The sequence below is a fragment of the Enoplosus armatus genome, chromosome 6 (genome assembly GCF_043641665.1).
Source record: "Enoplosus armatus isolate fEnoArm2 chromosome 6, fEnoArm2.hap1, whole genome shotgun sequence".
Taxonomy (NCBI): domain Eukaryota; kingdom Metazoa; phylum Chordata; class Actinopteri; order Centrarchiformes; family Enoplosidae; genus Enoplosus; species Enoplosus armatus.
This window is the reverse complement of record NC_092185.1, coordinates 8204241-8276329: the sequence shown is the minus strand read 5'-3', so window position 1 is coordinate 8276329 and position 72089 is coordinate 8204241. Positions and strand designations below refer to the sequence as shown.

At 43.7% G+C, this 72089-nt stretch overlaps 1 protein-coding gene and 2 non-coding genes across 4 annotated transcripts; 1 reads left to right on the top strand and 2 right to left on the bottom strand.

Annotated features, from left to right (window-relative positions):
- Positions 1 to 15577: 15577 nt before the first annotated feature.
- Positions 15578 to 69916, top strand: frmd4a (FERM domain containing 4A). Of its 2 annotated transcripts, none has more exons than XM_070907054.1 (24): positions 15578 to 15710; positions 40039 to 40104; positions 45266 to 45360; positions 46665 to 46757; positions 49566 to 49650; positions 51647 to 51703; positions 52459 to 52481; positions 54485 to 54568; positions 54686 to 54751; positions 54848 to 54905; positions 55131 to 55217; positions 59902 to 59978; positions 60938 to 61076; positions 61233 to 61374; positions 62836 to 62969; positions 63057 to 63179; positions 64675 to 64906; positions 65144 to 65200; positions 65345 to 65582; positions 65859 to 66017; positions 66395 to 66727; positions 66861 to 67450; positions 68502 to 68604; positions 69752 to 69916. In XM_070907054.1, the coding sequence occupies exons 1-24, from the start codon at positions 15618 to 15620 to the stop codon at positions 69852 to 69854; spliced, it is 3237 nt and encodes a 1078-aa protein (XP_070763155.1). In that variant the 5' UTR covers positions 15578 to 15617; the 3' UTR covers positions 69855 to 69916. The 2 variants fall into 2 exon arrangements, with proteins under 2 accessions (XP_070763155.1, XP_070763153.1); XM_070907052.1 differs by lacking the exon at positions 15578 to 15710 and adding an exon at positions 24793 to 24960.
- On the bottom strand, positions 67586 to 67658 carry trnam-cau (transfer RNA methionine (anticodon CAU)). Its single transcript has one exon. It is a non-coding gene; the product is annotated as a tRNA-Met (tRNA).
- On the bottom strand, positions 68194 to 68266 carry trnam-cau (transfer RNA methionine (anticodon CAU)). The gene has a single exon. It is a non-coding gene; the product is annotated as a tRNA-Met (tRNA).
- Positions 69917 to 72089: the final 2173 nt, after the last annotated feature.

Genomic DNA, 72089 nt, shown 5'->3' with positions numbered 1-72089 from the left:
TTGAGTTTCATTTGCTAAAGAAGCGCAGGCCCTCTTGGCCCAATGTTTGAAGTGGTGTCCTTACTTCTTTCTGTAGCTCCTTAAAGTGTAGTAAAGTGTAGGTTAGAAGAATCTCTTCACAGCAGTAAGTGAGCACTGAGGAGGTCAGAACTGGTGAAGAAAAACTCCTGACATTACTTAAGATTCGCAGCTGTCAGATGCAACCGGCCTCTTCCTGGCCATGTCCTGTCTGATGTATGGAGCCAGTGAGCGGAGACCTTCAGCTCTAATGAGCAGTGGTCTGCTGCTCTGATGTTGTGTGTGTGTGAGTGTGTGAGCACTGGCCATTTGGCCCCAAAAAACATCGAGCTTTATTGGACAACTCCACAGTTCCTCTCATCCGTCATCACAGCTTTCTCAGATACACGAGGGCTTGTGGAGGGGACCAGGTGGGGAAGGAGGAGAGTGTATGTGTGTGTGAGGTGACCGGGAAGTGTTATGTGTATAATTAATGACCTCATCCTGCTCCTCCTGCTGTCCGAGAAGGAGACTGAGAGGGGGCGAAAGATAAAGAGCGAGTGAAATAAAGAGAGAAAAAATGACAAGAAGGAGAAAGGGGAGGACAGCGAGGGACAAAGAGATTGAAGGAGGGAAGCATATGTTAAAGGCTGCACTTGATTAATAATGAGTGTAGTCAGTGACCGAGTGGCCGTCCCATTACCCCTGCTGTCTACTGGAGGGGCAATTACATAGGATTCACCCCCCTTCATGCTCCCTTCCCAATAAATCCTCCCCCTCTTCCCCCATTTTTCATGCACCCAATATTCAGCCCTTCCCTGCTTCCCTTCTCTGTCGTAGCTTCAGCAGCCTCTCTGTTCCCATGGCGATAATGGGCGCTGAGTGTAAATAAGTGGTAAATACCAAGGGACAGGGCCTTGGCTTGAAGGGAAACCTGGGACTGATCAAGCCTTGCCTGTCACAGCACATCTTTTTTTCCTGACTGCTGTGGAGGTGAGGAGGTGTAGCAAGGACAAAGGCAAGAGAAGGGTGGGAGGTGGCTGGTCTGTATAGCAGGGGGACTCCAGTGGAGGCTGTGGCCCCAAGGGGGTCAGTCTGCCCACCCCCTGTCTGGCGTCTTCTTCCATACCATGGATTTTAGACATGAGGCTTAAATGTTTAATGCTTTTAAAACAAGCGGAGTAGTAGCTGACCATCAATACCTTTAAATTGATCAATTTAAAACCACACAGACACAAACTGCACCGCCGTGATTCTACATTTTACTCTCACAATGATGAGAGGGATGGCCTGGAGTAATGTCAGGAGGTGAGGATGATCTCCTCAAATTACGTCTCTCTTTACCTGAACCCCAAGGGCTCTCCTCCTCCTCCTCCTCCTCCTCCTCCTCCTCCTCTACACGCTAACAAAGACCTGCCTAAGTCATTTGGCCAGTGTTCTGCTTTGGTTTGTATGGCAGCAGAGGAGCTGGAGCTGCACCTGTCAGAGGTGTGGGGCCCATCTGTACAGTAACAAGCAGCTTAGTCCCATGCCTCCAGCAAGAGGTGGAGCTGGAACAGTCTGGCTTGGGTTACCGCACTCCTGGGAGAGCGCAATGCATGAGTGTTGTGGGTTATAGAATGAGTAGGTCATTGGCTCATTAGAAGAACAAGGAAATGTAAGTATGTGCGTGTGTGTGTATGTGACGGTGTGCACAGGTGCATCCCATTTGTACTTTGCATTTGTTTGTGCGCATACTTTGTTAGTTTGTGGTTTGCATGCCTGAGGGATCATAATGATTCATTGTCTATAAAGAAGGAGAGTTGTGTAGTTACGAGGGGCTGAGAGGTTTACGAGGGTTATAAGCACAGCTGCATCCTGCATGTAGACAAATGAGTCTTCCGCAGAGGTCTGAAGAATGAAAACTGTTTGGCCAGACTGTGAGGAATACAGGAAGACTTACATTCGTTTATGGGTTTTTGGTAGTTAGCCTCAGTGGCAAAATGATTCGTTGATTAATCGATTATTCAATCAATTAATTGAATGAATCAATTTTGATTTTCACTTAAAATGCATTCACATTGTTTTATTTAATGTAAATAGAGTATCTGTTATCTATATAGAATATAGAGTTTTAGATTGTTTGAGCTGTGGGAAACTGTAGTGGATATTTTAAACTATTTTCTGACATTTTATAGACTAAACTATTAATCGATTAATTTTAAAAATAATCAACAGATTAATTGATAATGAAAAATCCTAGTTAATGTAGGACATAAAATAGCAGCTCTGGAGCCTACTTATTGTACCCTTAAATCTGAGTGCAAACAACCATTTAAATCTATAACATATATGACAGTGATCCATTTCAAATCCTCTGTCCACAGTATTAAAGCACACGCACTTACATTAAAATGTGTTTGCCCCTTTTCCCAGTATCCCAGTGTTTTCCCCTGGGAGTACGATCATGTATAACCCATTTCCCCTCATGATCTGGCCTGTAAAGATTAAATATGTAGCCGTATCATCAAACATTTAACGCTCACGCTGCTACAAATCAGATTCCTAATCGTGTGTGGACTTTGGGGATGGGGGCTCACGTGCATGTCTTGATCCTAAGTTGATGTGAGTGCGCTGTTTGCACGCTAGAGTAATTCATAAAAGTTGCGCAGACTTGCAGGCAGACAGCCATGCCTGCTTACCACAGTGTTAATTGTTAAATCAGTGTTAGGGGAAACAATGTTTTCTTATCCACTTAACAGTGTTGGTGGGTACATGTGAGTGTGTCTGTGTCTATTTCTGTGCATGGCGTAGGCCGGGAAGCCTCCTCGGCACAGGGTAAAGTGGGCTAAGTTTACTGGGGCAGAAAATGCTGGAGCGTGACTCAATCCAGCGCCTTCATACAACCAGCCAGTAAAATATGCCTCTGTCGCATTCTGTCTGCTCAGTGCCTCTCAGACACACACTCACTCTGTGTTGAGAGGCTTGTATGTAGGACAGGGAAGACAGAAGCAAAGGCTCTGACCAAGTTAGAAAAGGTGGAAGGTGTGTTTATTTTATGAATGCCTTTTGATCCCCCTGCATATCAGATCTTCTTCTATTCTACTCAAATATTTCAAAGACCGTTTGCTCTGGTTAGGCTGAGTATGAATGGGCCTGACTAAAATCCAAGGTGACTTTCACTGCAGCCAGAATGACATAAGATAGTAGAGTGCACCTGCCTCTCCCCTCACAGGCCTTTCTAGAAATTACCCACACACACTTCCATGCACACACACATACGCCTGCCGACCCGAGAGACACACAAATAACACAGAGCCATTCACCATAATGTGGAATGACAGATTTGGGGTGCAGAGTGACACAGCAAAATTCAGATTACTAACAGTGCTGCAGAGGATGACTGAGCAGAATCCCTCTCCTCTGCACTCTCTGTCCTTCATCACTCGAGGCTGACCAAAAAAAGCGAACGAAAAAACAGGAAAAGACAGAACAACTGTCAGCAAAAAGATAAAAATACTGAAAGACAGAAACAGATCTACATTATATAAAGATATGTTAATAATAATGGCGCTAATAATAACTGGCATAGAAGGATAATAACTTACAGCAAGTCAATAAAACCATTTTAGGTCATTTGGCCAGACTTGGGATCAGATTAGGTGCAGTGCGTTGTATTCTCTGCAGACTTGCAGTCTTTAACACCTACTAGTCCAGTGTATAAGACTGGCAGTAAACCCTTTAGACAGTTAGCTGCAAACAGGTGCTTAAGAGGCTTTATCAACATGTCTGGAATAGATACTATTTTTGAGTCTGTGTGCGCTCAAACTTCAAACCGCTTGGAAGGTTGCCCAGAGTTTGATTAGCACATATCCCTATTTTCCACGCCAGGTGGACATCACGATCAATCGGGCAGACGCGCTGTGTACTCTCGCTCAAAATTAGAATTAAAGACCAAAACTGTCCTCAGAGCTTTTATTATGAATCAGAATCAGAGAGGCTTGTTGAGGCCAGTTTTGTGATGCACAGTCTGAGCTGCTGCAGTCGCCACCACTCTGGTGTTCTTGCTTCTTACTGGATTACTGGAATAGTCAACTTCCACGAGGAACCCGGTGGTGGAGGAAGATGGAAAAACTCTTCAGATTTAGACTGCTTCGGTGCAGTTCATCTTAAGGTACTGCAACACGTAGGGAAGTTGATTTTTAGCCAACACTAGCCGACATAGCAAGCCTGTAGTTTGGTGGTTTTAATATAAATCCTTTTTATTATTTATATTATTTGTTGAATTTGCTACCATTTCATTATACTTTTATATGTATCTATACATCTATCTATTAGTTATTGTTTATTTATGTGTGCATGTTAATGTTCATGAGGCGGTGTTCACAGGGGATCCTTTCAAACTCCCTTTTTTATATAAATCACACACAATGTGTTTGTGCTTGTGCATTTGTAAGTACATGTGAGTATACCTTGTATGTGTGTGATGGAACATAACATGTCGTTTGCTGTGTATTATGCAAAGAGGTGAGGTGATATTCAGCTCTCTCTGAGGTGGCTGTTGTAAACATTGCACCAACGATTCATTCCTCTACCTTCACTTGCCATCACACACACACACACACACACACACACACACACACACACACACTGGATTACACACAGAAATCTGGGTTTTAACCCTAGCCTCCCCGAGGAGTCACACTGGGACATGCTGTCCTGTGTCGCCTCTCAGTTGGGGGCTAAGCTCTTCACTAATGACAAATGCTGGTCCAGATAGGCTACCTGCCGCTCTCGACACTCTTCACTGCATTCAGTCTCCATGTGCCACCTGCCTCACAAGTCTTAGTGGCCACATACTGTCCATCTTCACCATGCTGGAGGGTATTCATAATGCATGAGCGGCATACAGATGAGAATTAGAGGGATATTTTTGAGTTATTAATGGTGGGTGTTACATATTCACAGCAGGCAGCATTAGCAGCGACTTCAGGAAGACAGGAAAGCCTCCTGAGGGCCACAAAGGACTGATGGATCTGTGCACTCACTGTCTTTAACACCCAGTGATGGGCATTATGGTGTCCGTGTGAATGCGTGCATATACGTGTGTGTGTGTGTGTGTGTGTGTGTGTGTTTGTGTGTGCACGTAGAATCACGGCTGTGCAATAGATTCGGTCACACCCCAGTGCTCCTGACCACAGAGTTGATGTGTGGACTGATGAGTGGCTGATCCTGTCGACCAAGAGAGGTCAGAGGGCAAAGGTCATTGGCACTCTTGGTCTGTATGGCTTAGGAAGAGGGCAGGAGGAGGACAGGAGGGTGAGATAAGATTGAGAGGGATGTTTCTGAGACGCAGGGGGGCTAAGAGAGAGAAATTAAGCAAGAAGAGAGAGGAGAAAAGTAGCAGGTGGAAAAGGGTTAAATGTGAGACAAGGAACCAAAAAGGTGAAGGGTTCATGGATTCCTATGTCAGAAATGGCTCAGTAAATTAGTTATTCGACTTATACCCATCAATCTCTGTTTTGCATGGTTACTATTGGTTAGTAACCTATAATTGTATTGTATGCAGGAACCTTATGCTCTAAGAGAAGTGTAAACAAGAAATAATCAGGGTTAACTGGTTAGCACAGCTAGTATTTTCCTGAAAAACCTATAAAACTGAATTATTTGCTCTGTATTTGCATAACTGTGTTTCTAATGGGGTATTTACAAGAGTGCATGTGCATGACAAAGACTACTGAGTACACCCTAGTAGCATGGTGGGATGAAAAGAAACATTTTCACACAAAGCAGTGCATCGTTTTACCTACAGTAATTAAATCCAAATTTAAAGGGTAATCCATGTACTTCTATAAAGTTAGGGGACTCACAAGAGACAGATTAACAAAGGAATGGTCAAAATCGAAGCAACAGATGCTGAGATATCCTGACTTTTAGTCCATAGTAAAGGTCAAGCTTTGAACACTGGATCCTACATTTCCCATAATGCCCCATCTTTCCAACTCCATGCCCCGAGTTTATAACACAGATTTTCTGTTGAATATTTGAAGTCTCAAACCTCAACTCAAGATAACCCAGATGACATCAGTATGACATCATCAGGGTTATTTTCTCAGGTGTGACAAAGCTCCTCCAGAGCCACAGAAGACATGATAGAGCTGTGTTCACCGGCTCAGTAGCTGGTTTCACTGCTGTGTAAACTCATTCTCAGGTTTCCTGCAGTAACTTGGTCACTTGTGTGCATGTAGACATAGTTTGTGTCTCCCTCGTTACAGCTTGTTGCTGCATACAGTCATATCCTGTTTGTTGGTACAGCCCAGCTAAACTCACTTTCCCCTTTACCCCCCACAGTCTGACTCAGTCTCATTGTTTCTTTATGTAAGTCTGGTTAACTGAGAGAGGATGGGGGGGTACATTCCACCAGTGTGCCAAAAAAACAAGAACAACCCCTCTTCTTGGAGCGTCCCACTAACATCCTTCGTCCCCCTGTTTCCCTTCTTTTCTTCTACTTCTCAACGTCTCTCACTGAATCATTGCCCCTCTGCAATGCCCCCTTATCTGCCCTCCCACCCCTCTCCTTCCCAAACAGCCCTCTACCCCACATGCCCTGTCCTCTGCAACCCCCACCCACCCCTCCCCGTCACTGTTACATAAGTTTCCAGTGATAGATCCAGGCCATATTGCTGTTGTTTTCCCCCGTGTGTCTATTGGAGCCGCTGCATCCAGGGACAGCCCTTAATGAGCCCCCAACAAAGGCCCATTGATGAGAGTCCCAGTGTGAGAGAGGATGACCCCAGCCAAGAGCACCCAGAACTGGGCATCAGCTGCCCTAGGCTCTCCCTCCACACAAAGACGCCCACTGTGGACAGAGACCTGAAAGGGCACAGAGAAAAGGAGGGAGACAGAGAGAGAAAGGGGGAAAAGAGGGAGGAGATATCCTGTTCAAACAACTTAGAGAATGTGAGATAGAAAGATGTAAAAAAAAAAAATGAAACTGATGTATGACTTCATCACATAGAAGTCGCTTCTCTGACTATTAGCTCCCCATCAAGCCTCATGTTTCCTCCTCCTCCTCCTCTCTTCCTCATCTGTGCATCCTGAGAACAGTGGGACCCACCCTCTGCCCTCACTCTGCCAGGGAGTTGTCAGTGTCTTTATCTCACCCATGGATCATAACTCAGATCTGAAGAGAGGACCGCAAGGCTCTAGTCTGTCACAAATCCTCATCCTCAAAGGAGCGATCGAAGCACTTTGAGACCCCACACTCCGTTTGGAAACATTTGGAGAACTAATCGGAATTCAGATGGTTTTTCTGAGCCAAGTTTAGTGGAGATAGACGTGTTTGTTTATCAGTTTTGGACTACAACTGGCCGTCTGGGAAGCCGTCTTGGATGAAAAATCACAGGAGAATGTGGACAAATTAGGCTGGACTGTTAAAAGCTGTCATGGCACGACCATTTGGAGAATCGGGATGTTATATGACTGACATGGATTAACTACTTCCTTTAAGTCATCTGTCAGTATCCCATGATTACACCTAATAACAGAGAAAAAGAGAGAAAGGCTGTATAGCCAGAGTTTGAGTCTTGATTGAGAGTCTTCAAGTTGGTCAAAAATATCTAAATCTTTTTCATCTTCGGTGGCATTTTTCGGATCAGCTGAACGATGACTCTTGCAGCCCGACTCGAGGATTTAGAAGTGACCCTGGAGCACATGCTTATGGATGTCTTTGTAAGTTTGCCCACTCTTTCTTTTGTTCAATGTTGTTTTTAATCTGTAACAAATTGCACTTGACTGAATGTATTGAGTCTTTCGTCACCATTCCTCTCTCCTCTCTCTGTGCTTCATATGGGTGACCTCTCCAGTGCATAATTGCAGTTGGAGACCAGAGGCCAACATATGTTCTCGTCTCTTTCCAGATGCTCTCTCATTAATTGGCACAAAAAAGCAGCGTGCTGATTAAACGTCAAACTCTCTGCTCTGGGAGATTTAAGGAATAAACTGGCTGACCAGGAATCCAGCCTGGACTGCATGGCCTATACACAACTCAACACAGGGTTAGCCCACTGATTTAAGACTTTGGGAATGTTAACTCAGCATGTGAGGAGCTTTCATCCAACCAACTCCAAAGTATTAAATCTAGGTACTGGGCTTGCTCGTGCTTTCTGTGGTCTGCAGCCTTCATATTTATCTGCAGATAGCCGTAAATCTTTTGATTAGGAACGAACGAAATCTCCAAGTGAAGGAAGTGAGGATTGAGAATGAGGAAATGAGGGATGAAAGAGGAATGAGAACGAGAAGGAAAGTCTGATGGATGTGATAGCCAGGTTTCTATTGCCCGTGACGCTTGGTTAGAGGTAGGTTACTCAGGCCCCTGTGGTTTGCAAAGCATTTGGGGCTGTGGGAATGAGAAACTGCTCTACACTGTGTCCCTCACACACAGATACACAAACATGCACTCACACACATTCACATACAATAACATGCAGTCTACCTCTGCAGACACACATTGTAAAGACGACATCAGAATCCCTGGTTGCTTTGATCTGCCGGCTGCTGTAATGAGTTTTGTCGTTAAGCTGCTGTTTCCCTTTAACATTGTTTACAGGCACAGGCATCTGTTGGAGGGAACAGTAATCTGTCCTTTCCTGAGTTATGCTGGGCTTCCAATGAACACTATCAGCACTCATTCCACTGCTGCAAGGCATCGACGTCACCGATATACGCAGATATTTGATTCCTGAATCCATCAACCTACTTTGGAGATTTGGTCATTTTCATATGTCCAATAGATGATTTATGACTGAAGCAGTAAAGATTAGTGTTTACGGCCAGAAGTGGATTTGGATTATTCATGCACTGCATGTGGGATGGAAAAAATGGGAGTCAGGAAAATGCTTCCTTCCTCTACATTTCCTCTCAGCATCCTAATTAGACCGCTTATTTATTTATTTATTTCTCTAATTGCTGGAAGAGGCTGGAAAACAGAGGGTTATCTGGCCACTTTGCATACTTAAATGAGAAATATTCAAATCGCCCGCACCCTCACCAGGCTGGTTGCTTACTGAATGCGCATATGCCAATGCATGCGTGCATGTACACACACACACACACAAATGTTAAGACAGGCAGACGTGAGCTAAGAAGAGGCCTATTTCAGTGAACCATCAAAAAAAGGCAGGGTGAATTAAATCATTTTATGGGAAGGCTTACCAGCCGCAGACGTGTGTCATGGATCAGGCATCTTATACTACTGAAAACATTTTGTCAGAGGGTTCCAAAACAGGAGACTAACAGTAACATGCTGTATATATTGAACTGTGTACTGTATTTTGATGATTTGGCAACATTTCATGCCAATTAACCCCCTTGAATTGAATTGAAGGTGTAGAGTGTGAGTTCAATGATTGTAACTGGGTGTCAGCATACATGTAAGAGTTAAACATTTCTGTATGTGTGAATTAACCCAGCGGCGAGCAGAGATACGGGTCGTTTGAGGAGTATAAAGGGTCGTTAGAATAATGACAGTGCTTCTCCGTCCCCCAGTAGAGAAGGACCTCCAGAGTCCTCTCTGTGCTGCTCATTGGCTTGAAGCAGCAGCTGAGTGCACAGCTATATTCAAGGGTGCACAGCTATTTTCATTAGCACAGCAGCGAATATGAATGATTCAGGAAGGCCGAGAGGATCAGACGCAACAAGCTTCCTTTACAACCTCTTTTACTACAAGAAAAGGAGGTCACTATTTTGTTCCCTTGATTGCTCGCAGGAAGCTGGAGTCGAAGCGGAGTCATTTCTAGAATTTTCATGTCAAGGCTTTTATTTTTTCTGCATTCAAGAGCACTATCATAGATTTAAAGCACATGACTGCACATGACATGGTTGCAAAGTCATGCCCACCAGCGTAGAATTCAGAATCTAGTAAGAAAACCCATCGACACTGTTACAAAAATATGAAACGTCTTTTAGAAGAGAAAGAATGTCAGAGGAAAAATAGCAATCATCTGTGTCACTATATAGCTTGATTTCCATGACATTTGTGCCACAGAGGTCTCATTCACATAGCACTGGATATAGCAACACTGCCACATACACAGTGACGAGACCCTGTGACATGAATAAAATAGTGTCATGATCTGTATCTGCTGATTGGATTTTTTCCCCCTGGCTGCTGTAAAATGTCCGTTCATGGTGTCATATCAGCTCCTGCCAAAGCTGCTGTGTATTGTGTTGTTGGTCCACTGAGCTGTGTGAGCTGCGAGGGGAGGACAGAGAGAGAGAGAGAGAGATGGAAGCTCCTCTTTCAGAGGCTGGCTCACAGTCTCGCACAAAGGCTGACAGTCACATCAGGAAATGAAGCGTTGTGATTAAAAATGCATTCAATCCCTGTGTAGTTTAATTGAATCTCCTCCTCGTGCACCCCCCCCCCCACCCCAGTCCTCTCCTCTAACATCCTCATCCCTTCTGTGATGCAGGCCTGGAGGCAGAGCTAAACATCCCTTCTCTCACTCTTCTTCCTCGTTTTCTCCTCCATCCCTCTCCCCACCTCCTGACGGAGGAAGACCTCAGCTGTATTGGATTGTTTCCATCACAGCTGTACTGCTCTACTCTGCTCTTTTCAGCCCTGCCTCCTCTCTTTCCAGCAGCCATAAAGCATTGGTTCATATCTTTGGGAGGGCTGGTCTGCCACAAAGGGCCTGCGGTCTCCAAGAGCATTCAGTCTGCCAGGAGCACAAACACTGTGACACACCGATACCAAGAGCTTGTACTCTCTCGTCTCCACAATTGTATCACAGCATTGTACACTCTTTGTGTCTATGTGCATAACCTATTCTCCAGTGTACTATTCTCTTTGGACTGTGCCACCGTAGATGTGTTGTTTCAGATAGAGGCTATTGACTGGGTGTATTATGTGTGACCATTCTGTTATGTAATGGGTGTGTCCTCCGCCCAGTGACAAAATTGTTCAATTATAGCAAGCTGACCTCCTCCTCATTTCTCTCTCTCTCCCTCACTCTCTAGCTCTCTCTCTCTCTCTCTCTCTCTCTCTCTCTCTCTCTCTCTCCTCAACATGTTTACTTCTCATGCTTTGCCTCTCTCTCCACCAATAGTGGTATTGATCGGTACGAGGCTGGAGTCACAGTGTCAAGTCCTCTCAGGACCAATTTTGGAGAAATTTCAAAGCCTTCTCTCTGCAATCTTTACCTGCTTGTCCTTTAGCGATTATTTTTGGGGCATTTTTTTCCCTTTAGTTGATAGCAGTCAGTATAGAGGCAGACAGGCAAACCTTTCAACAACAAAGCAATTCAAAGTGCTTTACATAAGAGGGGGGTATGACATACAACAGAGGTCTCCCGGCCAGAATCTAACTGGGCATGTTGTAATAATGTGATATGCGCTTTAAGTCCCAGCTGTCCTACTCTAAGGCTATGCATGCTATGTATTCTATGTTTTTTGTTATTCACAACAAATCCAATAAAAAGACCCTAACCAACATTGGGTAATACTCCTTACCCTGTCTGTGGCATTCTGCCCCGAGCCCATTCCTTCCTTACATCTTCAGTAAATCTTTAAAGTCACAGATGAATACAGACTTGCAAGGTGTGCTAGTGTGTATTTACAAGACATGGACAGTGTATGTGACATCAGCTCAAAATAAAATACATGTTCATTGTAATGAAGGAACATGTCGCCCAGTGCGATGGTGTGGCTCACTTTGGTCGATGCCACAGAAGAATGAGCTGTATCAGTTTGGCTACACAGACAATGCTTGTTAGTAGAGTCAATTCATTGTTCGTCTGTGTCTTTTCGTTGACAAAAAGAAAAATATAGAATTAAAATCAACAATTAACAAATTCTGTGTTAATATGCAAAAACTTTAGTTCCCCCATAGTATGAATGAAATTTGAATAATGTAGTGAGATTTAGCGGATGTGTCTCATTTTCTTGCCTCATTAGTTTACTGCAGAATCACCACAATAAATAGAGAAGAGACAGTTATCATAAACTTGATGCAATTTTTATGTGCACACCCCAAAACTAATCAGCTATTATCATCCAGCCTTCAATTTCTATCGCATGCAAGGTCCAGATTCTGATGTCAACTGGCCTAGCACATGCAGAGGCTTTCCAGTAGACTTTGGTGAATAATTCAGAAGCCTTGTTTGCTATTCTTCGGTGCAAATTGCATATCTAGCGCCTCATTCAAGTCTGCTGCTGGCCTCATAATAGACTACTGATTGGCCCATTGGAATGATATATTCTAATTCCATTAAGGCGTATATGACTGCATAATGGCCGTGTATTCAGTCTGAATGTGGACTGCACTCAGACAAAGATACAGTAATTTTTTGTCAGCGTTATAAACAGAGCACATTCAAAGAAAGAGGTGATTTTTCTGTCTGTCTGCTTTCCTTTGGTGCCAACGGCTGAACTTTTAATCATACTGAAAGACACACAAGCAGCTAAACAGTACGTGCACACACCCACACACATACAAACGCAGCCACCTCACAGTGGGTTGAGCAGATGTTGTGCCGAGCGACACGGTTTGACCAGGACAACCTGTCCCCGTGTTCCACCAAATCTCTCCGAAATACAAATAATGTCCCAGTTTTCACAATGAGTCACACAAATGCCCCATTTTCCTATAAAATCCCACTGGCTGTTACCTTTCTGAGCATGTAGAAGTGTTTCCCAGGCCTTCTTACTCAGACACTGCTGAGGGGATGATAATTGAAGTGGATGCTCCCCTGTGGAGAAGTCATTATGATTGGTTCTGGGGCCTGATGAAGGGTGGGGGCCCCACTTTCTGCTCATCTCACTCTCATGAGATAAAGAAAGACACCACTAGCAAGCTCTAAGAAGCACACAGTGAGAAATGAACTGAATTACGCTATTAGGGCGGTATTGTTTAGCTGCACAACCGTTTATCTGTGTTTTCTGTGCAGTGGTGCTGTAATTCAACTCTTTGTAATTTGTGGAGTCTTGAAGCATAAACATTCAGCCCCCTCCCTCACTGCCCCGGATGAGGAGAGAGTCCAGCTAGGGGGCATTTCCATAAACACACCCACCCACACGCACAAACACACAAACACAGTCAGGAGCAGGACCACTGGGATGAGTCAGACAGCCGTGGGCAGACACTGGCTGGGTTATCAGGGTAAATTAATGCGTAACAATGCCAGGATTCTACAATTGAGAACCATTGCTTCTTATTATTACAACTAAGAACAAAGATTAAGCAGACACACACACACACACACACACACAGTAGACATAAAACCCAGACGCTTTGTTTGCGCCTCCCTCATTAGCATCTCTTATAACCAGGTAGTGATCTTCTCTCTTTCTTTTCTTCTTTTCTTTCTCTTCTTTGTCCTTTTGTCTGAAAATGTATTAATAGCTGTTAGTTGATTTTGAGGTCAGCTGGTGTGAACTGATCCACTACAGTGAGACGTGTCAGAATCTCCCAGCTTTATGCCGGATCTTTGTATTTTTATGGCTTATTATGTCTGCAGTCTTGTATCTCACTTATTTTTATTACCAAGTGCAAATCCCATTTGCCTTTATTTTTTTGAGCTTGTTGACTGAAATGGGTCATTGTGCATCTAGCCGGAGGCATCAAGAATAGTAAAATGTTTTTTTTTGTTTTTTCTTTTCTTCCTGTCAAGACAAGGGCTTATTACCTCACTGGATTTGAGGCAGTGGAATTTAAAAAAATCTCAGAAGGAAAAAAAACAAAGAGCAGCGGAGGAGAACAAACGAACACAAACCACACTTAAACTGTTCAATTAGGAGACTGTATCGTCATCTCCCTGTCAAGGTGTCACACGAGATCCCTATGAAAGCAGCGAGGGTTTGTCTCCCGAATCAGCAGTGGCAGTTAATCTCTGTCATCGCGCTCTGAATTAACATCAAACTCACACACATCACACAGTGACTACCAGGGAAAGTGCAAAAAGAAATGAACCGTGCCTTTTGGTTCCCTTTTCAAATTCCTCCAGTATGTCATCGGCAAGACCTGGACGTCTGCACACTAAGTTTATAAATAGCCTTCTGATATTTCTCATGTAGGCCACAGTCACTCACACACTGATGTGGGCCAGGGTATTGAATAAATAATGCTTACTGGGGATTACCACTGCAGATGATTTTCTCCTGTATGCTTGTCCCACGGCTTTAGCATGTGTGTGTTTTTGTGTGTGTGTGTGTGTGTGTGTGTCTATGTGTCTAATTGTCACATATACAGACATATCATGTCACTAAAGCTGTCGGGGGTCCTCACTTACAGAAATGATATGGGGGATAGAAAAGGGCTTGTTTGGTTGCTCATTTTGACTTGTGGCTATAATCTGTGACCCAGCATCAAATCACCTCTAACTGTGATAACCAAGCTAAATCTTTCTGGTTATAATCCACTGCTGCTGGTTTACAACAGCTACCTAGCCCATACAAGACTTTTGCTGCTACATGCGTGAACGTACTGCACATGTGTGTTTGCATATGTGCATACTGAACATCTGTGTACGCCTGCACATGTGTGTGCATGTGTGTGTTGATCCACTTAAGTTAATCAGCTGACAGTTCAGTATTGATGTGCAGAGGCAAACAGAGCTCAGCAGTGAGTGATGATGAGAATATGACAGTAAGTCACTAGGTGCAGCGGTAATTCATGATTCCAATAGCTTTAATGGACATGTAAAGACCACCGTGGTGGATGCAGAGGACTGACTCAGCTCTCTGTGGCTGCAGCCGTCATGATAAAAGATCTGTGTGAGGGCAGGAGCTAAAAGTCCACAACTGTCACAGCTTTCTGGAGAAAAATTCAGGCCAATTTCCACACTTTTCTGCATGCAGACGATGAACCAAGTGATAGAATGATCAATATCTCAGTGCATGAGGATAGTGTGTGCTTGGCTGCAACGATACATGTTGTGCGTGTGTGTGTGTGTGTATTCCCCCTTTGTGTCCTAGTCCAGACAGTGCAGGGAGAGAGAAAGCTGGATGTGGGATTTCAAAGATAATCTCCCTACCAGATGGCAAAACATCCCATATTCCTTTTGAGGTTCCCCACGTGATCCCCTGTAAGGGCTGAGTATGTGTGTGGGTGTGTGTGTGTGGGTGTGTGTGTAGATGGTGGGGGTATATATGCTCACACACAATTATTATTGGATCACGTGACACGAGTGCGTATGCTAATAACAGCCGTAACGTCACATTAATCCAGTGACCTGGTTAAGCCCCCAACTGAAGGAAGTGAGTGTGGGAGGCGGGGGGGGGGAGCTGCCAGAGCTGGAGAAGAGAGCTGGAGAAGAGAGAGGAGAGACAAAGCGCACTCCCTCTCCCACTCACACACTCTCACACACACTCATTCACCTCGTGAGCGGCAGAGTGGAGCGTAGCTGAGAGGAGCAGAATGGGAAGTGTTTTAACACAGAGGGGAAAAGAAGCAGAGAGAGGCACATAGGACCGGCGTGGGGCTGCTATACCAACATCACACACTTCTTTCCTCATACACACCCACGCGCAAGCTCGCGTGAACCCCCCCGACTGCCAGGCTGGACGGGACGGCGAGGACACCCACTTCACACACTCGCACACATGCTCACACACCCACGGACACACACACTGTGGAGCGTACTATGGTGGTCCAGGGAGCAGTGACGCCCGGGAGAACCCGCCGGCTGATGCTTAAACTGCCGGTGGGGACTCTACGGAGGAACAGTGGAGAGAGGGTAAGACACGAGCTTCCCTCAATTCCTCTTTCTCACTTTCTCCCTTCTTCTTCTGACTTTGCCTCTCCCTCTCTCTGTGGCAGTGTCTTGCTGTGCTGTTGTGTGTGTAAGTGGGATTTAGAGGGAAGGTTCTTGGCTAATCCAAGGGACGGTATTAGATTTGAGTTGGTGGAAGGCAAGTCAAGAGCAAAGCTTTTAATCTCTCCAGTGGACAATACTTCTCTGTGTTTCTCTTCCTGTCAATCTGAGTCTGTCAATCTTTCCAGCGCTCAGTCTGTCTCTGTCACTGCTAATGTATTCCACTGCAGTCCTCTGTTCTCAAGGTTACAGGGAAGTCTCACTGTGGGAGAGCTGTCTTTGAGTGCAGCTTGTTTGCCTGTTACTGTCAACGCAATTGAAGTGACTTGAGACATGAGTTAGCTTCCTTTTATCAAGCAAAGCCACACGTAGCCTTGCCTTCAGCGTGATTTCAAGTGCTGGATCCTGTCCTGCCGGATTTTTTTTTTCTCAGTGGAAGTCAGATTGTCTGCCAGGCATTACGAGATTCAGTGTTTATGTGTTTGTGTAAATGTGGTGGGTGTGGGTTGAAAGCAGAAGATAATAGTTTCCAGCGATGCTCAGACGTGGAATGTGTGTTGCAAAGTTAACCTTGTCGTCAGTTGTAAGGACAGGCTGTAACCTGCTAGGTGGTTCTTTTCAGATCCTCTTTTGCTCATCAGCGAAGTTGTTTACACCGCTGGAAAGCTGCTGTGTAAAAGAAAGCAGCCACAAGTTTGCAGCTGCGAGTGTGCATGTGCATGTGCATGTGTGTGACTCCCCATCGCCCTCCCTTCCATGTTGAAAATGCACTGGTATTATGTGAATCAGATAGAGTGTGTGTGCAGGTGATGAGTGAGCTGGGCTTACGGCTCATCCAAACTGCTTTCCTCAAAATCATGAGGTGCTTATAGGATCATACCGAATTGAATTTCAGCTCCCTTTTGAAAGTCTCAGTCTTCCCACTTGCTGTAATGTGACTTTAGTTTCATTAACACGCCTCTTTGAGTGAATGTGACTTCCAAATGCCATGAGCTCTTCTGAGAATCGCCGGCCTCTTTGTAGTTCTCTCTCTGATTGAGCGTGTACACAGAGGATACAGTAACACACACGAGCGCACACATACTGTACCCATGCGATCATAAATTACACAGTGCGGCTTCTGTATATTGGATGAAATCTGTTTTCACTTTCATAAGCACAGATGTACATATTCAACACAGAAATAACCACTTTAACGTTCATATCTCCTCACACAGAAACACATAAAAAACAACCTGGTTCCTTTGCCAAGGATTGCTTTTGTTGAGTTGCACTGAAGTGAGCAACTTGAGAGGTCTCAGACAACATAAGTTGTCTGATGCTTTCAAGTCTCACTATCCGAAGATTTCAGGTTGTGCCTCATTAATTCTGTAGTGGCTGGTGAACTGATTAACTGAGATCTGACTGGATCTGGCTGGCTGTCATAATACTGCTTGATTGGAGGAAACTGAATATTCACTGTCCTTTTGAGAGAAGTAATTGCTACTGGTTGATTGGCTGGTGCCTGTGCACAAACGCATTACACGTACACACACAGTCACTCAAATCACCTTAATTAATGGAGAAAAGCAGATTTTCTCACGCAGGAACGGAGGGAGGTCTCTCTCGCTCTCTCTCTCTGTCTTTCTCTCTCCTGATTGCATTCCTATTCTCTGCCTCCCATTCTTCTTGCAGCCAGCTGTGTGCAGACAGACTGAAGGGGGATTACTTGTTGTGATTTGCATACACTCACTTGCATTATTGTACTGTTATGCTGGAAAAATGACTGGATGTGTGTCAGCTTGCTGTGTAAGGTAGCGAATGCATCAGATTTTCAAAATAGTTCAAACCTATCAAACCAGACGAGACGAGACGAGACCAGAAAGCGTTCAATAAAGTGACAACATTTTGAAAAAGAATTTAAATCATCAGACTGTCAGACTGATTCCTCTCCTCAGTGATGGCAGGTGAACAAAGCTCAGTGATCTACTGGTTTCAATCCCAGAGGCTTCATAAAGGTTGACTGTCTGTTGGGTTATGACTTAACCTTCACATGTCCTTACTGAGCCTCTGAAATACTTTCACTTCTACATACAGCTGCAGCTTTGTCCTGCTCTGACTTGTCATGTTAGATAACTCATTGCGTTATCATCCAATCTCCGCCTTACGCAACTGTCCGAGCTGCATAGAGGAGTAATGGCAGACAGAAAGAATATTGACAAAATCTGTATCTATAAGCAGCTGACTGTGGAAATGTTTATTGCTGCAAGCTTAGATCCAGTTAAAAGCATGTTGCACACATGGAAGACTAGGTTTTCATATCCTTCAGCATACAGAGGTTAGTGGGTGCGCATCACCACTGGCCGTTAGCTTTCACTAACTAGTTTGAAAGGTATTTAATAAATGGATCCTGCAGATTGCTTTTCACCTTCCAGATTGCAGAGCGAAAAATACCATATTCTCATCTGTGCCCTGTCACTTGTCTAATGCAGATGAATGGTCTCACGTCTGTGTCAGTAGTTTCTGATGGATGTGGGTCTATCACAGTTAATTGAGTAATATCTGCAGGGAGAACATAGCCATCTTCATTCACGGTCAACAGCTATGACACATCTGAACGAAACATGCCTTGTTAACTGCAGAACAATAGAAGAGGAGACAAACTTGATTACTCCCCCGTTTTCTCTGTGAATCACTTTCTTTTCTGTTCCTGATTTTCTCCTTCTACTCCTCATCATCGTGCCTAAAGAATCCTGTCATATCTAGACTTGTTATGCGTCTTTCCACCTCATCCCTCCCTTTCTCTTACATACCTTTCATTACAACATTAAAACAGTTTTGAGAAAGTTAAAGTGCATGGACAAAATGGGATAAAAGGACTTAAAGATAAACATAGCAAAACACGAGGTGTTTACAGTATAATATGATGATGATAAATTGAACAGTTGTTGTTGACAGTTTAAGACAGCTTCTTTTAGGGGATGTTTTCTGTTTAGATTACCTCGCTGAACAGTCTGAATTAGGATTAACCACCGCCTTTGTCATCCTGCTATCATGTTAAGCTGCTCAGCTCTTTACTGTGAAATTAAGAACAAAAACAACAAACACACAAAGGGAAGACAGGCCACGAGAAAGAGCGAGACATGCGTGTTTATGTGTGTGGCAGGGGGTTTCAAAACAGACGAAAAACATTTCAGATTTTAGGAGGCTGAATCGCTCTCCAAGGAAACATGTTGTTGTCAGGGGCACCGCAGGGGAGCGAGGGTTTAAAGGTGGGAGGGGTGGATCACTGTCGGGAGAAGGAGAAGTTCACACAAGCACACACATACAGAGACTTCGACGCATACACATGTTCAAAACACACATTCATGAGCGGAATAGGAATGCAAACAGACAATAGCCTGACTGTAATTTACCACGATAGGCCTGAAAGCCAGAAGCAGCCAAGCAAGTTGTGAGGCAGGAATACTAATTGATCCTTGTTACCTTTAAACGTCTTGTCTGCACCAATCACAGAGAAGGCCAGCGCTGGACTCAGGCAGTCTGCGGGTCAGGTTGATACCCTGCTTGTTTCTCATCAGGCTGATCTAATTGTCTCGACATTAGAGTCAGGATTCATTTAAGCAGCTGCAAAGGTTGATGTGGACACTAAAGGAACAACATTCAAAATAAGTTCCTATTTCATTTTTATTTTCTCACCCCTGTGTTAGCAAATTGAGTTTCTGCCCCCACAGCTCTGCTCTGCCTCGCTACAGTATTGATTCCCAGGGATATCAACCTGCCCCCTCGGACTGTAGGTGAGAGAGCTGTGGTCAGTCAGTCCAATTAAATAGACAAAGAAAAGGGGAAAAAGGGGAAGAAAGAAAGAAAGAGGTGGGAATAACTGGAGCTAAAGACTCCTGAAGGCCCCCTCTTGCACCACACCCTGTTCGGCATGAAAGGGGACCCCCCTTTTCTCCCCAAGGCAGCTCAGAAGGAAGAATGTTTTTGAGCAAGGGAGGAAAGGAGGGGGTGCACAGGGGAGACTCCCACCCTCCTCTCCACCCTGTCTCTTTCATCACTCTCTGCTATGATTTTTTTTTCTGTCTTTTATTCAACGTCCAAAATCAACCCGCAGACCTATAGACACACGGCACAGCTGTGTACAAGTTCAAAGTAAATCTGCACAGAGCATGATCAAACAATGAAGAGATGATCGCCTATTGACTATGAGTGAAGGCTGAAGGCAGTGAGCTGCTGATAATGTGTTTTCTCTGTGGAGACAGTTTGCTAGCAGGGTAGCTATGGTGAGAGTGGACTCCTGTCCTCTGCCAAAACATCCCCAGTGGATGGATGGATGTGTGTGTATGTGTGTTCCCATCTTCTGCCACCTTCATGCAGAGCTCAGAATGATTTCTCCATTATCTCTGCTTCTCTATTCTCAGAAATGACTGCATGCAATCCTTTGAAGAAAAAGAGAGACAGAATGAAGAAAGAGAGAAAAGACGAGTGTGGGTTGATGGGAAGGAGTCTGTTAAATTCCATCTCCCCCAAAACAGGATGTGGAGACCCCGAAATGTTCCTTAAATATCCCAGCACAATCTGTGCCCTTTGTTAGACAGAGATAACATGACTCAATGAGAACGGAGGCACTGCCTGTGACTCACTCACATGAAGGGGTTTATTCATAGTTTGTGTGTGTGTGTGTGTGTGTGTGTGTGTGTGTGTGTGTGTGTGTGTGTTGTATGACTTTAAGTGTGAATCCCACTATGGCAGAATAAGAGGAAGAGAAAGAAGAGGTGGGGAGAGAAAGAAAAAAAATATGTGTTGTAAAATGTACAAAAATGGTAAAGATTTTCATGAAGATGTGGGAGCTAGAAGGAGTGTGTGTGTGTGTGTGTGTGTGTGTGGGTGTGTGCATGAGTGACAAAGAGAGACACAGAGCGGGAAAGGGTTAGAAAGAGAGAGCGAGCGAGTGAGTGAGGGAGGTGCAGCCTCTTGTTTTCCCGTGGGTGTACTGCAGTAACATAGTAATCCTCATTAATATTTATCTGCCAGGCAAAGTGGAGAGAATGATTAGCTTGAGAGTGTGTGTTAGCGTGTGTGTGTACGTGTGCATGTTTTCTTGAGTGAACACCCCTTTCTGTGTGTGTATATAGCATATTACAGCATGCAACACATGAACTAGGTCAACTTCTATACTTAAGAGACTAACAAGTCCCGATACTTCAAAGGTTTTGTGTCATCGTGGGGGTCTTTCACTGCACGCACGCTCCATAAACAGTATTTTCATTCTAATTATTTAGAGCATGAACAGGGAAACCGATGGCATGCACATACCTTCTCACACACACACATGTAGATGTGAAGATGCCCCCTGTTTCATCCCGCTCTCTCGAGCCACATTATGTTATGTTATTGATTTTCCTGCTTGCACCTCTAATACAATCACATTAAACTAGACTGATCGGAATTGAATTTCAGACCAGGTCTATACACGTATGTCACTTATAATCTCTGTCACCGTGACGATGGTGTGTATGGGTGTGTGGGTGTTGAAAATGAACCTATAGGAAAATTTAGCCTTCAAAAGCCACATGCCAGATTTACTGTCACTTCAAAATTGTAGTAAAAGAACAGAAGAAGGGCACGAATAGTACCTGTGCAACGTTTCTGTGTGTCATATTGACTTTTCACTCTCTTGTTCACAACTGTTTTTGTGAATTTGTGTGCTATAGTTTCTCAGCTGAAAATGTTCTTGCTAATTTATGGTGTCTGTGACCCATTTCCCTCCACTGCTCTCCCTCTCTCTCTCTCTCTCTCTCTCTCTCTCTCTCTGCACTCTAGTATAACACGCCTGAGTGGAGATCAGAGAGCAGGAGGAAGATTGAGAGATAGAGAGAGATATGAGGGAGAGATGAAAGAGGAGAGAGAGAGAGAGAGATGGAAACAGGAGAAAGTAAGAGGGTGGAAGAGAATACTGAGAGCAGGAGATGGAGTAGAGAAAGTGAGAGTTTACTCCTGATTTCCCTTTTTCCTGTCTGTGTCAGGACTCGAGGTCCTCACAACTGACTGGGTAGTGCGTATAGATTTGAGGCAGTGGTGGGAAGCAACTAAGTGCATTTACATAAGTGCTATAGTTAAGTACATTTTTGAGGTACTCTCACTTTTGAATTTCCTGCTACTTTATACTTCTATGCCACTACAATTATCCACTGCATTTTTTTGATAACTTTACTTTGATACATTACTTTGCAGACGAATATTACAAAATATAATCAACAAAGAAATGATGATGTATTATTATAGGTTAAGGTTAATTGATTCCTGGGGGTACAAGCTACCCAGTAGTATATAAAAAAACAATTAAAAATTGCTCCACCTTTACCAGCTGCAGCATTAAAGTGATGTACACATGACTGCATCACTAATTATAATCCAATAACAAATTATTCTGAAAAGGGCCCTAAGTAAGAGTACTCATTAGGCAGGCATAATGAGTACTTTTACTTTTGGTACTTTAAGTATATTTTGATGCTAATACCTTTGTACTTTTACTTTCTTAACAGAGTTTATTTATACACTGTGGTATTGCTACTTTTACTAAGTAAAAGATCTGAGTACTTCTTCAACCATTGTTTTTTGTTTTTGTATTGTTTTTATCATCCATATGTAGAAGAATCCTGTCCACCACAAGGCTGAATGTAAAATCCCAAATAGTGTCTTCTTCCCTCCGTCTTATTACTATGGTAATAGCCGCCCAGCTGACACTCCAGTGCTGACTGTTGACATCACAGGGCCTGTGTGACCTTTCCCAGGATTCAGCGGGACATTGCGCACACATAGAATCATGGGAACAGTGCACTGTCATACCTAACCTCCCGCCTCCCTACCACAACAAATATTTACACCCCTCATAAATTACAGTGGCTGAGAGGTGAACGTCTCCAGCCTTCATGTGTAGCTCCAGCCAAACCCTGATTCATTTTGGAAAATTCACACTATGGGCATGCCACACATTCCTCATGGGTTTCTCAAGACACCACTTGAGACATCGTGAGGCCCTGAGATAGAGGGATGGGAAACTGGGGCTGTGGAACGAGGGGTCTTGGAGCATGTAGTTGGTGAAATTAAGTAAATTTAAGAAAATGCAAGCTTATTGCATTATGCGGATATTGCGGATTAGGATTTCTTTTGTACAATGAACCTCCTGCAATCCATTCAATTAGCCATCTGTGCAAAGTGAAAGAGAAAGTAGCACACACAGTGAGAGAGAAAGAACTCCCAAGTGACAACAAAAGTAGTATTTTCTCATAGTGGAAAAGTAAAAAATACAATTTCTAATATCTGCTTTGTACAGTATACTGGAGTCGATTAATGCCAGGGCAGTAACTTACTCATGCTCGTGTTGGCATTCAGTAATGGTATGAGCATCATACAACAATCTGCATGCACACACACTCGCACACACACAGACCACACACCAAGTCAGCAGCACATGAATCAGAGTGGGCTACGAAAGGCCATTTAATCCACCCACAGTCAGGTTGGGTTTGGTAGGATAGCAGAGAGTTACTACTGTACAGTACAGAGTTATTGAATTCTCTATTGATCAAGGCTTGCTGAGGAAAGTGGAAGGAAACTGGAGGCATCAGTTTGGCTGTATGAAACCATTTGATTCGTTTTTCTTTTTAAATGTTTAGACTGACGTATGAGAAATCCTTAGTGACCCAGAAGATCAGGAAAGGTCTGCTGGAGCTAGAAAAAGTATGTGTCTGTGTTCGATCTCAGAATGATTTTAACATTCAGATCAGACATAACACAGAGGACATTGATCATTTGAGCTGTGTTGTTTCAGCAGTGCTGTTAAGCCAAGGGTTTATCACAGACTGGCAAGGATATATACACACAGACTGTAGGCTTGGCACAGGTTGCATGTGCGGGTTGTGTTGCCTCCATGTGGCCATTGTTGCAAATGGGTGTGTGTAAGCAAATGTAAGATAAGCTTCATTGTGGATTTCTATCTCAAATAAACAATTAAGTTTGATGTAATCAATCATGTTTACATGTTTTGCACATTCTGTGCAGGGTTGGTAGAGAATAGCAGACAGGTCGGATATTCTTGATTTTTTGGAAGAATTAGATAGGTCAGGTCAGGATAGTGCAGCCTGGGAAAACTGGCTCGGAGGAAAAATGTGTCCTTTTTTAAAATCTTTCTGGCTAAAGTCCCAGTGCTGTTAGAGAGTAGCGCACTCATTACTTTGGAAACCTTTTTTACATGCATTCTTGTGTACAGCAGAATGCGTGTTTGAGTGTGTGTCTTCTTCATAGATTCAGAATGACAAGCATACAGATAGTGTCCAGTCTGACCAGGTGTGTGAGAAGGAGTGCAACCTGTGAGCACATCCCTCTATCCTCAAAAAGTGAGAAAGTGAGAGAGAGTGCAGTCGACTGGTTGGTCTCTGTGTGAGCTGCGGTATGAGAGTGCATATCGCTTTAAAAACAACTACCAGTCAGGGAGACCAAGAGACAGGCTGCATTTCCTTAGTGGGAATGTTTGTGTTTGTGGCGTTCAGGGCAACGGACAGAGGGTGCACTGCTTCAGTGAGAAGAAAAGAGAGAGGAAGGGAGGAGGAAGAAGAGAGAAAGAGTCAGCAGGGACCACTAGCTGTGTGGGACTGGGACAGACGGACTAGGGTTTGACCTTGAAGAAACATCAGATCGCTGAATCCCAGAGAGACTGAGGGGACAGAGAGGGAAAGCGGCAGCAGAGGAGACATCCTGTCTCTCTGTGGCTTACCTCTAGAGATGATTCAATTATTATCTATTGGAGCTACGTGGTATCAAGAGGACAAAAAGGCTAATTCCTCCTCACTACCTGGGCCTCTAACTGGGTGGATTTTACCTGTAATTGCTCACCTGCGCAAATAAAGGTTTGTTAATGTGACACTTGTGGATATCACACTGTCATCAGCTCATACTGCTATACTACACATACCTCTGGAGGTGTGTCTGTCATCACAGAGAGCTTGCAGTCAGTGAAGTAATGGAGGCAGTCTTGTTGGGTCTAGACGAGACAGTCTGTACTCGGCAGGGTCTGCTGTGGACTCTCACCTCAACAGCCCTCCGACGCCTTCGTGGGCATGCCAGGAACCTTCCTGCACCCCTGCATCTATTACACACACACAGGTGTGTTTCTAGGCCACTCTACCAGGTAGGCTGCACCTCACATGCAAACAAAGCAAACATATACTAGATATGCATGTGCATATGTATTCAAACTGGCAGCCTTGCACAGGGTATTTATTTCAAATGCAACTCTAAATAAATTTACACCTGCAGTCTGCAAGCTGTGCCACATGTGGAGATGGTTATCCGGTATAGGAAAGTATTATAAATAAAGGATTACACTCTTGTTTCAAGGCTTGGGACAGAAGGAGAGAGGCACGGAGTGAACAGATGATGTACTGTGGGCCAGGTATGTCCTTCAGGCGATAGACCAGGGCCAGAGACAGGGGCAGGGTTAAACATGACTGATTTGTTTCATTAAGCATGGAGGACAGAATTGGGTTAGATGTTGGGGCGGTGTTCCTGCTGGTGAAATGGGACACATAAGCTGACATAGTTTTATAACACATGGCTCAGGTGCATGTGGAGTGTTGTCCCGCCAAGTTCATCTATTGCGTAGAAAAAACGCTGCTTTGGTTTACATTGTTGTCCCTGTGTGGGGTTGTTGTGCTCAGGATGCAGAGCCTTAACAGGAAGTTGTGTTGCTAGAGTCACTATTAAGGAGCCGGTAACTAAGCTGTTAAGCTGGTAAGTGTTTCTATGGAAATGTGAAAGGGGTATGCTTGCACACGAAACACACAGTTTTATAGGCTGTCTGGTCAGTCACCATGCCTCCATCGTTTAATCGAACTCCTTGCTAACTTTAAATGTGTCTGTTTGCTTCAAAACTGTTTCACTGGTGAATTAATTATTTGAATTGCTTTATTAAAAGCTCTGGTGTCTTCTGTGCCTTGTGTTTGTCTAGCTGTGATTCAGCAAAATGGTTGATCAGTATGCGCTTCACCACGTCTGAATCGTACTCAGGGCTTTCATGGAGCCATTAGTATTCCCTGGACGTCTCACCTATGCAGCTGGCACCACCAGGACAAACCCAACCGGCTCACAGGGAGAGACTCACCAGGCCTGTTGCAAGATAACAAAAGGCGCACACTGTGCTGCATCGCACAAAGTCATCAAACACCATCAGTGAAGTAACTTAAATACATGTACATGCACACAAACATACACACACACACACACACACACATACCATGTGCCTTTTCCTGTCTTTTAGCTCTAATGCCCTTTTTGTTCTCAAGAGGAGAATAAACTGGATTGTTTTTCTAACTTTTGTCTTCAGATGTGTTTTTATGTGGCTCCTAAGTTTAAGCATCCTGAGGGAGGGCAACACAATCAGAGGAAACTGAAATAATATACCAGACCTCCCTAAGACAAACCCATCCTTAACACCCCCTCCTGGTTTAGAGAAGCACAAACATCTGAAAGAGGCCACACTAAAACACCTTTCAAAAAGAGGTCTTTTAACACTTTCCCAAACATCCACCAGATGTGTTCTTTGATGACCTACAAACAACATCTCACCCTGGCCTGACAAAATGGTACGGCCCAAGGTGGAGCACTTATTAGTGGAGGGAGTTGCAAAAGCAGGGAGGGAGGGGTCAGTGTGTCAGGCTGCAGGATGGGGATATCCCTGGCTCACTGCACTGCCTCCCTGCCCGGCTTCCTCTATTACTGTTAATGAGATACCCAGCCTCACACAACTGGCAGACACACAATGGAGAGAGAGCAAGAGAGAGGATTTAACTGTGTCTTCATATTTTATCAACCTATTTTCACTTCTTTCAGCCTGAAATGAAAATACATTTCCACTCCAGTGCTCTGACCTAAACCTGTTCCTCCATGTCTCTTTTTCCTCTCTGACACTCTATTTTTGCTTTTTTTTCCCAACTTAAATTACTGCTTCATCTCTTATTTAACTCTCTCTACTCTCTTTTCCACTCTCACTGGAGAAGACATCCATCACCAGCAGTCCTACATATACTCAATCAGGACAGCAATCCAGAAAATTTACTGCGCTCCAATGTGTGACACATATGTCCACTTGATAATTTCTCGTATGCTCGTAAGCAGCACCCTGTGTGATTGAGGTTACGGTAACTAATTCATAAATGCTGAAGACTGCAACATTTATGAAATGTTGTTTGCTCACAGAGACATGCTCTTATTTATCTCGTGAGAGAACGCAGTCGCGTGTTCACACTTCCATACATCAGGCTGAGTAATATTGACTCAACAGCCTCCAGTCACACATTTTCCTCTGGTGGTATGACCCTTTAAATAGGGTTAGCACCGACAGGCGTGTGAGGGCAGTGCTCTGCTGTGTTGTGTTAGACAGTGTCTCTGGGTAATTGTTTGTCATTTCTCATGTTGCTTCCCATCCACATTGATTCCATCTGTGTACGTTATATCTTTTTGCCTCTCTTGTTTCTCCTACCGGCCCCCCTTCTTACCACCCCACCCCAAAGGCAGGATATCCTGCTTGGGGAAGAAGCAGGGGTAAGGACTAGAGCAAACACAGGTGGTTGGACTTCCCCTGAGTTGCAATAATTTCTCATTTACCTGTAATCATCACTGTTCTGAAAACTTACTACAAGCCGTCATTTTGCTCTTAAGAATGTGAAGTGACATGTTGTTAAGCAAAACTTTTCCTCTGTGTGTTCAACATCCTTGTAGATCGTTTTCAGACTTGACAAGATAAACATCCTAGATACACCAAGTTTATTTCCTGTTATAGTGCTTGATAATGACAGTAGCTGACAGGAAGCTGGTTCTCCTCGATGTCAAGTAAACGTAGATCCAATCTGTTTCCTAGCAACGCAATTCCACCGAAAAGTTTTATACATATTTAAAATCTTGCATTATGTCACATCCATCATACATATTCATTAGACCTTGCTGCTCCGTTAGCTTGTAGGCTCTACTGCATCATATTTAGGAAACCCGGGCCAGTTTACTCCCACTGAACTCATCTGGTCCTGTTTCCTGTGAGAATAGCTCTGTCACTGATCATATTCCTTTCCCACTGACGAGTCCCAGCCCCATTATGATACGAAGCAGAGACGCAGCAGCACAACTCTAAAATAACCAAGATGCACAATCCTCCCTCTGTCTAGGAGCAGTTTCATTTTGTGTCTGTTCAGTTACTTCTTTTGTTGGTGGCCTGATAAGCTGTGGGCGCTCAGTCAAACCCTGGTGTTTTCAAGCAAGTGGAGTTCTTGGAAGAACAGTCCACTGCGATTGCCAGAAGCTCCCCTGAATCAGGACACGATTGTACTCGGTTCAGTTTGTTAAGTCTCTTTGACTCTCATGTTCAATTTATCATCCATTTGTTCTCATATTCCTCTGAAACAGATGTCAATAAATAGACTCATGACATGCAGGCAAATATCCAGAATAGGAAATCTGCGTGTCCTCGCTAATTCCCAGCCTTATTCCTTTTTTCCCTGTTTTCCAGCCAAGCAATTATTGGATAGAGGTTGAGGTTGAACTTGTGACTTCCTACTGAAGAATTTGATCACTATCCCTGTCTGGCAGCCATTTTTGTTCTCATTGCCAAAGTCAGGATCTGTACGTGAGAAAATCTTTTCCCAGAACCGACAGAGAGAGAGCTGTTTGGTGATGGGAGGGGTAGAGGGCCAGAACGGACATTGTCTCAAATTTTTCCAGTGCTTTGTTTATTTTTTTTGGGGGGGGGGTAATTTTCTAATTTGTTTGCAACTAGCCCAAGGCATGTTTATGTTTGATACCCCTGCACAGGCGCACACAATCACACACACAAACACCCCTCTGTAGATTCTGTTGGTGGTTGAAGCCGTTTACAGTGTCTCCCTGGGGATAAGGTCTTATTTGCATAGTTCGCCTGGAAAACATTTCCACTGCTCCATTCCCAGGTTTATCAAATACTCAGTGTGTGAGTGTAAATGTGTGTGTGAAAGAGGGGGCAAGGTTTGTTGATGTCTGAGCTTAAGAAAAAGGTTCCTGTTGAGATTCATCAGCAGTTCGACCATGGGAAACACTTATTTAGCAACTCCATAAATCATGATCAAAATTTCATGTCATTTATATTTTGTTGATATAAATGTGTTTGACGAGTCTCTCTGTGATTTGCGGTCTTGCGGTCTACATGTTACAAGCACGACACCCCTCCTCCCTCATGTACCATGTCATTTCGTTACTGTGCGCCATGAGCTTCTTAGCCATGCCAGAGTCTAATTTCTCTGGTAACGTGACAATATGTCACACTACTTGATAGGACGGCCACTCACTTGATTAATTACAGGCATCCTCACACGCGTACCACGAAGACATCCCAAAGGACTCATCTGATTCGCTGATTTAAGGCTTGAACAGAAAATAGGATGGTTTTTCTACTTTGGCATTTCCAGCAAAGCTGAAAGAGAAATCACGTATTATTGTTGCATGACACACAAACACGTTGACGCTATGAGCTTTACTGACAGTGTTTTTGATTTAATATGAAAGGATTGCCAAATATGAACACTTTCCCAGATATCTGTTGCCATGTTGGAGACTATTCAGATGTTAAACATGGAAAAACACACGGGTTGCAATATCTTGTGGGTGTTTTATTGGGCCAAGGTTCAGTGGCCTACTTGATGAATCTGGCTGGTATCCCTCTAAATCCTCTAAGTGTGTCTGAGTTGCGGCCAGAGTCACAACTGAGGGGCCCGTGTGGACATGATATATAAGGTTTTTGGAGGTGGTGCTCTTCCATTGAGTGAAGTGAAGGTTTAACTGTGGCATTAGTGATGGGGATATAAGGGTTTATAATGTTTTAAATTCAGAGGTTAGGGCCTCAGTATAGAATGGTAATCCCAGAGGATTACTAGGGGAATCTGGTGAATATCTGAGGAAATCCCTCTCAGGGACTCTCAGATCCTCTGTTTGTATGGATATTATGTCCTCAAAAAGTGTGTTCACATGTGTTTACCGAACTGAGGTTTAAAGTTTTGTATGTGTGTCAACTTTTATAGACGAGTGAGGAAATATAATAATTTCCCTGAACCAAAATATTAAAAACTTCACAGTTCACAGAGCCATTCTCAGCCATAAATTGACCACAGCATGTTTCCCTATAAAGACAATGTATCTGTCACATTAATGCTAAATGGGAGCTAGAGGACTCCATGTTGGCTCTCATACAGTTTTATCATATGTCCTTTCATACAACAGATCCTCTCTGTCTTTCATCTAGTATGTACACCTGTAGGCTAAATTAGGTATGCATAAATTGTACACACATAAAACTGCAGAAATACGTAATGTGTGTACGCTCATATAGGCTCTGCAACTCTATGTTGCCTGCATTTTGTGTGTGTGTGAATTTCAGGGTTTTTGAGGACGTATGAAACAAGCATTTGACAAATAATGCAACCAATAAAGCTAAAAAATTAACCCAGTTCTCATTTGGTACTGTGACACATGATGGATCAGGTGTTTTTATTTATTGAGCAAAAGCTTTCCACCTCGTACCGTCGGATTCTGGCTCTCCCCGAGGTGAAATGGCCAAATGGAAGACATTCAATACCTTTACAATGACGGGATTCCCTTTGGAAAAGAAGAATTGCGCACACACACAGACCACACATACTTGCCAAAGGGCTCTCCCTGCAGATGAGCTGGGTCATTTTTCATTACTCTGGCTCAGAGGAATCAAGTGTGTAGTAATGGAGCACAGTCACATTGAGCCAAAGCTACAGAGGGATAAATCCCAACTGCAGAGCACAGAGGAGGCAGACCAGACAGGCTGCAGGACAGAGCCTGTGGAGGGCTACATAGCTCTTTCTCACTCCTCTATTTGTCATTAGAATTCCTCAGACTAGATCCTAGGAGGAAGATGAGACAAAGGTTTGAGGCTGCAGCGTGTTCACTCCGCCTCCTCTTATCTCTCCAATTCTTCTGTTTTCTTTATTGTGTTGCCTCTATTTGTCTGCCTGCCTCATCTCCACTTTATTCCCACTTTCTGTCCTACCTGTCTGCTTTACTCTTTTCAAACCCCCCCCCCCCCCCCGTGCATTTCTTGCCTCAGTGTCTTGACTGTTGGAAGTGTGTGTTTGTGTTTCTCTTCTTTAAACCTCTTCTATATACCAGTCTCTATACAGGCACATAAACCCTCTTACATCATCTGAGCCAGTATAGCCAGAAGGGGAGCAGGGGGAGGTATGATGAGGGGGTGGTGAGGTGGAGTGAAGGGGGGGGGTCTGTCTTTGTAAAATTGTGAGTGTATGTTGACTTTATAGAGTGAAGGATTTCCTTGTCTTTGCCATTCAGGGATTACGATACTGTCGTCAGCTGGAATTAATCTCTTTGTGAGGAAAACCTTCATTGCGTTCTTTTTTTACTTTAGGTTTATACCCCAGGGTCATACCTTTGCCTGCTACAGTGTCTTAGCATTGTCTTACAGTGCCTCCTCCTCCAAGTGCCCTACATTTCTGGCAGAGTGTGCACGGTGGAGACGGCTAGATCTCCCAGAAAGTTGTCATGACAACTTTTGTTTGCGTCTTAGGTTGGAGAGCACGGGGGAGTGAGGCTGGTCAAACATTTATGTGCATGTGTGCCTCTGTGTGTGTGTGTGCGTGCTTGACAGCGCCAGTTGTGTCCATGCCACTCAGCTAAAGAAGTAAGTGCTTTTAAAAGCTAAGAGTTTGTGATGTGGATGGAAGCTCACCGAGCTCCTGTAAAGCCTGTGCCTTAAATGATGTCGCTCTGTGGCCGTCTCCCTAATTAGCCTGGAGGGTTTGGAGCCCCTGTAGGACACACACACACACTCACACACAAGGGGGAGAAATTAGCAAAGAACAGAGAGGATTTTGGGCCCTTTTTACCCAAAACCCCTTTTCTCCTCTCCCCTGCTGTTCTGGTCTCAGGGTACACGTTTAATAGGCTTGTAGAATACATTAGGACTGACACGCACTCACACACACACACACACTCTCACACACACACATATATAGGAGTCTGCAGACAGGGCTGCTTAATATTCAGCATGCTAAATGATTAGAGTGTTTGGTATTCTATCCAGTCACAGGACAGGGGATAGAGGCCACTGGAGTTCAACCGTTCCGCAGTACACCGTGCCCTTGAGTTTAGGCCACAAGCTGTTTGTGTTTGTGTGTGTGAGTGTCTTTATTTGTTTATGAGGAACTGAAAGAGAGACAGAAGAAGCACCAGAGATAAATAGAGGTCATGGATGAAGATTCATCAATCAGCAAGGTTCAATGGGTTTACAGACACACACACACACACATACTGTATACACTTACATATAGAATACTATTAGCAGTGCAGAACCAAATACCCCACTGTACGTCTCTTTGTCTTTCTGCATGCATTGCCAGCAGTATCAGTGAACACAGGGTCACTCAGGTCTGCGGTGATTTCTCACTGTGTAAATTATAGATGAAGAGAGGAGGTGTAGGGGTAAAAGATCCTTCCCCTGTGAATGACTCACACACATACACACACACACACACTGACAACCTAGATCTTTTGCAGATCAACCCCCATGATCGCTAAGACTGTGTTTCATTGAGATAAAAGTCCTGAAGACATGACATCACTGGTACCTATTTGTCCTGAACCTCTCTGCTCTTCTTGTTAGGCTGTCTGAGCTCTAGCTCCCCCTCACGCCCCCATCACTTTGTCCTCTGTCCTTCCTCAGAAGCTGCTTTAGTCACCAAATCACCTCAGATCCACTTCATCCAAAACACAGAGCAGATGTATGGTCACGTTTTCAGAGACACACACACACACACACACACACACACACACACACACACACACACACACACACCAAAATGTACACAACCGTCGTGCGTATAATGGCTCTATCAACTAAGTGCTCCCTTTGGACTGGAATTTAAGGAATGTCCAACCCGTGTCAGTAAAGGGCAAAGCTGAGCAGAAAAAGTCATCTAAGAGTGAGAGGAGAGACTGAAAGACAGGCAATCATAAACCGTGGAAGAAAGGCAGCTTGTCCCTACTAACCCCTTTTGAGTATTTTGAATACAACTCATCCCAATAAACCTTAAGTGCAAACACATTCAAATTGTTGGTAGCATGCACGAAGGATGACCTGCATGCAGAAAGAGGCCAGTGGTGCCTTGCTCTCAAACTGACGCACTGTGGCGCAGTATCATCGCACTGTGCCCAGTGCCCTTTTTTTATTTGCTTGAATGTCATCAAGGGAGACATTAGCTGTGGTCCTGTTTTAGAGCTTTCTGTATTAAATATAACTCCAGGCTCTATATGAGTGCCTGTGCACACGTGTACATCTCTTTGACCCAGTTTTTTTCAGCCACATAGTTTTGGCATCAGTGAAAGTAAAGAAAAACAACAGTAAAAAAAAAATAAAGAGTACAGCAATTAAATTTACAGCACATGATAACACTCCAATATGTACTGTTGCAGTAATGACATAGTTATGCTGGATATTCAAAACAAACATTTGATTATTTTATATCAGACAATGTGACCTTTTAGTGGGAAATCTGAAAAGAATGAGGAGAAGAATTTCAGACCATCAGGAATTTATCAAGAACAAGTCATGTTGTTAGTGTTATGACTACAAGGGAGATTCAAAATACAAAATGGTAACTCATTGCTGTGTTCCTGTGTTATCTGCACCCCTTTTATTTTTCTTATGATAGCATACTATAGATGTGTGGTGAACATGTAAGCAACTTCTGTATGTCCTCTGGGACCGCTGAGCGTGATCCAATAGACAAACCTGAATCTGAAGCAATTTGTTGGGGATCCCCCCCTCCCCTGGAGGCATATATAATCTTCCATAAAGCATGATTTCTGATGTCTTTATTGTGCCAACTGAAACACCTCACAGCAATGTCCCCAGTAAAAAAATTCATAAGCATCCCCATCTGTCAGTTTTAGTGTAAGTAGTGAATCTGTGTAAAGATGTGGGGAAATATCTCATGAAAAAAATGACTTTGGTAAAGTCTGGGAATGGAGCTTTGTAGTAAAAGGAGAACAAAGCAGAGTTGGCTACAGAAATATCTCCAGCTTGTTTGAAGTACCAGTGTGTTTCTGATTTTAAAAACGCCCTAACTGGAACCACATTTCAGTCCCAAAGTCACTCACGGGCAGGGAGGGTGGAGCTCACAGACACACACACACACACACACACACACACACACACATATATACACACTTGAACAAACAAAACAGATCTCTCCATGTCCGTCGTTTCTCTAGACATTCCTGGCTGCCTTTCCATGACCCTCCCTGCTCCGTCTCACTCTGCCACTACATGAAGCACTAGATGGAGAAGAAGACAGGATCTGGCCCTGCTATTATTTTTCCATCAGGTTTTTAATAACCCAATAATCGAGAGCTACAGTATGTTGTGCTGAATCTTGTATTGTAATCTAATCTGCACCATATGCAGATACTGCTACATCAAAACTGACGACGAGTCATAAAGCCTATTCAACTATAATGATCTCAGCATCATAAATCATCATTGGACTGCTTGTGTCAGACCACGCTTGCTCTCAAAGTGACGTGTTTAAGAGTGTGTTTGTTTAGTCTCCATTAATGTGGGAGATACGCAGACAAAGACAGACAGAGCAAGACAGAGAGCGAGAGCATGGAGTGCGTGTGTGTGTGTGTGTCAGTCTTAACTGCCTACCGCAGCGTCCCACAGTCAGGGTTAAAGAGATTCTCCATCTTGCTTCAATTAACTGTTCAGCGCTGTTTATATCACATTCCACCAATATAGGTTACCTTTTCCAGCACAGACCATCGACCCTGTTCCCCTGCTCGGCCCTTAAACCTTACTCCAATACCCACTGCCTGTTAAACCCACCTCACCCATCCAGATCTTTCCCCTTTGGACCCCTACTCCATAGAAATACACCAGATCAGCACCTCATTACGACCACACCTCAGCCCAGAATAGAAGCCCACTGGCTCCATAACAAGGCTCTGTCAGGGCCCAGATATGTCACACCTACAAGTGTTTCTCACCTTGTGCTTCTTGGCAACACTCTCTGTAGGTCACCGGAGGGTGACCATGTATAGGGAAGTTAAGGGGCATGTGCAGTGGACAGAGAGGCTCACTAAATCACAGCAGTTTGTTATTGTTCCTTCCTGCCTTGCTTCCTTTCTTCCTTCCTTTTCCTCCCTGTTTTTTTCTGTGAATCTGCCTCCCCCTCTCATTCAGCTTCTCTGGAGCTACTCACATCCATTCCAAACAGGAACAATAATTCATAAACTCTTGTAGTTTTAAGTGTTCAAGTTCTGCTCTCCTCTTCTGTCTTTGTCAGTTTTACCCCATTCCTCCACTGTCTGCATTGTCCCCTTCTCTCTCCCCCTCCGTTGCATTTGTCAAACAACAGGGCCCTTGTGATAGCAAACTGAGGAAGCTACCAATAAAGGGAGATATGTATTTGACTGGAGAAAGCGCAGGATGAACGGGTGTATGTATTAAAGCCAAAGAAAGAGTCATCTGGAGATGTTTAAGTTGGACAGGCCAGTTTCCGGTGTCTGGAACAGGCCAAAAATATCCAGAAACAGAAAAATCCAGCAGGAGGGAAAAGGATACACCTCCTCGTTTCTCATGTGACCTTCTACATTCAGCAAACTAAGCTGAATTTTGGGCTTGCAGCATAAGCTATGGTAGCAGCAAAACCGTTCAAGTGCCAAGCACATTAAATTTAATTGCATCTTCGTATTGCTTAATGTCTGGGAAGAGAGAATTTCTGATGAATCCTGCAAATTTTAGATTATGAATTGCCTGTGGTATTTCAAATATGGTGCAACTGCATTTGGCTCAGACAAACTGTATTTATGACACAGACTATCTGAAAAGTTAAGATAATCAACTAATGGTGAAGTATCCCTAATGCTGACAGTTTAGCATAAGGTGTACTATGCATGTATGCATACTGTACATATGCAACATGTGGCCTCACACTGTTTTCATAACATAGGAATTACTCATGTTGTAATACAATAATAGAAAACAGACTAGCCGATGCTTGCCGAGTCATTCAAAGACTTATTGACAGTAGGTATAGGCTAAGCCCTGCCTTCACAGCACACACACTAGTGTCTATTTATGGTACCAAAATCTTGACTGATTTTGTTATGTTAACAACTTGTGGTTTCAACGGCTGCTGCTCCAGCTGTGTAAGGTGAACACAAGTGAGAGTCAAAAAATGAGTCAGTCCAACGGCTGCAGTGGACTGAAGGCCAGAAATCATTCAAGCGAGCCAAACCTAAAAGCAAGGGAGATTTGTGTTTTAAAAGTGCAGACAGGAAGTGACAAGCTGGAGAGAGAGAGAGAGAGAGAGAGAGAGAGAGAGAGACCAAACCAGGGATGTAGACATCTAACTGAAACTCCTGCTTTTATTTTGCAGAATCATCTAACCATGTTAGGTCTATGGAAATCTATTAAAATACACAATACACATACATCGGCTTGGCATATAACTGTATTGTCAAAGTAGTCATATGAGGATAGGGTCTTTCAAGGGAACTCTTCCTCTCCCCACAAAGGTTGCATTTGTGAAAGTACAGCTGATTTAATAAAGTAGTAGACTGTGATCACTGCTCATTGTTACGTATTGGCAGTGCATCGCTTGTTTTAAAGGCAGACTATTAGTGTGCTGTGCAGACACAGATGTCTGTTTGGGTTTGTAAGCGCGCGTGCACGCTCTGTCTCTCACACACACACACACACACACACACACAAGGAGAGAGAGAGAGAGGTCTGCAGTTTCTCATGGCTGTGAGCTGCTGCAGAAAATTTCCCCTCATCTCCTCCTCTCCCCGCCCCCACATCTTGCCTCCATTATTCCCGTGTTTTCGAAGCAACTCCGATGACAGCGCGAGACATAGCTGGCAAGTGAAGGCAGCCTGGAATACCTTCGACCGTTAGCCATTTCTTCCGGTCGTCCCCCTCGGTTGCTGACCGTTGGTACGGTCTCCTGCTGGCCGCACGTTCACTCACCGTTTGTGCACGGTGCCGGTAGCGAAAGGGGGGTTGGTCGACCGGGACTAGACCCGTGAGAAGCTCTCTGTTTTCGGAAGGAGGGAGGGAAGAGGCAGCCTTGGAAAACGCTCCCAGTCGCCGTTAATTAGCGCCGAGTTATCTCTACGTTAGCTTGAATGGCGTAGATATGACATGTAACGTTAGCGCTAACGGCTCTGTGGCGTTTGGAGGATACAGGGACTATACAGTGAGCTGCGTCGCTTGTAATTAACGTTAACTAATGGTCACTAACATGGATGCTGATGTGCCTCCTCCCCTAGGCCGGCCAGGAAAAAGGGTGTTTTTTGATGATTTTCTGGCAGTAACACGACTCGTTTCTTTCTGGGATTAATAATTAGGTTTTTTTCCCCTCTCCCTCTTGGAGCCGGTGTTTGTGTGGGAGCCTCGCAGGGAGCGTTTGTTTGCAAGGTAACTACTGATAACGTTACTGCCATCGCAAGCTCTGACCAAGCATCACTGTCAACTGTCTGTGTGTGCCTCTGTAATTTTGGTGCCTGCTCCAGCGAAATAATGAGACACTGTGAACATGGCTGCTTGTTCTTTTTTCATCTCTTGTCTTTTAATCTCACCGTTTCTTGCCAGTGAGTCAGGCCTGAGGATGGAGGTTAGCCCATTCAAACCTGACTACTAATGGGTCAGAAATGTTGGTGGGTTACATACAGCATGAATCACACACCAGGACAAGGTGATGTAGGTAGTAGCACGTGTTTTTAGCCTATGTCTCAGTGGAACCACATTGTAAATTAATGTAGGTCACTGTCAAGATGCTGTTAATATATTCAGTGATTATGTCATGTTTAAAAGACTTGTCCCCTTGCGAATATTATGAACTACCTGGCTAAACTGTCTCATGCATGAAGTTGAAGTATTCCACATTTTCTATTTTGTCAACCCTGTTTAATGACAAGAATCTATTCATAGAAACTTCATTACATTTGGTTTCATGGTGGATAGAAACTCAGTAGCATGTGTCCAATACCACAAAGTGAATTTTATGACTAAAACCAATCAGCGTCTCTCTCTGCCAGATTGGGCTGCCTAATTTTAGCCTCAAGGCAGTGATTTGTTACCTTGACGTTAAGGTTTGTACTATTCCCAGGTGCCTCAAGCAGAGTGCCAGTGAGAGTGTGTGTGTCTGTGTGTGTGTCTGTGTGTGTGTGTGCACACACTTTCTGCATTGCAGTTTCAAGTATTGCAGACAAGATACTAAAGTAAGATGTTTGGTCAGTATACTGTAGTCCTGTCCTCTCTTCTATCATGTCCAGGCTCAATAATGGAGAAAGAAGATTAGTTCAGCCAGCAAAATGTTTTCAGAAATTAGATATTTGCTTACAGTCTAATAACTTTACACCAACTTTTGACCCCCATAACATCTCAGATTGGTATATTATCTATATTTGGTTCAAATGAATTGTGTTTGCACCACTGACCTACTACTCAGTAATCATGGTAGTAATTAAAATCACTATATACAGTATAAACATGGGGTGTTTTTGGAAAGGTAATGTAACTCCAAGACAGGAGGGTGGGAGATGAAAACAAAAGCCAACGTTGGAAAATGTAATTGTGTGTGTGTGGGTGTGTGGGTGTGTGTGTGTGTCACTGTGTGCACAGGTGCACCTAATCTAAACCCTCAACCCACATGAGATCAATGGTGAGTGGGAGGGTAAACCAAACCCTTCAAAGTAGCTGGAAGCCACACACATGCACACACACACACACACACACACACACGCACACACACACACACACACCAGTAGTCATTGAGCAGAGTTCACATAGGGATGAGTGTTGAGACACAACTCTGTCACTCCTCTCCCTCACTCTTTCTCTGGTATCTTCATCTTTCTGCTAAACTCTCACCTCCAACGTGCCACCTCAATGCAAGCTGGCACAAGTGGTCAGAAAGTAGATGTATGTTATATGCACTCTTGTTGTGGGCACACCCTTACCAAATTGCAAGAGCCTCAGGTGGCCAATATGATCCTCATGGTGAAGGGTTACAAACCGGTTACGCTTGTGTTCATGTTTATGGCATCTATGTTTTGGAAGGAGTTCTCATCAAATGTTTGACAATGAGGATGTCTCTCCCCCTTTCTCCCAACATTTCTCACCCCACCCCACCCCTCCACACACCCACACACACCACCCCCATTCCCCCCTGTCTCCCTCCCCATCTCCCAGATGTGAGGGAAGTGTGGGAGGAGCCAGGGGGTGTTTGTGTTCCTCAGGGTCCCTGCTTCCTGTTAAATTGTAGAAAAACTCCACATGTGCTCATGTGCTGAAAACACCAGCACACACACACACACACACACACACACACACACACACACACACACACAAACATACACTAACATGCTGAATACTCTGGCACAGTTTGTACATCTTTTCTTGAAATGTTTGACATTATTTCTGCAGTGAATTTTGTGAATTTAGTCTTGTTTTGTTGAGTTTTATCATGCAGTAGCAAACTTTCCTCAAGGTCTCAAGAAATAGCTTGCTTTGTCTGTCATGTGAAATGTTTGGTCTAACTTGTGTGTGTGTGTGTGTGTGTGTGGTGCATATTTCCCACGGTAGACTGTTTCATCATTGCACCTGCCTCAGTGTTTACGCCTGAACTTGGCAGATGGATATTATCAGTTTTTTGCAGCTCTATTCAGCAAACCTTGTATCAACAACACAGACAAACATTCTAGTAAACATTGTCAGCAGGCAGCTTCACTCCGGTCACTGCAGTCCACTGATGGATAATAGTTTTCCTGCTCAAGGAGGAATGCTAGAAATGTCCTTGAGGAAGAGAGCAGTGCAGGACATTGTCTCTATTGGCCCATTGTGTAGTTAGCTCAGTTAACCTAGTTAAGACTTCACTAAGTTAACAAACAGGCATGCACACTCCAAGCTTGCCATATAGCACGTCTCTCAAACTAAATGAGGTGTACTGAACTGATGCATCATGTTCTTGTTTGTTAGTTGGAGATTTAAGTCATTTTCTTTCTATGATGGGTATCAGTGGAGACCCATACAAAAGTCTGCTTTTGATCTGTATCTGTATAACATGTAATACCTTTAAGTAATTTATAATCAAGCATATTAACAAGCATTCCTTGTCTGTCTGTCTCTTCCTTTCAGATGACAGAGGGGAGGCGATGTCAGGTCCATCTCCTGGACGACAGGAAGCTGGAGCTCCTTGTGCAGGTGAGTCTCTCCTCCTTCCACCCTTTCATTCTTTGTCTCTTTCTTCCCTCTCTCTTTGCAGACTCTCATATCCTTAGAGCGAGGGAGAAGTGATGTCTAGCATCCTGAGGGACTCAGGTACTGCTGACCAAGGGAAATTTGGTCAGCAGTAGGTGACTTTGCACTTTCTTGATGCTCACCTGATCTCTCCACACACACACACACACACACACACACACACAAAAACACACAGGAGTGCGCGCACATCGGACCCTGCTCTGATTTACCCTCCCTGTAGACTCTAGTCATCCCAATACAGAGTTCAGTCCTAATGATGTCTTAAACAGAAACTCTTATTTCCCCTAAACTTGTGCTTCACTGCTTATTCTTCATCACAAATCCCTACTGCCCTCCTAGAATGCCTTAGCAATGCCAGAATAATTTAACAAAACACATCAGCTATCTGTGTCACTGACAGTGCTCCATCTTATCCTCCAAACGTCTTGGAAAAACAAAGCAGCATGCTGTCCCCCTCCCCCTACTTTCAGCCTTCAATCCTCTCAGCAGGACTTTCTGCTGTAATGACCAAAGGCATCAGCAGCAGCAGCACCCACAACACACCCATCTCTCCCTCCTTTGCCATTGAAAGCCCCTACCTTCTTTTTCAGACAGCTATTTGCTACTGTCTGCTCTGGTCTGCTTTAAGTTCTATACCCAGGGTTAAACCTCGTAATGGACATTTTGTAACATCACACATTAACACACATTTCATTATGTGGGGACTTTTAGTTGTTTGTAAATTGTGTGGCCCTCCCTTCACATTCACTTCTCCCTTCACTTTGTCTACTTTGACAATCTATAAGACCCCTCTCATGGTTTGACTTCAAAGTCTGAAGTATTTCCATTGGAAGCTCTTTCCACTCTTCCTAACCTGCCTCAGCGCCCTTTGGGCCTGACCATTACCTGATTCCACTGGTAAAAGAGAGATAGACAAAAGAAGGTAATTGCTCTGGAACAGGAGAAGAAGAGCGAGTGGAGAATAGAACGATTGACAGAAACTCGGGAGGTTGAGAGGGAGAGAAAAAAGTGAGATGGGAGCTTAGGAATGGGGAGACGGGAGATGACAGTAAAGAGATGGGAATAGAGAGGAGAAAATGGAGGGGAGAGGCGAGGATAGGTCTGCTGACTTTCTGATTTGATTACTCTGCCAGAACTGATCCTCTCTTTCAAATTGGTGCTTCTTTCTGCTCCTCATCCACTCTCTCTTTCTCTCTCCATCTCTCTGACTTTCCACTCTTTGCTGTCCATATCTTATTTTCTCACTCAGGTCCTTTCTTGCCTTTACCTGCCTATGCCTGGCTCTGTCTCTTTTTAAAATCTCCAAATACAATTGCAGCAGCTCCATATCTCATCCATCCAACCTCCCCTCCCTCATTCTTCATCCTTTTGGCCATCAAGTAATTAAATAAATAAACAAAAAGAGAGTTGAAGAGTTGAATAAAAACATTATAGTAACCTTTGTTTTATGTAAAGAGTTTTACAGGTACTTGAAGATAAGATGTAAGTGAGAAAGTCTGTTCTGTTTACTGCATAATATACACAATGTAACAAATGGTATTTTTACAGTTTGGCAATGGTATTAGCAACAGAAAAGGTTGTACAAAAGGTCCGGAAGAGGGGATGTTATTAACATTAACAAACCATTTTCATATAAATCAGGATACTGCTGTCTTTATTTATCTTTCTCTCGCTCTTTGTCCTCACTTCACTCTGTTGGACAGATGTACAGTACTAGTAAGTTGTAGGACCAGAGAATTACAATGTTATTCTTAGTTTTCCGGTGAACTAAGAAGCAGTCAGGTCCTTTACTCATTTGCAAAAAAAGGGATCTCTTGAAGGGATGATCATAATTCATAAGCAGCAAACAGTTGCGTTTTTTAAATGTTAAGGCAGTACTCCCGTATTAAACTCTCCGTTAGGCTATTTCATGTCCTGTTGAGGTTTTCATTCAAGTTCCTGTAGCATGCCAAGCTGAAAGGTTGTCTCTCATTCCTGTCACTGACTTATAACATTGACCAGCTGTTTAATCCCAAAAGTGTCGTTTACCTTTTTCCTCTTCCTTATCCTGTTCCTCCTACCTTTGATAATGTGTCCTCTGTGGTTTGTTTATGGAGCAGCGCCTCATTGGCAGGGAACTATGTGCCAGAAGGCCAAAACACTTATTGACCAGGCCGTAAAGATTGAAGCTAACCACCAAATGCACCACTGGGTGAAAATATATGTCAGTAATATGGCTATCACTCCCTAAGGCTAGAGTGCTGTAGGTTAAAGAGTGAATGGGGTTGCTCTTCCATGCTTATGTTTATGTGTAGAACTCTACATTAATAAAGAGACACTTTAGGGTTTCACTGTAAGATGATAAGATGCTACAGCATAGGTATGTATACAAAGTATTCATGGGGTTGCTCTTCCATGCCGATGTTTATGTGTAGAACTCTACATTAATAAAGAGACACTTCAGGATCTCACTGTAAGATGGTAAGATGCTACAGCATAGATATGTATACAAAGTATTCATTAAAATGTTAAAACATGCAGAGCATGTGGCTAAAAACCTCTTCCTTACCCACCCTTGGACTCTTAAGGACTGCAACTGATAAATCAGTTAGCATCCCATAAATCTGAGCAATCCTGAAGGCGCCAAGGGCCTGGCTAGCTGTTTGCAGAGATTGGACTTGCTGCCAGCCAGCCAAGTGAGCTACTGTTGTGCGTTTGTCACTTGTCTGGAGGTTTGCTTCAGCGTGTCTCCTCACTTGCACCTCCCTGTAATTCTTGTGCTGTTAATTACCTGTGCTGCTGCTGAGGCACAGGCTAAATGTCTATTAGTAGTAATGCTGTCTAAGCTATCAGATAGCTTTACTGTCTGATAGATGGCTCCATAGTGTGTTTGTATATGTGTGTACGTGTGTGTATATGTGTCTGCTTTGTCTGTATATGTCTGGGTTGTGTGTCTCAGTGATTGTGTGTGTGTTTACTGTGCCATATCACTTACTCTATTACCTGTCATTCACTGTCTGTATCACTATTGGTATCTTCCACAACATTATTATTACACATCCGTTAAGTATCTGGTATCTCACAGATAAGCTGTAGTGTCGGGCTGTGTGTAGCTGTGTGGAAGGGGTGAGCCGTCACTTGAAGAGAGAACAAAACTTAATTATTCTATCCAGCGCAGCCCATGTTATTAGAGTTATTACAGTCTGCTTGGTGTTCATAACAATGTTGACGCAAGAAGCTCAGCCTAACCTTACAGAGGTCCTTCTGTTCTTTTTCATCTTCAGTCATGCACTTCTGATGTTCAACAGTGTATCTGGGGCTCATTTTGTCTCCATATCATCTTCTTTACTGTTTGTGTCCACGTGTCTCTGTCCCCTCCTCTGTTTGTTAAGCTGTGGTGGCATGGACGTTTAATTGATATTGTTGCCAAGGCAGTTGACTGCTGTGTGGTAATAAGAGACCACCACTGTATGTGTCTCAGACTGAACCAAAACATGTATTACTGCTAATACTATAAAGATAGGCTGCTTCCAGACCTAAAATTTCCACATCTAAAATGTTTTGAGCACTTCAAAGAGATCTAGTGTCGCTCTCGTGAATGGCTGCTCTCCCATTTGGAGAAACAACAGAGCCAGTCAGAGCCTTTGTGGATGTGAATACCAGGTTTTGTCAGAGTCAGACAGATCAGGCCTTTAAGGTCAGCACTTGAATCATTGCTCATGTTGTATTAAACTACATGTTACCATATAATGAATACAAATTGAACATGTTCATGATCTTATTGTTTGCTAAGAGAGGTGAGTTCATTGTCCATACTGGAAATATGCATTTGAAATTTTTCTTTTAATTAATCAACAGAGCAGTATGGGAATCTCCTAGATAATTTATCAATACTGTAGGGTTTTGTAATAGGGCTACATCAAAGGGACATAGAGACAGAATCATCTACTACAGTAGATATTTTATGAGAAATAGATTTAGCAGATATTTTCCTGTGTAACATTATCATCTGGTACATGAATCTGATACAAGGGAATATAAGACAGAATCAACCTCTATATTAGCTTCTCCTCAAGCTCTCTCCAGAGCCTTTTTGTGTTGCAGGATCACTGTAGGCGTCGCGCTTATATGAGATCTAGGTCATTGGAGTTGTGCGTGTGTGCGTGCATGTGTGCTTGTGTGTGTGTGTGTGTGTGTATGCTTGCTGTCTGCATGACATCACCTCCCTCTCTTTAAATAGCTCTCAGTAGCTTCTGTCACTGAAGTTGTAGTTGTGCAGCGAGTAGATAGTACAGGACCTCAGGGGGAGATTCTTAAGAATGTGCACACAATAGCACATATAGCTGTGTGTGTATGTGCGCATATTAGGTTGCACACAGTATGTTTCATATAGCACATGCATGTATGTTGTGTATGGGCTTGTGTGTGCATATGTGCATGCAGATTTGTGTGTGTGTGTGTGTGTGTGTGTGTGTGTGTAATGAAAATGTAGGCAGCAAGGCACACCCATGGTTAACCTCAGGGTGGGGCGTGCTGTTACTCAGGATGTCACAAACCAGCAGCATATGGCAGCAGTCCCCGGCCTCTGCTTGGCTTTAAGATGCTCTGCGTGCTCTGAGCGTTGTGATGAATGGAGGTTGTCATCACATATAGCTTGTACAGTATTCCACAGTATTAACTAGCAGTATTAACTCTTATGCTAGCTGCAGCCCTCTCCCTGCAATACAGTGGTTGAGCCCAGAGCCATGACTCTGCAGTAGAGGTGTGGGTCAGAGAGGCGGAAAGAGAGAGGGAGAGAGGGGAAGGGCAGGGTACCTGCACTGTCAGCAACATCCACACACTCCATCCATCTTTCTCGCTCTCTCTCTCTCTCTCTCTCGCTCTCTCTCTCTCTTTTATCTCCTCCTCTCTTGCTCTTTTCCACTTTTCCCCAGTGTTTGTTAGAATGCTTAGTCATAGCAGTAAATCAATAGCTGATAGAATACATTAACATAAAGCTCTACCACATGTACTTGTTCCAATTAAACTACTGTGTGATAAACCACTACGCTCACACACAAGGCAAGTTATAACTGAAAAATAAAACCTTACTGAGAGGAATACTAATATTTCTGTCTCTCTGCAGCCCAAGCTGATGGCTAAGGACTTGCTGGACCTTGTGGCCTCTCACTTCAACCTCAAGGAGAAGGAGTACTTTGGAATTGCATACACAGACGAAACGTAAGTTGCATTCAAATAGTAATGCTATTGAAAACTACAGTGCACATGGTGTTTCAGTAGCCCAGAACTATCTCTTCAATGTATCCTGTTTGTTAGATTGGGTTTGTCAGTGCAGCCCCCTACCACTGTTACAGTGGTAGGGGGACATCCAGACTGTCAGCTAGCAGTTACACTCCTGTTTTGATACTCAGTTTCTATCAATTAAGCAAAGAAATACTACTAAACTTGTATGTACCCACTTGGACCTTTCTACCATTAATGAAGAAATCTAAAAACTGTTGAAAAGACAAAAGCTATGCTGGACCATGTATAAAAGCGCCACTATGAAAACTCCAGTTGCCAGTACATTGTTTGAGTTTTAAATATGGTTTTATAAATCCTGCAGTAAAATGTGGCTGTTGGTTTTGGCCTGGTTTTCTCCTGATGAATTTCCAGTGTGCTTTTATGTACTTAACTGTGTTTTGTTTTTGTTTTGTGTAGGCTTATTTAGGGATAAAACGGCTCTTCGATTTAAAAATGATGAGGCTATGATTGTCTGCTCTGGGCTAACAAAATGTCGTATGTCTGCCAGAAGGCTTTCCACAAGAACTGCACTTTGAAATGCAAAAATGACATTCAAATGTGTTTTATTGTGTTTGTTGACCTGGAAAGACAGGAGCACCACAGCAGAGTCCAGAACTAGTCATGCAAACATACAAATGATTTACATACAGGCAAACATTGCCACGGCCTTTGTTTTCTCTCTTCTTTGTTTTATCTCACGTACCCACTGATGTCAAGCAAGACCAGCCTCTACTCTTGGCATTTACAGGGCTGTGATATACTGTAACCAGTGTCAGTCCAGCAAAGATATCAGCTTTGCAGTCTTAGTCCCCTAGGGCAAATTCTATCATGTGTAGATTTGTTGAGTGTGCCTGGGGAGAGCAGACGCCTCAGCTCTGACCACCAGTGGTCAAAGAGGCTGTGGTGGTGGTGGTGGTGGGAGGGGGGGTGTTGAGAGACAGAAGGAGGGAGAGTTTGAGAGAGATGTTGCTCAGTTGCTCAGGAGGCCATGCAGGGTTACCAAGGTGACAAGCTGTCTCTGCAGTTTTTCTCCCTGTTGGAGAGGGACAGAGAAAAGAGAGGAGCGGGGGAAGAGCAGTGGGGGAAAACGGAAGGGAAGAAATGGTAACAGGAAAATAAAAATAAGGAGGCTTAAGGAGAAAATGTTCATTGTCATGAGATGAAGTTTTGTGCATCCTTGTTGGATAGTCAGACATCTCTGAAAAGCATTGATTGGTTGTTTTGTTGTTTTGTCTCATCAGGGGCCATTTTAGTTGGCTGCAGTTGGACCGCAGGGTATTAGAACACGAGTTCCCCAAGAAGTCTGGTCCCATTATCCTCTACTTCTGTGTCAGGTGAGTCTTTCTTCATTAACTTTATCACCTAACTTACACATGCCATGGTCTGTGATTAACGATAGTGTTTGAATGTGTGTGAGAGAGAGAAAGAAAGATGGAGAGAGTGCATCTGTGTATGTGTTTGTGTATGCACATGCATTCATGTGGTAATAAGAACAGTTTAACAAGGTTAGTTATGACAGGCCCCAATGAAATTGCTTTGACCCTGGTGTTTAACTCCCGCCACAGTGCCTCTCAGCCAATCATGAGCCTCTTGGACCTCATCAGTATGCACTGCATGCAAACTCCATCAAATAGCTTTGCTGTGACTACAAAGTGCCATACTCCAAACAATATGGCAGAATGCTTTCTCCATAGGGAGAGAAGCCTTGCCATTTCTTCTCTACGTTAGTGCTACACATATTTATGCAGAAGCAGTTTGACAATGGCTGTTGCTGGCTAAAAGGTTCACTTGCCAATGTGATGCTTAACAGGGTAGAAAATATTCTGGTATTTGACTCAACCTGTGCTGAGGCATGTGCCCAATCACCCTACAATCCCACTTTTCCTCTCTCTGCCATTTGTACTGCTTATACAATGGTCCATCTCATATGTAAAACACTCCTGACTCACACACAGGCATCAGATCATGTGTGTATATATGTGACAGAAATACAAAGTGCGTCTGTCTGTTTGTGTGTATGTGGGTATTTTATCTTCAGTAGGCAATTGAAAAAGAGTGAAAAGGGCACCTGACCTGAGAAGAGATTTTCTCATCTCTCTTAGCCTCAAATGAAAATGCACAGCCCTCCCAACCCACTCTCTGCCCAAACACACACTCACACACATGCACTCTCAGTGAGAGCCCGAAAAGGAGAGCCAAGGCTTTGTTTTGGGTCCACTGGTGTTCTCTGTCCCCAACATATGTCAATGATGTCATATACACCCCAGGGACTAAGTCTTGGTTAGCAACGTACATAGTTACGTGACACACAGTAGCTCATTAACTCTTCTAAACAATGTCATTGAGGAGTCATTTCCAGGTTGACATTTACAACATAGCTCATGTCGTGACACAATGAGGTGACTGTATAGCAAAATCGTATTCTTAGCACATAGACCTATTGTTCACTCTATTTAGTGAACAATGGTATCATTGTACATGTATTAAAAGATGTGCCGATAAGTATGTTTGGTTGCTATTACTGCTGTTTTAGTCATTTGCATTGATATTGACATTTACCATCTCTCTTTATCCTAGGTCAGCTATAGAACTATATAAAACAACTGTGTCTGTGGTGGTGGGGTGGTCAGAGTGAGGGTCACTGTGTGTTTATTTACATAGACTAATAGGTGTTTGAGGATGTAGTGGTGGTGCTGTGACACTGTGAACTTTGACACCATTTTGAGGCTTCACCCCCCCCCTTTTCTCCCGCATTTCAGTCCAATCTCTAACCTCAATCTCTCCAAATGTCACACTGACTACACCCCCCCCTCTCTCTCTCTCTCTCACACACACACACACACACACACACACACACACACACACACACACACACACCCTATTTCTTAGACACATGTACACACACATACACAGATTCAGGACTATAATGGAACGACTATCAGCCTAAATGTCAATCCTGAATCCATTATCAGTCCGAGCATATTGTTTTCATTAGCACAATATAAGGTTTTTATGTGTGTATGTGTGTGTGTGCGTGTGTGTCTCTGTTCAGGTGCATGCTCGTCATGTATTTGCATGCTTATGCGGTGTTTGTGTGATGAGTATGTTCCCAATAAATGCTAGGCAGATGCCCACCTCCTGCTGATTCAGTGGATGCCTTTTTGCATGCTTGCTGCTGTGCTGGCAATGTGTATATGTCTCATCAACACTGTGGCTTTAATTAAATGTTCACACTGAATATTGACAAGGCTCCTCTCATTCTCTCTTGCAGCTCAATGTGTAACGCGATTTCAGCCCACCAATATTGATTCTCCTACAATCTCTCTCACTCAATACCTATACACTCATGCACACACAAATCGACACATTCATTCACGTGTGCTCATAGGGACATGTGCTTTGGTCACATTATACACACTTGTAGGGATATATCAAGTCATATACTGAAAGTGTTTTAATATGTTATATTTTGAACTACGTTTCCACCAGAGAAGAAGTAACTATGAGTAGCTTCCTAGTGTACCATCGTAGCTCCCCCCTGGCTCTGCATGCATTCATGAGCTAAATTTAGACTGCATTATTATGTTAGTTCCCTCCTCACCACTCTGCCAGAAGTGGGTTACTGTGCTTCTCTCTCCAGTATGTGACAGAGTGTGTATGTGTGTGTAAGTATTGTAGGTGCATGTGGACTCACTACACACTGCTGATGTTGCAGAGAGGCAGACAATGTGTGAAGTGCATCATGTGCACATTTAATCCGCGCGCGCATGTGTGTGTGTGTGTTCAGATTGTGGAATGTGCTCACACTCACAAACTAATAATGGATCATTGCCAGCCACCATGGTGAGAGAGAGAATGTGTTTAAGGGGAAGTGAAAGGATGTTGGTGTACAGGGTCAACCTTTGGTATGGTGTGCCCCCCTCTGGTCACTTTGGTCATTGCACCATTTCTGTCATGTGCATATGACACTACCATAGCCTGCATGTTTAACCAGTTCTCCTATATTATATGTGTTATTTTTTATTCTGAAGCAAATTAATAATAAACCTTGCTGATCTTGTTTACAGGTTTGAAGATCAACTCATGTCCTTGTTGCCTTTGCTGTTGCAAATGTATTGAAGCCTTTCCTTCTATGTTTTCAGGTTCTACATTGAGAGTATATCCTACCTGAAGGACAATGCCACTATTGAGCTGTTTTTCCTTAATGCCAAGTCCATCATCTACAAGGTAAAGTCATTATATAATGCATATTCCTAATACTGTTGGCTTTTGGTAATGGAGGGATATGTATTATATTTAGATACGGGTGGTAAGAATGTCGTACTTTTTTCCTCTGAACTGGAAATTGGTTATATTTCAAGTTGTAATTATGTGGAGTAGGCTATGTTGTTAGAAACATGTTCCTTCATTAGCTGATTTTTGGTTCTAAATGAAGAGATGCTACAAGAGGCCAGCTTGGACTCCGGTACTCCGCACTGATTTGGTGAAGCAGAAAATGTGAACCATTTGCATCAGCTGTTGCCCATCCTGTTATGTGCTGCACCGCATTCCAGCAACTAGCGAATAATTTGACACATTTACTGCCATCTGTCAGCACATTTATTTCAGCTGTTTAAATAAACACTGACAGCAAGTTGCCCAAAAAGAAAATTCAAAAGGCAAAAAGCACTTTTTATTTTTGACAAACATATATTTTGTACATTTGATGATTGACTGAATATGTATGTTTTCCCAGCAGTTACCAACTCACTTCTGTTATCTTTAGTCTATCTGCTACCCCTGCACATAGATTAGTACATGTACATGCAGTAACACTAGTGTTGAGTAGTTATTTGTTATGTCCAGAAGAGGGCACATGTGGCCTGAAGGGAAATAATAGGGCAAAAACATCCCAGTCAGAGCCCTGTAGAAAACTGTGATAATGTCATAGTTTGCTGTACTGACCCTTACATGATCAATTACCTGTAATGGTTGAAGTTTTCAATGGGTCAAACATTTACCTAATGTTGTCAAATAGTAAAGCAAACCTAAGTTTACATTTGAGGCTTTAGGTTGTGTAGTTTAAACTTTGTTGTTAGAGACTCTGAGTTCAAGCCTTATTTGCAAGCATCTGTCTCACTGTAGTGTCCATCAGGAAGACACTGAAACTCGAATGGCAGTGAATATGTAGTAAGTAGTCAGGGAGAGACTGTTTGACTAACAGGCAGTTTCTGTTTCAGTCCCACAAGCATCTCTGTTAAATGTCATTGAAGGAGATATCTGATCCCCATCTGCTCATATATCACAAGTCACCCTGATAAGAATATCAGCTAAACGTCAGTGTTAAGTACAAATGTTCTCCTTACCAGCTCCAGCAGTAGATGACCCTGACGACCCCATGGGGATGGAGGCAAAAAGAGAGCAAGAGAAGAAATATCCCATTGAATTTTTGGAAAAGATGTTGCACGTACACAGTAGATAAGATATAGTAGATCAGGATCTATGTTCACCTTCTGCAATCAGTGTTTATATAAGTAGTGAGAAACATTTTCTGCTGTGCCGTGGGAACACACACAGACAGTGTATGATGAATTGAAGCCACGCTGGGTGGTACACACAGGGTGGGTTTGTTCTGTCTACTGTTTCATCCTGGCTGTCTGATCTCCCAACCAATTAAGAGGTGGATTGTAAAGGGAACATTCCTGGCATACTTGACCCACTATCCACCAACCCTTCTCCCCCTCAATGCATGTATGCATACAAGCATATGTATATATACACGCACATGGTCGGTGAATACAAACCAACACTAATCAGAAACAATTTCTCATCTCATTGAATAATCCATGCTTGCACCGCTCTGCCTCCTTCCTTATACATATTCCCTCTTTCCTATCCTCCTTCCCTCTACCTTTCCTCCAGGAATGTCCACATGTAACCAGTAACCAGTAACTCCATGCCTACCCTCAACCCCTAAACCCTCTCTCCCAACCCCCTTCGCTTTGCTTCTAATCTCTGAGCTCCATCCACATGAAGAGGTCATGAAATTAGAGAAGGGAGAGAGGAAAAATGGAGGGGGAGCGGTGGGGAGATGAAAGCACCTACCGACCCATCTTGGATAAATGGATGATGGTCATTTACTCCCAACATCGGCACAGTTTTATTTATTTAATTGCTGCCAGCAGTAGGAGAATGTGTCATTCATGTCTGCTCTCCTCTCTGCTTGTTTCTCTTCTTCTTGCAGGAGCTTATTGAAGTGGACAGTGATGTTGTCTTCGAATTGGCTTCCTATATTCTACAAGTAAGATAAAGCGTGATTGTTTGTGTGTGTGGATGTCTCTCTGGATGTCTGTTTTTCAGCATTAGCACAAACACACCAGTTATTCCAGGGAACTTTTGCTGAAGTTTTCTTCCAAAATGTCTCCACCAGCCTTTGATCCTAATTGACGATGATTAAACTCACATTATCTACTGCAGTCATAATTGGCCATGATTAAACTCACATTATCTAATGCAGTCATCAATCTGTCAGTAATCTGCAGTGATGCTGGGAGGTTTTAAATCCTAAAACCTCAACTGTCTTTGTTGGTAGCAAGATTCTTGGCTACCAGCTAAATTCTTGGTGTAGTCAGTCAGTGCTAATATAACACAGAGCAGCAGGGAAACTCTTTTACTTCACATTCTCCTCAACTTCAACCCTTTCCTATCCCTTTCTCAGAGTAGGTCAGTCCATTAGCCGTGATGCTGCAAGGTCATGTTACACATTACACTGGGCTGAGTGGTTTGTGTGTGTGTGTGTGTGTGTGTGTGTGCCCTCTATGCAGGTGCAGATGTACAGTATCAGGTATCTGCTCTGTAGGCCTTCAGAGGTTTCACTCCAGATGGAGGTTTAATGTTTCTCTCTGATTCCAACACAGCAGGCCTGGCTGCACATTCACCTATGCAAACAGAACATAAACACACATTTTATGGTCACTGCTCTGTGCTCACATGTCCATATATGTAAACTGTCCTTTCTACTCTCACTACTTTTCTCTTTCCCTTTCTGTTCCACAGGAGGCTAAAGGCGATTTCACCAGGTAAGACCACTAGTAATGATTATATGTAATGTACATGTAAGAAAAGGTCATGGAATTGATTAAGAGGGACGGGGCTACAGTTTGTTACAGAAGAGAATATATAGAAGAAAACACCACTTGCCTTTCTCAACAGCCCTAACATGCTGCTATACAGATGACAAACCATTAAGAATGTCATTCATTAGATATTAGCATCCAAAGAAGTGAACTACAACTCTGTCTAGTTGGGTTAACACATGCTGATTCAGAAGGGAGAGGCACAGACAGAGGGACAATAGAAGTGATATCAGTGGTCTGTCTGCTCCTCTGCTCCCCTGAGCAATGAAATGCATCACAGAGGATTGTCTTTGTTTCTGAGGTTGATCTACATCCCTCCCTCCTTCTCTCTTTTCAATGTTTGTGTGTAATTAAAAACGGCAGGGCTCACCATTGGGACGTGAAAGATTTCCTAATATATCACCAGAAAAAATAAATAAATGAAAAATAATAATTAGCATAAGTATCAGATTTTTAACTCACATTAGTTAAACTCTATAGCTATGGAGCTTTCCAGTCATGTACATTTAATGTGAGCTACGTTCCACATGTGGCCTCTCAGATGTACATCCGTGTGGCCTAAATGTATGCCATTCCTCATCCCCTCATAACTTTGTTGTAGCACAGATAACAGGCTACAGCAGCCATCACCCCTGACCTCATTTCCGCCGGTGAAAGGAGTAAATAAACACAATATCCTGCAGCGGGCTGGAATGTGCCACACTCTGGAGACATTCCTTTCACCCTCCTCCCCCTTTCCTTACCCCTTCCTCCCACACACACATATCTCCCTTCTGTAAAAGCTCTATAGACCCTGCCCTCTGCATATCTCTTCATAACCATATAGTATACCCCCTCTTCCGTATTATGTTTCCTATATCTCTCCTGCTCCTCTAAAATCTCATTATGATTACTATTTTATTGACTTTTTAGTTTTTCATTTTTCTTTTTTCAAGTGTGAAACTTCTTGGAAGAAGTCTCTTTCTTCTTTTGAATTGTCTTGATGCTAGTGCAGTAATCCTTATGAGTCTAATTGTGTTTGCCTTCTTTCAATTACAGGTATTGTAAACATCTTGCAACTAGTGAATCTGCATGTAAACAAGTTGACTTTCCATATTCATTTCAACGTATTTAAAGAAAAATAAGACTTCACTTAAGAAGTGACTTGTGAAGATAAACATGTCACCATGATGCACCCGTTGTATTTGTTCAAATTGAGCTCTTGCTTGCCCTTTCATCACGTACAATGCCAAAGTTGTGCACACAACCACATAAACCTAATGAGTAGTTACTTGAATGGATATCAACCAATCCAGAGACACAGCTGCATTCACACATTGAAGAACAGCCGGGCAGGGTGGATGGGATCTCTTCCAGGGCTTTAGCTCATAGGTTGTCATGTTCCCAGGGCTTTCCCCAATCCTCTGGGGCCTTGGCTGAGGCTGGAGAGAGACTAGGGGATTAGAGTGAGGTATTAAGACCTCCTGCCACTGGAGGTCTGAAAAGTGAATCTGGGGCCAAGTCTCTTTGGCTCTCTGCGTGGTTCCCTGTCTCATTTACTATCTTTGTCTTTGTCGTCCTCCATCGCCTTTTTCATATCTCCTTTTATCTTTCGTGTTTCTGTCCCCCCTTTCTGTCCTGTTTCTGTCAGTGTCTCTGCAGCTGTTCTGTGATGGCAGTGCCCAGTCTCTGAAATAAAGAGCATTGAGGCCATTCATTCCTCTCTCTTAACTATACAGAGTTCCTTTCCCAACATTTTCCAAAGTTAACATTTTATTTCTAAGACAGTTCTGGGAAATATTCCATTTTGCTTTTACTTGTTGCGCTAAATATTTTAAGTGTTCCTTTTTCTACCGTTCAGTGGTATCGCCTAGTCAGTTTTTGAATGAAACTGTCAGGCCTACCACAGAGAATGATTGTTCTTTCAGAAGTTGTGTTGACCATGTCTTGTGGTTTCTCCCTCCCAGTAATGATGCAACCAGGTCTGACCTGAAAAAGCTGCCTGCTCTGCCCACCCAGGCCCTAAAGGAGCACCCATCTCTGGCCTACTGGTGAGAGACTAGTCAGTTCTCCAGAAAACCACCACGTCATTGCACAAAGCTCTCCTCTTCTTGTTTAACCCCTTCTTAATCAGTTTCCTTTTTTCTCTTTCTTGTACTGTTCTACAGTGAGGAGCGAGTCATAGAGCATTACAAGAAGCTCAGTGGGCAGTCAAGAGGACAAGCTATTGTAAAGTAAGTGTGTGTATGTGTCTCTGGTTATGTTTGTCCACTGTATGGAAGACTGTGTTCTCTGTAACCCTTACATGTCTGTCTTTCTGCTCCTCACAGTTATATGAGCATTGTAGAGTCTCTGCCCACATATGGAGTACATTACTATGCTGTAAAGGTACAGTTTTACTACTCTGCCTTTTCTTTTTTCACACTCGCGCACCCCACACATTTTTGTTCACTCTGGACCTGCAAGCAGGCAGTTTGGGATTTGGAGATATGATGGAGCTTAAAGCTATTTGTACTTTGTCTTTCTGTCTTTGTCTCTCTTTCTTTTTCTCTCTCTGTCAGTCCCACGCACATGTACAACCTTTTCTGAGGTATTTTTTGTTGTGTGTTTTAGGACAAGCAGGGGATCCCTTGGTGGTTGGGTCTGAGCTATAAAGGCATCTTTCAGTATGACCACCAGGACAAAGTCAAACCCAGAAAGGTGAGATAAAGCTCCCCCTGATCTCTCTGCACCACAATCGTCTGCACAGCCTTCAGCCCCTCTTTCAATGAGCTTTAAAACATTAATTTGTATCATTTCCAAATTCGCAAAAGTTGCAATTTACCACAGGCTTATTAACACACTATTTTGTCTTTGTGTAAATTATATGATCTCTAAAATATCTTTTCTTTTTTGGCACCTATTTCTTTCACCATCTGTTTTAAAGAAGAGAGGGTAATTCATATGAATGACGTGTTACTTTAGGAGGAAACGTTTGTTTTCATGGTCACCACTGTCCATTTTTTCCATTCAGTGAGTCAGGATATTGTGTTTGGGAAGAGCACTAACAATGCTGTACAAATACTACTGTCTGGAGACATTCAGTCTTGGAATGTTTTGCATCCTGTCCTGCTTTTATTTCTGCCTTTCTGTGAATGGCGTCCTCGTCCCAGTCAGTGCACCCAGTGGGTCGTCTGTGAAAGCCTTTCTTATCTCACCTCTGACCCCCAGTGCTGTTAAAGGCCTTGATCTCTGGCATTCAGCCTTGTCTCATGGGGTGTTAATGGGGTTAACAGCATCCCTGCATACTGGCTGACCACCAAGACGCTCTCACACATGAACACTGATACACTGTTGCTCATAAACGCGCACACACACACACTGATGAATGCACACACCCACACACAGGAATTGGACTGAACACTGAACTCACCATCCTGATGAATACTTCCTGTCTGGCACAGCTTTCCTGTCTGCCACTAACATTGTGCTGTGTGTGTGTGTGTGTGTGTGGGTCTTGATTAGTGCATTCCAGTCTAAATTGCTATCTCACCACTGAACCCCATTCCTGCCTCATTCCCAAGTACTCCAAATCTTGTGGCTGCTTAGGTGTTAAATCACCATGGTGATGGAAAAAATGCAGTTCACTTGCAGTGCAATGCACATTATCTCACATCAAACACACAGACACAGGCCAAAACATGCTGGGAAACCTGTGAAAAGGTTTCTTACTATATAATGTACATACATGCTGGTTGACGGAGTGAGAATTGCAAGTTCTAACTTTCTAAAGTTCTAAATGCCACAAGAAAGAAAGAGATGGAGGGAAGAAAGAGTTAGTAGCATTCCCACACAAGAGACTTATCAAACATTCAGCTGTCATAGCAACCATCAGAGTGAGTCATTGGTCCGTTAAGCTTCGGCACTGACCCCCTCACTTTCTTCCCCTCTCTCCCTCTCTCTCTCCTCCTTTCTCCCTCACCCTAACACACTCATACACACATTTGAAAGCAGAGAAAGAGTAAGACTGGGCCTCCTCACCACACAAGTGTGATTGTAGTCTAAGGAGCTTGACCCAAAAAGAGATGCGGGGAATGCATGTCTTGTTAATGCAACATCACAAGAGTGACTAAATGAGCACAGTAAGTTTTTTTTCAGGAATAAGGCAGACAAAAGAGGGTGGGTGGTGCTCCTCTCCAAAGCTGTTTAATGTTTCACAGGAACAGACACTCATAGAGATCACTAGGAGCTTTCTGTATGTTATAGTCGTAACGAGAGTCATCACTATGTCAACAGACCGGAGGAAGAGCAGTTGATTTGGTAATTAGTCAATCAGCCAGCCAGTCCAGTACCAGTAACCACTGACTCACAGTGTGATCACTAGCTTATCACAGCTCAAATTTTCAGTACTGTGACTCAGGCAGAACACTAATTAGACATTTTGGGCCAAATACTGTCTTTTGTCACAGTAAAAATGGTTTATGTTCTCAACACAAACCTTTTTCATTCATTAATACGCCACTGAAAGACTTCAAGTTGCGCAGTATAATAGTTGTGTGTGTACTGGAGGCAGTTATATTTAATTAGTTAGTCTTTTTATGAGGGGAGATCCTGTTGTGTCTAAATGCAGACCATCTACCACACCCTCCATGTTTATTTGAGGATGTTAAAATTCTTTTCCTCCTCTGCTCACCACAGGCCACATGCAGACACACATACAGTACACACAGATAGGGGTTTACAACTGAACAATGTACTAATGCCTCGTTAGTGTGTTCTGACTCATTTAGGCTGAGATTATAGGGTGTGTGTTGACTGACTACCTGACTGACTGACTCAAAGCTAACATGGAAAAGCTGTCAACACTGTGAAGAAGCCGCAAGAAGGTTCAATCAAACACAGCAGACTATAGTTTATATTCATCTCACATGCATTTCACTACATAATAATATTTTTTCTGCAGTGGATTGCGAGTACAGACCCACTGACTATAGTCAGCTTCTGTCTGTGTTTCATGTAGAGAAAATATGCACATACAGCCTGTTCTGGTTTGATTTTCCATAAATGTCATCCCTCCAATACACCACAACCAAAACACAAACAACAGGAAGTTCCCCCCGAGTGTATCTGCATCTCCATGAAAATTGGTGGATATAGTATTGCACACCAGAGCCCCACCCATGGGTGAAACAATAGTCTTTGAGATCCTTTTCTCAAAAAGAATATCTGGCCTCAATACAATTATACTCGCCTTTGCTATTTAAACTTTCTATTCTTCCCGTAATCCCCAGGGAGTCGACTACACCGAAGAAAGGCCTTTACACTCTATCAGATTTGACCTTTTCATCTGTAATGGATGTGTGCTCGTGTGCACAGACATTATTACGAGACAGACGTGGGTCTGTGCACCCAGTTGTTTGTGAATAATGACCAGTCACTTCCTTTGCTTGTGTGTGTTTGTGCCATTGTGTGCAAGTGTTTTTTACAGTCAAAAGGAAGAGGATTTATAGCATATGCACGCTACACCCTCGCCCTAAGAACAGAAGTACCCAACGGCTTTGATTGAGTTGTTATCAGATATTCATGCTATTCACAGTTGTGTCATAAAGACTACAAAGGTTTCATTAATACAATGGCCTTATTTAGCTGGAGCGCTTTGAAACTGCATAGAATCACAACAGAATTGTCTAATTTTAAACTTGTGGCTGACTTAATTGCACCTTGTTGTAGATCATGTGACTGCTGTTTAAATACTCAGGATATATTTGAACACTATTTGACACAAGCACATGTACAACTTATCCTGAAACATCAAAGTCTACTTCCAAAGTTGCAGCAGCTCTGTCCTGCTGATGCAGAGGACAGCATTAGTGGTCTCGTGCCTGAACGCAGTTACCAACACCTATCTTATCTCCACAGCTCTGGCCCATATGTAGCTTACACACGCACACTTGCACAGGCACTCACTTGCTATCTACCCTGCCCGCTATATTTAGCACCATGCTACATTAGCACTTCACACTCCATTGAAAATGTACGGTACAGCAACAGTTTTGATAAGAGCACCAATTTTCTTTCTTCATTCTTGTGCACACACATACACACTCACATACCGTACATAAAAACATGCATCAGACTGTGTTTACATACTTTTTCATAATATTTCTGTACCTTCTCCCCTCTCCTCCCCCTCATCCCTCTGTCTATTGTTTTCCCAGGCTGTTAAAATTCCTGGGCTGTGACCTGTTCCTCCCTTAGCTCCCTTTCTCCACTTTTCCTCTCTTATCCTGTCATAGCTGGGTCTCCTACTTTCGGGTCTCCTACTTTCTTTTCTCCTGTTTGTTCTTGCAGATTAGTTTTACTTTCTTTACTAATGGTTGGTCAGTGTACATGAGAGGTGTGTGTGTGTGTGTGTGTGTGTGTGTGTGTGTGTGTGTGTGTGTGTGTTCGCATGTCTGCTCCAGCTGATAAATGCAGGCCCACTTGTGTTCTGAAATAGCCCACACTCTACTCTTTCTCTAACAAGAAACAGACTCAGACTGTGAGAATGTTTGTGTGTGTGTGTGTGTGTACGCGCGCACACAGAGGTCTGACTAAACAAAGCAAGGGCACTTCAATTGCTGGGGCCACAGAAAGCTTCTTTCCCCCTTCATCACTCCTCCTCTGACCCCTTGTTACACACACACACATACACACACGCACACACACCTCCCAACCACAGAGCCCAGAGCAGGAAGCACAGTCCCCGAGGGAGGGAGGAGGGGTCAGGAGGAGGGGAGACATAAACGCCCCCTCCCTCCTAGCAAAGCTACAGGAGAGGAGGAAACATAACTTTACACACTTTCTCTCCACCAACACACATGCAAATGCCTACAGATGGTGAACACCCGCCAACTCATAACGTTCTGTTCCCCTGCGTCTGGGAGGATTTAAGATACACACATGCTGTGGAGTACGTCTTGGGGGAAACTTTCTCGCCCAGCTGGCTTTGGCTGCATTTAAAGAGGAGCTGATGGTTCATAAAGGGGACGGAAAAGAGAAAAAAAGTAAAGCCGAGCAGAGGAAAGAAAGCCTCCTCCCTCTCACGCTGTCTTTCTCAGAGTGAGGTCATCCAGCGAAGGGATCCACTGTGGACAAGACCGCCTGGTCTGGACCTGATCAGAGAGCCCCAGACTAGGTTCTCTTCTCTCCCTCCGCCTCCTTCACTGTTCCTAACTCCACCTCTTCTTCAGCTTCTTTTATTTTTTTTTATCCTCCTCCTCATTATCCATTGCATTTTCTCTCAAAACAAATTGGAACATACAGAGAAGAGAATAGAGGATTTGGCTGAAGGCTCTGTGGATTTAATGTGAAGCATGTTTTTGTGTGAGCAGCCCTGAAGAGTGTGTGTTTCTCCAAACCTCAGGTGTTCCAATGGCGTCAGTTGGAGAACCTCTACTTCAGAGAGAAGAAGTTTTCGGTGGAAGTTCATGACCCCAGGAGGTAAATTTATATCACAAATATAAGATGGCATCAACTTGCTACAGTGCTTTTGTTGGAATGGTTTCATTATCTGTGTTTAAAAACAATGACTGAGTATTGATTTGCATGATAGACTCAGCTCTTCATTAGGTGGATAATCATTGTCTCATGATTGAATGTTATTACTATTGAATTTTCTCCAGCTAATATTTGGAAGTGATACCATTTTCCCTCAGTTATGGACACCTTCCAGGAGCTTTTACTGTAAATTACCACTGTCCCATATGTGAATGTGTTAAGATTCAAACTACAAACGGTACAGTACAGGAAAAGAGAGATTGGAATCTAATTCAGTAATGGTTGCAGCATTTGTTTTGGCAATTGAGCAAGATATTGGGGATGTCCCGGTGGAGCTTGACACAGATTGATAGGCTGATTATTAACACACTTGTGCAGCCACATGCATGCACAAACACATGTGCTCTTTCACACACACACAGGGTAAACCCTTGATAGTTGACCACAGAAGAATAGATGGCTGCGCGATAGCTGTTTTGCGGAGGAAGTGACCTCTCTCGTGTTTATTTAACATGGCTATGTATGTGGAGTGTTTTTCTACAGACATGGGGAGGGAGGGAATGAGAGAAAAAGAGACAGACAGGGTGAAACAGAGAGCAGTGGTGTTTTCTTTAAAGGAAGCTGTCATTAGGTTGAGCTAGTCTGTTGCTCAGCTACAGATGTGTGTTTAAATAAGGATGAGTAAACAATAGGGAACGACGTGTGTGGCTTTGCAAAAAATATCTATCTGTTTTTTCTCTCCCAAACCTCTTAATACTTTTCTCCCACTTAACAGCTGCAGTCGTAATTGTATTAGTTGTGGTGGTGGAGTAGTTGGGTGGGAGTGTTTTCACTGTTGTAATATGTAGCCATCTTTTGTATTCAGTGTATATAAGGAGGCCTTGTGTCCGCTCCTACTGTAGGGCGTCGGTGACAAGAAGGACGTTTGGTCACAGTGGCATCGCTGTGCATACGTGGTACGCCTGTCCTGCCCTCATCAAGTCTATCTGGGCCATGGCCATCAGCCAACACCAGTTCTACCTGGACCGCAAGCAGAGCAAGGTCAGTCAGGCCCAGCAGATGCACACTCATGCCACAGACATGATTAGAAATGTACAAGACATACAGCAAACTCAGCCATCCTGGTCAATAAGAGTGTTGCAATGAAACTGCCTAATGATGTGCTTTGACAAACCGTCTCTGTTCTTGTCTGTCCAGTCTAAGATCCATGCAGCGCGGAGTTTGAGCGAGATCGCTATAGACCTTACAGAAACAGGAACTCTGAAGACCTCCAAACTGGCCAACATGGGCAGCAAGGGCAAAATTATAAGTGGCAGCAGTGGCAGTCTGCTCTCCTCAGGTCAGTACACGGTCGGTGTGTGTGAGTGTATTTGTCTTTGTGTGGCGGTGAGGGGGTGTCTTGTTGACAACTGGAGAGACAGAAACAGCTGTTTCTGGAAAGAGGCCATTGATTGTGTGCTGAATATTCTTACACGCACACTGTACACACACCCCACCCAGTGTTTTTCTGTATGTATAGAACACCATCCCCACCCTCCATGTCACACGGACTCATCCTCCAGAGGCCCCTGCCATTTCTAAATATAGTGGGTGAGGGAATGAAAAGGGCAGAGGGTCAGTGTACAACTTTGCCACGACCTTTAAAACAATGCATATTTGTGCTGAACAAGTAATGAGTGTGACAGGAAGATTTGTACACGAACTATGCTCCCCTCATTTTTATCTATCTATCTATAGCTCATCTTCCTGATCAGATCTGTTTTTTCCTTAACCTCTCTTTTCTCAATATGTATACATGTATCTCCCCAATTCCTCCCTAATCCCTTCCCTTTATCTCCTCAACTATCCATTCCTACTATCCTAATCTCCCTTTTCTCTCCTCCTTGTTCCTCTCCAGTTCTACCCCCACCACATATGATACAGGGCGTCTCTGCCTTATCTGTCTGTGTCTTGTCACTTGTCTCCTTAGTGTTGTGTCAGTGTGTTGATTTAATGATCCACTGCTGACTGGAGGCCATCTCTGCCCAGCAACATGGACATGTCACAAGAACTATAATGTCGCATCCACGCACCTCCCCTCTCCGCCACAGCCAACATGTCTCTGTCTAACTGTGACCAAATCTAGATCATAGAGTTTGTCTGAACAATTTCAAACCCTTTGTGGAAGAGACAGAAATATGGCTATTCAACATCTCTTACCACGCCATACTGAATGTATTTTAGCTGTAAGAACAGTTGGATGGTCACTGCGAGGCTTTGTGTACCTACAAAACAATAGGTGTAGGAACACTCAACTTAAATATAGTATATCTTGTAACAATAGAGATTTAATAAGATTTAATAGCCATTTAATGTTTCTTTCTGCCACAAGTGTTTCAGCAGTGGTTAGTTATGTATTGTGATTGTGTTTCACAGTGAACTGCATAGGATCACTGAGAGAGCAACAAAGAGAAACAGAATGTGTGTTGGGTGAGTGTATGTGTTGTTTTCAACAAGGCATGTTGCAAACAAGACTGGCACCATCTCAGGGCCTTGGAGATTGTGCGTCACAGACTTTGTCCTAAACTGCCCCTTCCTTGAAACACTCACACTTGCACAAACACACAGCTAAAACTCAGTTTCCTTATCGAAACGTTCCATTCACTTCCCTGTAAACATCCTGCGAGTCTGGCAGGTGCACGCACAATTTCTACCTCCCCCTCTGCAATCTGCCTCAAAAGAAGTCCCCACAATTCGAAACACACACACGCACACACTCCTGACTCCTGCCCTCATGTTACATGTTGTCTGTACCCTGTAGGCTCTCAGGAATCGGACAGCTCCCAGACAGCTAAGAAGGACATGCTGGCAGCGCTGAGGGCCAGGCAGGATGCTCTGGAGGAAACGCTAAGACAGAGACTTGAGGAACTCAAGAGCATCTGCATCCGAGAGGCGGTATGAATATTATGAAAACCACAATACTTTTTAGCTCTATCCTTTCCAACTTAATTTATTTCCTTGTCTCCTTTTCGTCTTTCCTAGGAGCTGACAGGAAAGCTTCCTAAGGAGTATCCTTTGGATCCGGGAGAGGAGGCGCCCACAGTGAGACGGAAGATTGGTACCGCCTTCAAACTGGACGAGCAGAAAATTCTTCCTAAGGGAGAGGTGAAGGTCCAACTCCCTGTTTTCCCCAGTAGCGCTTTATCACACTCTTCCTACTCCCCATACAGGCCAAATAAAAACTGGAAATCATCTAGTGGTGCCAGTGTTTGAAATAAATACATAATACCACAAGTACCTGTGCCAGCACTGTGCTGCAGTAATTGGAATATGTCGAATGCAGTGCTAATTAGTCAAGAGTATCTATCTCCTTTTAACCCAGCTGTAATGTTAATCATCCATTTATGAACAGAATGTAGGCATTATAGATCAAAACTGGTGTTTTAAAGTTAAAGTGCAGATCAAGAGTTGTTAGGGATTAACTTCATTTAAAATCAAACACTTACACTACTCACATAGTGGTTGAGATGATGATTGACATAATGATAAGTTAACCGATCCCTAATCATTTGTTAAGTAAGCAAAGGGAACAGTGAAAAGCCACAGTCTGAGACATCTTGGATCTTGTAAAAGTAGTTTCACTGCATCTTTTTCTTGCTGTCTTTTTATGCCACGGGTTGATTTTCCAGAGCAGCAGAACTTCTAAAAATAGTCTGGCAGCACTCTCGCCACAGGAAGTGGTGATAGTAGGATTGTGTGCGCGCCTGTGTGTGTGTGTGTGTGTGTGTGTGTGTGTGTGTGTGTGTGTGTGTGTGTGCAGGCATGTGGGTGTGTGTCGCTGAGGTTGTATGCTTTGAAAAGAATCCAGGGACACAATCTCACAAAGCTGCCTTGCAAGCAGAAAGATGTTTCTTAATATAGACTGAACACCTTAAACTCACACACACACGGAAACAGAAGCCGCTCTGGCAGTAGTGTGAAGGGATTGTTACAGAGAGGGATTCCTCAGAACTGAGGTAGTCCAGTAAGATGTTGACCCAAGTTAATACATCAGCGCTCTGATTCTCTGGAGGCAAGTGAATCATGTGTGTGTTCTCACATATATATGCACACTGTACACAGTGTGTGTCACAGGTTTGCCATGAGTTAATTTCCTTCTATTATACTATACTACAGTATACTACACCATGTGTTGCAGTATTTAGATACACATTTTGCAGTGCAGTAAACATATATGCATTTATACATTTGCAGCATTACTGAGAATGTTTTACTTGGTTCACAAAATAATCTGTGCTCCACAAATCTCAGGAGGAGTGTCGAGGATGGATTGATGAAGAGGTGTTATTATTGGGGGACAGAGTGTCTCAATAGAGAATATCCAGTGGTGAGAAAATGCAGAGCTGCAGCACAGATAAATGATTTCCGCAGTGTGTTTTCTCTGGCAAGGCTTTGTGTGTGTGTGTGTGTGTGTGTGTGTGTGTGTGTGTCTAACCAAATACATTGCATGGGAGAGTTACAGTCTGAATACTTGTCTGCAAACCAAGCCTTGTTGTTTTTGGATTGATTGATTTCTTGTGCTAAAATTGTGAGTCCAGTGCCTTTGTGCTTGTGTTACTCAGAGTTTGCACTCATGTTTGTGTGTGTGTGCTTATCCCAGGAAGAGGAACTAGAGCGTTTGGAGCGGGAGTTTGCCATTCAGTCCCAGATTACCGAGGCAGCCAGGCGTCTTGCCAGCGATCCTCACGTGAGCAGCAAGAAGCTGAAGAAACAGAGGAAAACGTCTTATCTGAACGCACTGAAGAAACTCCAGGAAATTGAGAACTCCATCAATGAGCACCGGGTCCGCTCTGGCAAGAAGCCTACGCAGAGGGCGTCGCTTATCATAGAGGGTACCAATACTAATAATGCCAGATTGTTTTCATATCTCTTTATTTCTGTTAGCTGTAGTTGCTGCCACACACAGCTGTATTCTTCTCAAGTACTGTTTAGAGCAGTAATAGAAGTCCAACATTGGATATTTCCAACATTGTTGCTTTTTTGACACGTTTAAAGATTTGTAAACATGAGGGTTTCAAGCTTTTAGATTTTGTGATTGTACAAGTAGTTTTTGTTTCTCTGTCCTATAGAGGCCAATATTGGTTCAGAAGACAGTTCATTGTCTGATGCACTGGTCTTGGATGATGGTGAGTCTCTATCCTTCACATTACTCCACAAGATTTATGTAATAGCTTGCTGATGCGTGTGCTTTTGTGGCTCATGATAATTATTTTATTAAATGTCCTATCTTATTTGCTCTAACTTCGGTCTTCAACTTCCCTCTATTTCAGATGATCCTCAAGTCACAGGTACCCCCACCTTCTCTCCAGTAGCATCGCCTCACAAGGGCCTCCCTCCTCGACCACCATCTCACAGTCGCCCCCCTCCACCGCAGTCCCTGGATGGCTTGCGACACCTGCACTACACACGCTCTGACTACGATAAATCACCCATCAAACCCAAGATGTGGAGTGAATCGTCACTGGATGAGCCCTATGAAAAAGTCAAGAAACGCTCCTCTCACTCCAGGTATGAGTGAGTTCATCTGAACTAGCCCTTACGAATAGAGCCACTGTATATTAAAGTATATGTGTGAGGCTGCCCAGAATTATTTTAATCAAGTGTTAAACAACCACAAGTGCATTGTTTAGTCATCTCAAATTTCACTGACCCAATCAAAATTAGCAGTAATGTGTGTGGAACTACAATTTCAGACTTGAGTCACAGCCAGTGACAGAAAGGAGTATATATGTAATAAATTATCTATTTATGAATTGTGCTTATTTTTCTTGCCTCTTTGTCAAGTCACAGGCGTTTCCCAAGCTCTGGCAGTGCAGAAGCGGGGGGTAGTAACTCTCTGCAGAGCAGCCCCATCAGGAGCCTCCCTCACTGGAATTCTCAGTCCAGCATGCCGTCGACCCCGGACCTGAGAACCAGGACCCCGCACTACATACATTCCACTAGGTCAGTCTTCTGCTTTCACTTGTTTACTGGTAGTTCAAGACCTATATTTCTCTGATAAACATAACAGATTATGTGCAACTATAAAATGCCCAGTAATCAAAAGTCTTTAAAACTCCCATCTCTGGGCACCATTTATACCCCAACTGGACCATTGTTACATGGCTTCCTTTCCTATAGCTTTCTCACTCTCATTTGCTACCTTTCCATTTTCTAGAGTTGTTTTCTTGTAAAAACAAAAACAGTATTATTATTATTATATAATATAATATATATATATTATTAAATATATTATTAAATTCACAATTCCATTAATTCTGTCGAACTGTTCCAGCTCAGCCCCTATGTTCAACTTTTTCTTGTGGTTCTACACCTTACAGGTCAGTGGACATCAGTCCCACGCGTCTGCACAGTCTCGCTCAGCACTTTAGGAACCGCAGCTCAAGCCTTGAGTCCCAGGGCAAACTGTTGGCATCCGACCCTGAGGCACACCCGCACACCCTGGGCACACTGGGCAGCCCTGACTTCTTCTTGGGCCCAGGACGCAGCTCCAATGGCTCTGACCCACTGGACGACTGCTCATCCTGCACCAGCCAAAGCAGCTCAGAGCATTACTACCCCTCTGGTGGACCCCCTGGCAGCAACCCCAACTACTCTACTCTGGGAGAGGACTCACCCTCCAAAGCCAGGCAGAGGCAGAGACAAAGGCACAGGTAAGGGCGGGGGAGGTGCAGGGAAAGAGGCTTTCTTTACACCGCTCCTTTTTTGGCAATATCTACTATATATAAACAATTAACAGTTCTGTAGTGAGATTCATGTATGTGTTGTCTTTTGTTCTCTCTCCAGGTCTGCAGGTCACCTGGGTTCCTCTAACTCCGGATCCATGCCAAACCTGGCAGCTAAGAACGGCTCTGGTGGAGGCTCAGGTGGAGGTGTGATGGGAGGGGGACACCATGGAGTCTACCTCCACAGCCAGAGCCAGCCCTCCTCCCAGTACCGCATCAAGGAGTACCCGCTATACGTAGAGGGCAGCCCCAACCCTGTGGTGGTGCGCAGCTTGGAGAGTGATCAGGAGGGCCACTACAGCGTGAAGGCCCAGTTCAAGACCTCCAGCTCCTACACGGCCGGGGGACTGTACAAGGAGGCCTGGGGGGGAGAGGAGGGAGGAGAGGGGAGCGGCCGACTCACGCCGTCGCGCTCTCAGATCGTACGGACTCCGTCATTGGGGCGAGAGGGTGGTGGAGGTGGAGGTGGAGGAGGGGGGAGGGCAGCAGTGTCTGAAGAGCTGCGATGCTGGTACCAGAGGTCCTCAGGGAGCCTGAAGGAGAGGAGTCACTCACATTCGGGGTCTACTTCCTCCGAGACAGGGTCGCAGCAAGGCACTCTTGGACAGGGTCGAGGGAGTAGAGTAGGGACACTCGCCAAGGGCTCACCAGGTGGGTCTTCTTCTTTTGTTCACATTAAACCCTTCTCATATGGGTAAAGAGTATCGTCGTGTGTTTTAGAATGTCTCTGTTTAGGTTAACAGATATTTTGTTTACTCTGAGGTTCTACAAATGTTTAGAAAACAATGCCCCGTGTGAGGCTCGAACTCACGACCTTCAGATTATGAGACTGACGCGCTGCCTACTGCGCCAACGAGGCCCATTCAGAGTTGTCAAATGTGTGTTTTTCGAAGCTCTCAGAACACTCATCTACTTTGTACATTAAATGTTAATGTGAGGCTTTTTAGATGAATCTCACTACCTTCAGATTTTGAGAATGACGCGCTGCCTACTGCCCCAACAAGGCCTGTGTCAGGTATAGGTGTGTTTTTTCAGATCTTTGAATGATGAACTAGCTGAGTAATTCATCGATTCAAAATGTATTTAAGTTTTTAAATTACTGAGACTAATGCTGAATCCAAATGTTCACATTCTGGACTTGTGGACTTGGTCGCGTCAAACTGAGGATTCTAATATTGTAGGTGGCTTGGATGACAATTAATCTTTGCCTGTCTCTGCTGTTATAACAAATTCAAATTATTTGGCCAAATGGAGTTGAGCTGACTGTTGTTCATGAGTTACATGGGTTGACTGGTTTCTCTGCGAGTGGAAATGCATAGATTTTTGGATATTTGGATTCAGCACAAGAATCCTGACGTTGGCATTTGTACATGGCTAGGAGGTACGAAAATCACTGCCCCGTGTGAGGCTTGAACTCACGACCTTCAGATTATGAGACTGACGCGCTGCCTACTGCGCCAACGAGGCTTGTATTAGTGTTTTGATTGTGTGTATGATCTCTCACAAAGGGTCTATGTGACACTGAGGCCACATCCCCCCAACCCCATATGTGAAGCATAATTGAAATTCCTTTGCACCTCACCTCACCGGAGCCTCTGTTATGTGTGTTTTCTCTGTGTCTGTGTATCCACGTGTCTCTGTATTTCATGCTGCATGTGTTGTATCTTATTTAGCATGACTAACATGTCAGTTTTCCCCATAGCTGCATCCCCTCACAGCCAGAGGAGTATGACGCCCTCCAGTGAACACGCAGCCACACCCACACCCCCCTGTAGCCCACAGCACATCCTCAACTGGCAGAGCGGGTAAGAGACACACCAACATACACACACTCAGCAGCAAACTGGGATGACAAGATGTTTGAGGCTGGAAATTAATTTAGGACAAACAGTATCTTGGCTACTAAGCTTCTTTCTCTCGATCTTTATCCAAACCTCACTCTAACATCCTCCCAAGCTTGGACTGTGTGTTGTATCTGTGTCAGCGGGTATTGTTTTTCACTGTTGAACTAATCCTGAAGAATGATTTTTATGTGATTTGGGGTTCTATCTTCAAACCTTTTTCATACTCATAATCAAATGATGTCACGTCTCTTGACTTGTCATTCGATTCTGGTTTGTGTTGATGTTTCACTCACTTCACTTTGCTCTGCTTTGTTTCATCACTCTTTTTCCTCGTTTTTTCCTGTCATCTCTCACACCCTCTGATTACCTTTTCCACATGGAAAATTCTCTTTATCACCTAATATTTGTCATTTCTTTCTCGTCCCTCTTTCTGTCTGTACTAACCCTCCTTTCCTTGTGTGTGTGTCCTCTCTCCTGGTTTAGAGGCACAGCAGACAGCTCTCCTACTGAGGACGTCTGTCAGTCTCCCCCTCAGCCCAGCTCTGACGCATAGAGGTACTGTCTGTGGTATCGGCCTCCCTGTGGTCTAAACCTACAGTGTACTGTTGGGAAAACACAGCAGCAGCATAACAGAGAGAAAATAACCTTGAAGCAAAAATATAATGTGACAGCAGGGCCAAAGTCTCTAAGAATCAGACTTTGATTCATAGAAATCTATTGGTACACAATTCTAAAAGTATGTTATGCATTCATGCGACATGTTTACTATTCACTTACATCATCAACTGTGGGGGGCTGACAATGGGGAATGTGCACAATTTCTTGCTCTTTGACGGTGGCAGTATCTGTGTCATGCACTCTTTCTCTGGCTGTATCTGATCTCTGCATGTGCTCTGCTCTGTGGTCTGACACTGACACAGGATTTACTAATAGAAATACCATCTGCTGTATGTGTTGTAACAGAGAACATTCTTTAACAAACAACCTCAGGAGCAGATAAACACTTGAAACCATTTTGTTGATAGTATCTGGAATGTTAATTTACCTTTTGAAATAAAACGCTTTCCTCTGAAGTCAGTCTTATCCTGGCATGTGTCTTCCTCTGCAGGTCTTTCAGTGACAGCTGTTTTCTCAGCAGCCCCCTGTGTTCAGAGCTGGCAGATGTGCAGTGGTACGGACACGACAAGGCCAAACCTGGAACCCTGGTCTGAGACCTTCCTATAGGGCCCAGAAAAGTCCCTTTGCCCTCTCCTACTGCCTTTCCTACTGTCCCTCACTACTACCCATTGACAACCAACAACCTCATCCTTACGGCCCTACAAAAACCCTGCCCTGACCGGACTGGACATGAGCCTCCCTCCTCCCTAAATCCTGCCCCCCATCCATCTCACCACCTCTTTATTATGCCCCTCTGTCACAGCTCAGCTGGACAGGGACACACTTGCTGGGCTCTGATAAGGGCTGATTTCACAGGACAGACTGAGAAGTGCCACCTCAGCTGTTGAACTGTTGCCCTGCAGCACATCAGAGCCCGTTCTTTACTCACCCTCAGCACACAAGCGACGGGGCAAGGGGGAAGGAGCGATGGGAATAGAGAGCACAGAAAAATATCAAACGTACAACCCAAACTCCACAGAACCAACATCGGCCATTCCAGGATCTGTTTCATATCTCATCTTTGGTCCCCAGACCTTACAAACTCCAGTGCACTGCCACCCAATCAGAGGATACCTGCTGGATTTGAGCCACCAGTTTAAAACCCATCTCCAGGCCCAAATGAACTGTGTTGGATTTCATTATTCCCATTTTTTGTTTATTTCTCCCTGCATATTTATAAAAAGAGAAGATGACACGGACTTTTCAAAAAAATCTGGATTAACAAACATTTAGATGACAAATTCAACTCCTCTCAGTTTAACCCACAACCAAAGACAACAACTGGACTGACTGGTCACACCAGGGGCCCTGGGCTGGTGCCCCTGCAGAAAAGTGACTGTCAGTCAACTGTATGAGAGTGACTTCACAGTGACAATATCAGGGTGGTTTATGGGACTCTATCTGGGATATTGATCAGGACTATAGCAATAACAAACATTGTACAAGTCTATGAACTGGTTTGAATCTACAGAGTGAATTGAAGCAGGCTTTTTGCCGTGTTCTCTGCCTTGTGATGCTTGGAGTAAACGATCATTAGTGCATCATAGGGAGAATTTGGAGTTGTGGTTATTGGGTTTGGCATTGCATTCTATGCTTATTTCAGTGACTTCATGATTCATATTTATTTAATGTCTTTGGTCTTGACAAGATTTCTATGTCCACAACAGTTTGTTTGGCCACATGGTGCATTGTGATCAATACTAAGTCCCAGTGTGGGGGTGTGAGGGGTCATTCGGGGTGTTAACATGACCACATCAAGTCACAAGTACTGCAACATTTGATGATTTTGGCTGTAATTGTGATATAGAAACAAGACTTTCTGATTCCACCTTTTCACATTTTCCATTGTCATCCCTGAAAGTAAAAGATGATTGGCTGTTGGCTTTACTTGTGTTTGATAATGAGGCTGTTCAGTGATAAATCTCACTGTGAATCATCTTTTTATATCACTAGTGTCTCTTCTTCTCCTTTGGTCTTGGCTCTGTACCAGTTCTCACCATGCTGAGTGTCGGTCCCTTTTGTAGCACTGTGTTTTCTCTCATCTTTCTGTCCATCGCGTCAGCATGACAGGAGCATCCTGACTGAACACAGACGGTCTGAACTCAGTGCCGGCTAGAACACACACAGTGACAGTCACTGACACCTCATATTATGGGCACGCACGAGTACAAGTTTATCAGTGCCAAACATGTCGGTGCTTTACATTTGTGTTACCACTCCTTCAAGCTACAAACCCCTTCAAATCCCAACAGTAAATCCCCACAGTCATTGTATGAAACAGCAGCAAGGCAGAGTAGCCAGAAGACACTCAACAGACGTCTCTATGATTTGGCATCAGGTGTAGTAGGACTTATTCAAGCGTACTTTGAAAAGCACAACATTAGCAGTGTCTATGAGGGCTGGACCTACAATTATTGTGTTCTCATTTTCCACTCTCAATGTTTTAATAATGAGTTGTATCAAAGTGCATACGAGGAAACTAGAAAAGCTAGAACCACAGACAAGGTGTTACACGATAGTGCTCTTTTTATTAGTACATGGACATCGATGAATTTCAGGTTGACAGTAATTAATACCCCACTGTCAGGGCAGAAGAGAAGCCATAGCCAGAGCCAGACAATTCTTAAACAAACATCAACAATCGGATATTCAGAACAGGGTTAGCAAAGCACACCTGGTTTTGTACGAAGGAATTAGAACTCGTGCATGTTTTAGCTGTCCTTGAATCAGTCTCCCTCATCTTTCCCTCACCGGAGTTTATGTTGAGAATTATTGTTTCATTGTTGCGC

Coding starts and splice junctions, on each gene's coding strand:
- frmd4a (XM_070907052.1), top strand. CDS start 24,793: ATGGAGGCAGTCTTGTTGGGTCTAGACGAGACAGTCTGTACTCGGCAG. Junction 61,077..61,232: donor TGGACCGCAAGCAGAGCAAG/GTCAGTCAGGCC, acceptor TTGTCTGTCCAG/TCTAAGATCCATGCAGCGCG. Junction 63,180..64,674: donor AAATTCTTCCTAAGGGAGAG/GTGAAGGTCCAA, acceptor TGCTTATCCCAG/GAAGAGGAACTAGAGCGTTT.